General features: G+C 42.9%; 2 protein-coding genes across 7 annotated transcripts in view; both read right to left on the minus strand.

The window, feature by feature from the left end:
• Positions 1 to 1,031: 1,031 nt before the first annotated feature.
• On the minus strand, positions 1,032 to 45,423 carry LOC148037712 (uncharacterized). Of its 6 annotated transcripts, none has more exons than XR_015690680.1 (13): positions 45,073 to 45,422; positions 18,207 to 18,353; positions 16,842 to 16,957; positions 16,662 to 16,677; positions 16,417 to 16,571; positions 16,115 to 16,218; positions 4,664 to 4,759; positions 4,394 to 4,493; positions 3,413 to 3,461; positions 3,148 to 3,279; positions 2,999 to 3,072; positions 2,751 to 2,893; positions 1,032 to 2,510 (listed from the first exon to the last, which is right to left on the minus strand). XR_015690680.1 is itself a non-coding variant. In XM_087676655.1 (13 exons), the coding sequence occupies exons 1-12, from the start codon at positions 45,176 to 45,178 to the stop codon at positions 2,772 to 2,774; spliced, it is 1,227 nt and encodes a 408-aa protein (XP_087532781.1). In that variant the 5' UTR covers positions 45,179 to 45,419; the 3' UTR covers positions 1,034 to 2,510; positions 2,751 to 2,771. The 6 variants fall into 6 exon arrangements, 4 of the variants coding, with proteins under 4 accessions (XP_087532781.1, XP_087532782.1, XP_087532783.1 ...); XR_015690681.1 differs by having other exon boundaries at positions 2,751 to 2,919; XM_087676655.1 differs by having other exon boundaries at positions 1,034 to 2,510; positions 2,751 to 2,903; positions 45,073 to 45,419.
• Positions 45,424 to 72,074: 26,651 nt separating this feature from the next.
• The window catches only part of LOC148037713 (putative inorganic phosphate transporter 1-4), a 2,864-nt gene continuing 2,849 nt past the window's right edge, over positions 72,075 to 72,089 (minus strand). The window contains exon 2 of the mRNA XM_087677347.1: positions 72,075 to 72,089. This exon is cut by the window's right edge and continues 2,087 nt beyond it. The gene's annotated coding sequence lies outside the window, so the exon portion shown is untranslated.

Genomic DNA, 72,089 nt, shown 5'->3' on the forward strand with positions numbered 1-72,089 from the left:
CTCCGTGTAGCTTCATCCAAGTTGGCCTTATCGCCAAAGAAGACCGTGGCAAAGCCAAACTCAGCTTTAAGGTTTGCACTCTTTAACCACTTCCTCACTCTGTGCCAAAGGGGTTTGATTACCGAGCAATCCTATAGTAAGTGTTTTTCATCCTCTTCATGACTCTTGTAAAGTGGGCAAAGTGGAGAGATGGGGATCTTTCTCGCCAGCCTTGCCCTTAAGGGGAGCTTCTTGACAAGGAGTCTCCATCTGAAGCAGTTGAGCCTATGTATTGGTGTGTTCTTCCATACTCTCTTAACCCTTCGTTGCCAGGTGGCAAGAGTGGCCAAGGGGCTACATTTCTTCCATTTGTCCTTCAATGTGAGGGGGATAGCCATAGAGGGAGGGCTAAAGTCCTTCAAAGACTCGAAAACTATATCTTTTGATAATACATTTGAGCACCCCCTTCATCCCTTCTTGAGGTGATTAGGTCCCATGAGATTTGGTGCATTGCAGGGCCTTCCTCCTTTTTCTACAGAAACTGTCTAAACATCTTTTCGACTTGCCCCCAGGCTGTCTTCCCAAATATAAAGAGGGATGCCATATACACCGTCTGTGAAGAGAGAACATTCTTGATCACAGTGATTCGCCCTACCAACGTCAAGGATGAATTCATCCACTTGACCATTTTCTGCTGGATCTTCTCCAAATACCATTTAAACCTTCGACGAGGGGTTATGCCAACCCCTATTGGAGAAACTTGTAAGCCTAATTAGTATGAATGGCCTTTTTAATAGAAGAAACTATATAAGAGCCAAGTGTTATTCTTGACAATTACATTATACTCTAATTGCAAAACCATCCAATTTTCCCAACTCTCTCTCTTTTTTAAAAAAACAAGCTTAACAATCTAATGCATAAGATACACTATAAGAGAAGTCCAATATGGCTAGAGAGGTATATCCAATTTATCATCACATAATGTTTATACCAATTGTTTTGACACAATATGGGCATTCTTAAACAAGCACATCATTCACTCTTGTATCAAAAATAAGATAAAAAATGGGTTTCTTGGAAAGCTCAAAAGGCTCGAAAACTATATCTTTTGATAATACATTTGAGCGTCCTCTACTAAAAAGAACCAATCATGTATGTATGTCTTCTTGGTTCAAAGAACATATCCATATACTCCTTGAGTAATCATTAATGAAAGTCACAAGCAATAGGTAATTACAAAAACATCAAACCACAAACATCACTATGTACAAGCTAAAGTTTGTGAACAAGTCAGATCTGACCCATCTTTTTTAGATGAAACATGTTGCAATTTACCCGATGTCCTCAAATATATTTTTTACGTATATTCATAAAGTCATTAGTTTCTTTTTTCTTAGTCTCTTTTGTAAGCAACTTAGAATCCTTCGTGACACATTCTCTTGATTTACAAAACAAGTAAAAGCTATTACTCCCATTTTTTATTATCCTTAAGAGCCTTCTCTATTTCAACAGTTTTTGCAAATTCATGCTTAGTTATTGAAAATGCAGCTTTTTCTTGACCTTTCTAACTAGCCACAATAGCTAGATATGTAATGCATTGCTCTGTGGTACTAATAGTAGTATAACCTGAGCTCAAAATGAACCCAAATAAAAAATCTAATGATACCAAGCTCACCTCAAAACTAATTGACAATTACATACTCATGAAATCTTATCTCAATAAGAGCACATAAAGTGAATTTTTAACCCAAAAAAAAGGCTGCCTAAAAATATTTTCATGCATTTTTAACAACTCTTGGACTATATGAATTTAGAAAAAAGAAACACTGGTTCCTACTCCCCACTGTCAGGAAACATTGCTATGTAAGTTTCCACACCCTACTAGCTTGAGGATCCAATTATAGTAAGAAGGTCACACAATCTCTGATAGTATTTGTTATTATACAATTGTACAATATAGGCATAGGCCTAAAAGCAACATTATGTGACATCCATTGCCTCCTTCCTCCAGAAATAAATGTAAGCTTAACAAGAGCACACACTTTGCACCAGAGAATTGTTTGTTAACAAAAGAAACAAAGAAAAGAGAGAACCTGGAATGTGTTAGTTAACTAGGGGTAATTCTCCCCTTAAGAACAGGCTAAATCCCCTTAACTTTACTACAGCACACCCTTACTAGAAAAACCAGTTGTAATACGTTCTGCTTTTACAGTGAGCTTTGCGAATTCAAAACACAAGCTCAGTTCCTTCTCTTAAAGCTGGGTTTCGAAAACCCTAATATATAGTGTGTGTTAGCCATGCTACCCTAATGTATGTTGCGTTAACCATGGTAAGGTTTCAAACAACCAACCAGATTTGGTGATTCCCAAATATCCTCTGTTGCATTTAGCTTTGAGCAGCAGAGTGCACATGAACCCAGCAGTGGAGTGTACATAAACACACAAACAATGATTCCAATACCCCTTCCCATATAGGATTACTGAGTCCAATATGACCGACTTTAGCTTTCCATAGTATAATACTGCCTACCCCTGCATTATTTACAGCATTTTGCAAACCTTAAGGTCACGAATGTACTTGAGAGATTTCATAACCGTTCAATGTCAAAAGCAACCATGCAGGTGCAAACAAAGAAGTGCTTTTAGGATGGGAGAAGCTACCCAAAACAGATGGCCAGGTTTAACTAAAAAATAAGCATTTTTTAGACATAAGCACACCTAACTGTACAAGCATGCAAAGATGCAACAGGAAAGTCCATAAGATTAACTCACCCACTTATTGGTCATCATTGACTAGTTTGACTTAGCTGGTTCATCTGTTTGGCAGATTGTGACAGCCAGCAAATCTGTTGCTGCTAAAACTTTCCCATTACCAAAAGCCCTCCTGGCAGCCTTAACTGATGTTCGAACCAAGTCTGATCTTCCCTATCATAACGGTGAACTTAAAATGAAACAACCACATCCATGTCATGATTCGAACAAAACACGGTTAAGTTTCACCATTTATGTAGCACACACACCTCATATTTACAGCTGAAATGTGTAAGGATCAAGCACCTTGCCTCTACTGACCTTGCAAATCGACCAGCCATCGCTGCATGCGAACAATTAATAATGACAGGATAAACAAACATTATTTAAAGAAAGAATAGGTGATGCAGGAACACACTAGCAGTAGAGTGAGATCTTGCAACAGCCTTTGCAGCCTCTTCCTCTGGGATTGTACACTCGTGTACAACCACATCTGCTCCTTGAGATGCAAAAAGCAGAGAATCTGAATTATAAGTATCTCCAAGAATGACTGCATCCATATCCAGTAGACAATAAGATAATTACCTTTGTAAAGTAGTTCAATCATCCAACTTTGACACAAGGAAGCAAAGCAGCTGAAGATTTATAAACAGAGAGTGACTAAAATTTAGAATGGAGAGTACCTATTTTGCGACCTCTTCTAGGATGTCCTAATACATCACATGGAAAAACCTGAAATCCCAATGGCATACTTAGAACATATTGGATGCAAAATCTCTAGCGGCTGATTACTTCTAGCACAAACTGACCACCTAAACTCTAGGCATCCAAATAAATGCCCATTTGCAAAAGTTAAAAAGTGCTCTTGAACACCAAAGATCAAATGGCTAATGTGTCTAGATAGGGAGACCACCCAGTTTAAATTGTTGAATGAAAGTTTTGAATAAAATAAGTTGATGAAAATGAAGGAGCATCCTGGTAACTATGGTGTGAGATGAAACAGGAGAAGTTGATACCAAGCTTATATGTAATCCTGGAGTCTAAAATCAACTGAGGTGAATACTCATATGCTCTTGTTCCAAAACTGTATTGCTATGAGTTGTTCGTTGGTTGTGCTGTGGGTACGACGGGGTCGGTAAGGAGAAGTCAAGAGGTGAGCATCGTGGCATATATGAAAAAGTAGACATAGCATTGTACATGCAATATGCAATTTGAGGTGAAATTCATAGGTCTGTAACACTGAAGCATCTTTTTCTGCATATTGATCCAAACCTCTCAGTAGCTGACCCAATAAGCCCAAATGCACAAATGCTTGTGAAGAAAGGGCCTTAAACGTTGGGCTAGTTGTGATCTGAACAAGAATATCCTCTGGGTGGTTTTCGACATGCTAACTTAAGTTCTGCTTCTCATGTCAACATTCGATGATGATCTAGTGAGAAATCAATGAATCCTTCACAAACAAAACAAAGGACATCTATTCCAGCAAATTTTGAAGATTGTACTATAGATCTAAAACTGCTTAGTATAGTCTCATGATTTATAGTCTATAGAGTGTTGAAGTATCAAACTACAATTGAAAAGAGCTTAGCACTTACTCTTAAATAACAAAAACATGAACATTAAATGAGTAAGTCATTCAACCCAGTGATCTATGGTATGTTCACCTTCTTTCCATTTTTTGAAGTTACAGTGTGGCCTTGTTGCAGCAATGCATAGTCTTGTCCTGGTTGGACTCCAGCTAGAACTGCTCGATCTACATTGAATCTGATTCAAGGAGTGAAGTTTGGAAGCCATTGACTACATCCTAGTGGCAGCAAATTCACAAGAGACCAACTACAAAGCAGTTCACAAGACTCTCCAATAAACTTGCACTGCAATACAGTAAGATACCTTGGAAAAGCACATCAAAAGAGAAAGAAGTTCTGTGTATCTACCTTCCAGGTCGATTCTGCTCTTGAACAATAAAGCCCCAGCATGGAACACTGTGTTGTAAAAGGCCAGCTTTTACTACATACTTTTCATCATTGATTCTGCATCATTTTTCTGAATCAATGCCAACCTATGGAACCATAAACATGTGTAAAGTGAAGCAAGTTACGTATAGTCAGTCTGAAAGCAAGGAATTCAGATCAATCTTAAACTTATAATACTTTAATCTAAGAGATAAGCTTACTACTATCTAGGTGTTTCGTTGCAAGGAGGACCCATTTGTTGTGTTTATTGCTGCAAGAGACCACCCTGCTATCCAGCACCATGGGCATCAGTTTCCAGCCTGTGTTTGGCTACTGCACAGCCACCCACGCCATGGCCCATACCTATTGCCCATAGTACATAGTACATACGCTCATTCTCTCTCTCTCTCATTCTCTCCTTTCCCCTTCCTTCCTCACCAACTCTAAACCCTAAAACACTCTCCCTCTCCCCATCTCCTTCATCCTTCAAGCATTCTCTACTCCCTCAAGCACTCTTGCCATCTCAAGCTCTCTACTCCCTCAACCTCTCTACCCTTTCTACTCCCTCAATCACTCCACCCTCTACCCTTGAGTCTCCAAATCCATCTTCTTGAGTCTCCATCCTCTCTCTCTCTCTCTCTCTATCTATATATATATATATATATATATATATGTATATATATATATATATATATATATATATATGTGTGTGTGTGTGTGTGTGTGTGTGTGTGTGTGTGTGTGTGTGTCCAATCATCAATGGCACCTCCACTTCATGAGGCCTTTTGCTTGCATTGTGCCTACTTCGAGTGAGTGAATGAGAAATCCAACACTTTCAAGTGGCAATGCAAGTATTGCCCCAAGATCCAAACCTCATCCGTCACCTGTCTCCTCATTCACATATGCAAATTGGGAGGGGAGGCCACACCATGCCCCGCTATTCTCGGCAATGTCCACCAAGAATGTTGTCAAAAATACTTGCCATTGAAGTAGCACAAAGGCATTTGAAGGGCAAGCCACGAGGTGGTGTCTTCAGATCATGGGGCCTCGGATCATGAACAAGATCCCTCTCCAGCCATCTCCATTTTCTCCGTTGGACAAGCCTCCTCTATCCCATCAACAAGGAGCCATTCAAGTGGGGCACCTATGCCAAAGAGGCAAGCCACACTTGCCCAAGAAACAAGCCAAGTATCAGATCCTCTCTCTTTCTCAAAGAGAGGCAAAGACGAGCTGAAATAGACATTGCATGCACTATAATTGAGTGCAATCTCTTTCCACATCCTTAAAGTGGATCAATGGAAGCGCATGGTGAAAGCCATTGCCGCCATAGGTCCATGCAAGGTATGGTATGATGTCCCATAAGATGATATGTGTACAAGGAAGCTTGATGAGGAGAGAGAGGAAATTGATAACTCACTTGAGCCTGTGTGTGCCGATTGGGCAAAGTACAGATGCTCTATCCTATCCGATGGACGAAGCAACCGTTTAAAAAAAAAGAGGGATTATCAATATCCTTGTCTCTTGCCTACTTGGTACATACTTCCTACGAGTAGTGGATGCCGGCACAAGGGGAAGGAGAACCACGGGCTCCTTTATGTATCGGCATATATGGCAAGCCTTCATTGAGGTAATTGATTTGTTTTACTTGCAAGTTACAACTTCCCAAATTTATTAATTTATTTACTTGAAAATTCCCAAACATATTGATTCTAACTCCATTATGTGTGATCTTGATTCTTGTGGGTTGGTGCGCAAAACGTTGTGCAAGTTGTTACGAAAAACGCCTCTAATTACGCCTCTATCGGATGGAAACTTGAGGCTGAGTTTCTATCCATAGTATGGACACCATGCGCCACACATTGCCTAGATCTTCTTATGGAAGATACAGGCAAGTCAAAGTGGGTGAAGAGAATTGTGGACGATGCTTGCACAATTGTCACTTTCATCAACAGCAAGGTCCAAGTTTTTGTGATTTATCGCTCGTACTCAAACTTGGAGTTGAAGAAGCCTTTAAAGACATGCTTTGTGGCCATGTGGCTTCTCCTGGAGTGTATCTATGATGTTCACAACAAGCTCCAAAAGACAATCATGTCCAACAAGTTCAAAGAGTAGCTTGAAGGAGAATCCTCATTGAGTCAAGTAGAAGCAAAGGCAGTTCAAGGGCTTTGCTTGAAGGAGGAATTTTGGATGGATGTGAGGGGCATTGTCATTGTCGTCACACCCATATACAAGGTGCTTCGCATGACTGACACAGAGGAATCCACTATTGGCCTTGTCTATCATCTTATGGCAGAGGAAATAGCAGAGATAGAAGCATCAACCATCTTGGATAAGAAAGTTTCTTCTTCGTAGTAACCTCTTTTCTTTTCTTTTTTGAATTTTTAGTCTCAAGAATGATGTACCCTCTCTCTCCCTCTAGATTTCTCTTTTATCCCTTTATAGTGACATCTTGGACACCACGCTAAAAAGAGATGACATTCTCTTTTTGATTAAGAAGAGATAGGGGTAGACAAAGCGACCCATCCATGGATTCGCAGAACTCTTGCATCCCACATTCAAGGAGCCCTCCCTATTTATGAATGCAAATATCCTTGCCAATCGTGATGCCTTTCTTTCAAAGGCTTTGGCAGAAGAGCACCATGGTGCCTTTTTCCAAGAGCTCATAAACTATAGTGACCAAAGGGGCACTGCTTTCTCTTCCACAATTTGTTGGAAGAGGGATCCATTGGTGAAGCCTCTTTTTTGGTGGGAGTCGTTTGGCTACCAATTGCCCCGATACACCTATCACTAGCTCCTGTGTAGAGCTTAGAGAGCATGAGTATGATAAAAAAGGCAATGTCCTCAGTGAAGGTGATTTTGTTGAGGGAAATGACTCCTTGAGTACTGGTGAGAATGCTTCTAGCTCCGATGTCGAGAGTGATATGAGTACTTAGACTCTAGAGCTTATGTCATGACTCATATGAGATTGATCATCTTTGTTACAACATACATGATTCATTTTTGTAAACCTTTTTTATATAAGAGTGCCATTGGCTCATAATAAAATTGTTGGTTTACCATTTCATACTATATTCTTGAGTCTTCAAAGTTAAGTCTTGTTTCAACTCTCTTTTGCACTTAGTTTTGAGTAAAGTCTCAAAATGTATGAAGTCCAAACATCAAGTATAGACTTTGAATTATATGTTTTAAAATATTTCATCGGATATAGCATCAGATGTAGGTCCAAGATTTATTACTCCGAATAGTATTGTGCTAGTATCCGACGGTACCAATTGGCAATCGGACACCATCAGACGTGACAACCTTGCACCCAGCACTTGATCGCCCTCTATCAACCATCGCCCAATCTTCCTCTGCTGCCACTAATCAGCTGACATCATCTTCCAAGTGGTACACACCTATGTTTACCACTTCCAACCCTCCAAATTGCTGCATTTTGGTTACCAGCCCGTGCCCTTCCATTCTCAGTATAATTTCAGCACTAACTGGTGGTTATAGCACTCAAGATCCATCTCCAGTGGTTGTCACTCTCCGACTACTCCCATTGCTTTGCCTTTGAGCATCTTGTACACTCTTTCTATCATTTACAGCATTGATTCATTCACTTCAAAGTTCTCTTTTTTCTCTGCTTGTGTTTGTATTATTATGTTTTGCATTTTGCATTTTTGTTTGAGTCATTGTGCTTTAGTCATGTTTGTACATTCCGTGTTTTCTCAATGCAAAACAACTCTGGCATATCTTCACATGGTATCAAAGCCAGTGCTCTTGTAATGAGTATCATGTGGCTACAGTGAAGAGCTTGGTTTTTATGAGATACATGAATGACACATAACCAATTAGCAATGTTTCAAACTCCTCCTTCTTGGGATCCTTCTGTGTCTTGACATTTATCAAGCTTCTCCATCATTGGAGACCCTAATGAGGCATTGTGAATTCAACGAGGAAGATCATTTTCCACCTTCACCCTCTTCTTCTTGACTAGATACACATTTCATTACAGACGAGAAGTTCGAAGAATACTTGTGCATTAGGTATGGTTGCAGCTACCGCTCTCCAACTCCTAAAAACCTTGCCCTTAATATATCCAGATCATCAGGTGAGACTAGCCACCTCTTCAATCAAGGAGAGTAAGTAGCATTTGGGATGACTCATAATCCATCTTCTTCATCACAATAGGTTTGTGTAACCCTTTTGAGTCATTCGAATCAAAACCCGGATCATGATAGGTTTGAATATGCAAATGTTAATCGAGGAGGCTCTCGAAGTAGACCTTCCATAGGCATGGTATTGGTAGATACTTTTCTCATACTCCTCCCATCCCTCCATATTTTGCTCAAAACATAGATTTTCTTTCTTTTTCTTTCAATAACTTAAAAAATTACACTCCACATTTGCATCCAACACTCTAGGATTTAAGTCATTTGTTTGGAGTTTTACTCTTCTACCAGCATGGAGGCTTTCCCTCTTGCGGCAGATCGTGCAACATCTCTCTTGATGCTATCATGGTAGTGCCTTCTATCCTCGCTCTTCTAGTAGGGATGCTTTATCAACTTCATCCCCATGGTTCTCGGTCCCCAGCCATAGACCCGACATAATCAAGCTCCTCTTCCTTCTTCAGCATTGACATCTAGGTTGAGAGGGGGTTCCTTCCCTTCTTGGTATGTGTGTTTGTCTCTGTGTTTGAGTTTTAAGTTTTGCGTTTAGGGTTTGAGTTTTGCTTGTCACTATTTGAGGTTGTGTTTCAATCATGGTTGTACATGCCGTGTTTTCCTTAGTGCAAACCCTAGCATATCTTCACACAAAGATATTGGTAAATGTGCTTACTTGCGGTATGTGTAGGACACAATGTTAAAGGGTGCATTCTTGCTAACGATATACTAAGTACAAAGTGGCATCACATATGGATAGCTAACATGTGGTATAGAAAAACAAAAGGTGCTAGAAATTGAAACAAATGTAGATGGAACAATGAAAGAAACGGTGCATAGCTCTTGTCTCTAGCTCAAGAACGATTGGTACAAACTTGCATGTGGGCCCTACACTAAAATACAAAAGCCTACAAAACAGAGCATAAAATGCAAGTCCAAAAAAACAAAAGCCAAACTAAAGAAAAGCAAAGCAATCTGCAAGACAATATGAATATATAAGCATGCAGTGGAAGTCTAAAAATGGGAAGGCTAAGTGTGTGGCTACCATCACGTACATTGAGATGGGAAAGGGGTCTTATAAGGTGCAATGGATGCCCTATGAATGGATACGTAAAGTGCAATAGGTGAGTCACTAGCAAACCAATCAGCTAAGCCTTCAAGAGTAGTGAAAGAGATAGGCGCCAAGGCTGTTTGCGTGTCACATGTCCACTAGCCACTGGGACAGATGAAGTAGATGATGCAACAATGGGAGGCGTAGCCCCACTAACTAGCCAACCGGAGCGGAGGTAGTTGCAACAATCTGTTGTGGTTTCTAGGTGAAAGACCATGGGCCTTGGTACAATACTCCTTGTCCACATGGCCTGACCTCTGGCAGTGTGTGCAAAACCTATTTTTCTTGTGAATTTGATGCCAAAGGGGTCATGTTTCTTTGGTTCCATCAAAGAAAGAGGTGTCACCCTTGTTTTGCTTGCCTTCGTATCTTGCGAGTTCTTGCCATTGTTGGTTTCCCCTCCAAAAAAAGAGACAACCAACCCTCACCCCTCTGAATGGGTGTGTGTGGAGGACTTCTTATGGACCTGATTGTGCAACCTCACGTTACGCAAAAACTAGCACTCAAACTCATAGAAGGTCAGCAATCTAGGCAATGATATAATGTGCCAAATAAAATGGAAGTATTTGTTAGGCAACTTATTCAAGAAAAACGTGACCTGATCGTCCTCTAACTTCAGGAAGCCAATAGTGTCAAACTTGACAAGTAACTGCTGATATTCAACCAACTTGACTTTCAGATCATCCCCTTTTTCAATGGAAAACTCTTGAAGCTCAAAATCGAGAATGATACGTCGAGTGCGATCTCATGCCGCATAGCGATTAATAAGATGACTCCAATGTTCAAATGCGAGGGGAAAATGCTGTAACTGAGAGCAAAACTCAAGAAGCAACCCCTACATTAACTCAACATTGGCTGTGGCATGTCAAGCTCTACAATGACAGATGCGATTAGGGTGAGATAACTAACGATCCGGCATAGGCTCGGGTACCACCAACGAGGTTCTAAAGTCCTTGTAATTCAAGCACTTGTTGCATGAACTTCAACCAAGTGGTAAAATTTGACCCGTTAAAACGTGTCTTATCCATGAAGGCATTCTTGGCCGTTACAACAAGAGTGGTAGTGCTAGGAGATAGAGAATGTGTGTAATAAGGTAGGGTGGATAGGGGGATAGGATGGAAAGTGGAGTACACTAGAAAAGTAATCCCAGAGTGCCCACCATGTATACAAGAAGTGTGCACAGTGGTTCCAAAGGTGGACAAGGGAAATCTGGGTATAGGCGTGGTAATTGCATAAGGAGCCCAAGATGAAAGGATAGGGACAAGTGGAGCAAAGGACATAAATCCCTGTGCAGGAGTGACCCACGAGATGTGTAACTATAGTCCATAAGCAAAGCATGGATATCCCTGTACCTGAAAGATCGTGTAGGGGGGGGGATGTAAGTGTCTGAGGGTAGAGAGGGAGATGCCCATCATAACCGTTCCAAAGGATAAGGATGTGGTAAAGTGGGGATATATGGAACGTAGAGTATTAAAGGGTGTCATTTCCCCTAACAACGCACCAAGAGGTATAGTGAATGGAGAGTAGGTATATTGTGGGATAGAGAAAGAAAAAGTGCTAGGAGCGGATATGGAAGATCCAAACCCTAGTGTGCTTTGGGCAGAAATGGAGTATAATCCAAGGTTTTGAAGTGAAGATGTGAGTAGATCAAAATGTGAAGAAGATAGTGGTGGGATGAGAGGAAGTTGAGAAATATGGTTTACTTGCTCAAATAAAACACATGGTGGAGATATACTCAATGAAGGATATTTGCTTCAAGAGCCTTCTCTATTAAAGTTAATATACTAAAAACCATCCGAATCCTGAACACCAAAAGGAGAAATGAAAGAGGATTTTAGCTCATATGACTCAAAAGAATTATACGAACCTAACATAGATTCTGGCTATGATGAAGGAGATGGATCGCCAAACACGCCCAATGTCGTGGTCCCTCCAAGATCAGAGAGGTGGCTAGTCTCACTTATCCGTCCAGATGGAGTAGTAGCACTCATTAGAGAAGTATAAACCAATCTATACGTGATGCACAAGTACTCTTCAAAACTCCTCCATAAGGTGACTAAAATGTGGAGAAGAAGATGGCAAAGGTGAAGGTATGTCTACCTCCTCCTCCGAACCATACACCTTCTCACAACCTCCAATGATAGAGAAGCCCAATAGAGCATTATAGGATCCCTAGAAAAAGGTGCATAAAACATTACGAGTCAGAATCGAGTCACGTGTGAGTCTTACACAAAGACTAGCCTTCACAATCACCACAAAATACTCTTTAGAAAAGCATCAGCTCTGATACCATGTGAAGATATGCTAGGGTTTATACTAAGGAAAACACAGCATGTACAACCACAATTAAAACACACAAGACTCGGACAGTGACAAGCAAAATCTCAAATCTTAAACACAAAACTTAAAACTCAAACATAGAGACAAACACAGAGAGAAGAAACTTTGAAGTGAATGAATGTTGTAAATGAATGTAAAAGTGTACAGAATACCCAAGGGCAAAGCAATGGAGTATCAAAGAGTGACGTCCACCGAAGATGAATCTCAAGTGTTGTAACTACCAATCAGAGTGACGGAGTAAAAGAAAACACTAAATATTGATCACCAGAGTGTAAGGAGACTAAGGCGATGGTAGAGGATGAGGTTAAAAAGTTAATTATACGTAATACTAATCATTACCGATTTACATGTGAAGGCTCAGGGGACATAGCAATTCTCTCAAGAAGCTGAAGATTGCAATGGCAAAACACTAAACACTCCAGTTGGGCAGTTGTGAGCTTGTTTCTCTTTTTGGTGTTGAACAAGGCCCATGTGCTCCAGTTCTTCTCAGCAGGCCTTGAACTACAATCTTGTGAGAGGACCCGAATGGAAATGTGTTTCTATTCAAATTTATGCTTGAGGAGGAGTTTTCTAGTATAGTATAGATCCCATGTGCATCCCATTGCGCCTTGACTTGCTTATTGAAGATGTTGGGCAAATATTTTGGATGGATGACATTTTCAAGATGGCAACAAGCATAGTAAGATTTGTGAAGAAGAGGCCGTCCGTCACAAGTATGTTTCTAGCCAATAACACTAGATTTGCTTATATGTTTATTGTATTGGAGAGGTTGATACGGGTTCGTTCAAATTCGATACGGACCATTGTATGTCAGGAATGGTTCATATGGAGTGAGTGAGAATCTCCAAAGGCTCTTGCTTTTAGACGCAATATTTTAAATGAGAGTTGGTGGGTTGAGGCAAAGGCATTGGTGAAAAGTCTCACTCCTATTTACACTGTATTGCACATCACTGATATGGAGAGAAGTACTTTGGGCTTCTATATAAGTATATGTATAAACTTGGTACGGTCTTGCTTCGTAACAATTTTTTATCCCAAGACAAGTAAGTTTTTGTTTAGCTTTTACACATGTAATTATTTGGTATTAATGACTCCTTGATGATTGATCATTATTCTAACTTCTAAGTTTTTAACTTATTTTATCTATGATTTATCATTCTTTGCTCTGAAGGGTTGATGAGATTCGTGCAGTGTGAAATGCGTGATAGGATTGGTTCCATAAACCAATCCATGTTGTCACACGTATCTTGCATCCCCTTTGGCGTAGCGAGGAGTAGTACACTAGCGAGAAGTTAGAGGAGGGCTTCATGGAGTACATGAGGCGCCTCACAGGGGATGATATAGATATGATGAGAAGAGCAAAGGATATTTTGCTAGCATTCCACAATCATTCTCTTCATTTTGGCCAACCCACAGCTAGGCTTCAAGAGACAGCTTCAGCTTGTCTCTTAGTGGAAGAAATACGACAATCGTGCTTCTACTTTGGTATGGGACTAGTGGCTTTTATATTTTGAATCTTGATTATCTAATGCATTGTGCAACCTAGGTAACATGTTTTATAATCTATTACCCACTCAAATGTTGATTTTGCAGCTTGCACATTAGTAATTGCCAATTACTTAATCTCAATACAAGATTTCAAAATTACAAGGTGCAAGGTGGCTCTAGGCCATCATACATGAACCAAATACAAGAGATTCAAGAATGACAAAAGGACCATATTACAAGCGGCACACCAAAGGAGGAAGGCAGTGCTGCAAGGAATCGGGAGTGTAACAAGATTTCGCAATGTGGGCCTAGGTCTTAGCTGCCAATGTCTCCAATACACCATCATCAAAGAGGTCGCCAAGAACTACAAGAGGGTTTGGTCTCTTATGTTCAACCTACGAGGAAGAAACCGCATTTGCAGGGTGGAAAGTATAGTAGAATATTGGCAATCCCATGGAGTGATGACTCTACCAGTAGCATCAAAGGCTAGATATGCAGGCGCAACCAGTTGGGCCTCTTTCTAACAGTATCCCATAGCAAGCAGAGTCAGTTTCTATTGGCTGCTTTCAGACTTGGAGGTACTAGTACATGGCCTACTGCAGCCATGGCATCCTTGAGAAGGCCCCAATAAACATCTGGGCAACTTTCCACTTCCACCCAGCTGGACATGCCTACTTGAGCAAAGACTGGAAGTCTCCCATTGGCGGCCAAAGAGACTACTTACCAAGGAGAAGATCGAGCCAAGGTGGAAAGGAGCAAAGTGTATCAGGGTATAAGAGGTAAAACGCAAGTGTCAAAAAAACTTCAGGAGCACTAAACATAACCACATCAGCCAAAACATCTTCATGAACAGCAAATCGACCATATACAGCCTATATCAACATATTCAGCCAAGCCAACAATTGGATCAGTCAATTGTCAGTAAAAATCAGATCAGCAAAAAGACAGTCGAATCATGACATGCTAGCATGAATCAACAAGGCATCAGTGTAGAGATGCAGATCCTCAGTGTAGGAAGACAAGTGATATGCTGTCACCACCTCCAAAAACAGGCCGCCAGGTTGGAGAACAGATAAACATAGCAATGATCAGCAGCTCCAATGAAATGAAAACACAGCAATTTAGACCTATAAACAGCCCAAATGCAGCAAACAAAGCACCAGGATCTAGCAAAACTAGACATCCAATACCATGAGAGAATGTGCTAATGAAGCCAAAGCAAGAAAACACAACGCACAACACCAAAACAATGAACAGAAAGAGAAGAACACAAGAACCCAGGAGTGAATCATGAGCGGGCAATGAATCCATATATAAAAGCATTACCACCAGGTTACCAGCACACAGTGTAACCAGCAATGCCTCTGGTTTCCCTCTCCAGATGACACTGTACAATGAGTTGAAGAGGAGCACCCAGAAACAGCAATGGAGCAGGCCTAACAGGATTAGTGGAGCGACACCTGAGAGCATCAGTCCACCTAATGTAGAAGAAGCCACCTATGGTGTGAATCTGGCACACATTTAGAAAAGAAACATAAAAGGATGGACAGCCCTCAAATCAGTTGCAAACAAGCTCCCATAGCAAGCGCTGATGTCCCATAATATCAATCCAAACCACCCTAGTGTGTGAGCTGCCAAGGGCCTAGAGTCCAAATGGGGTGATCACAACAAACGTAGTACAACTGAGCCTTAAAATTCTTTTTATAGGACTCCTTGACCACCTTGACTGCCCTTGCCTGGCGCTCCTTTGTGCTACAAGACCCCTTAACAACCCTACCTTTTAGGGTGTGATGTTCACACCTAGTGACCTGGTGGTCAATGGCCAATGCTGCAGGCTGCAGTTCAAGAGGTCCAAGGATGTAGCAATATAGATTGCTGTCCACACAAAATGCAAATATCTGGCTGCTATAAGTGGCTATCCACCGAAATGCAACCATTTCCAAGGTCCCCTGAAATTGCAAGCATAGAAACTAACATTACCAATGGAAGGGAGACAATGATCTTGCTTCCAGGGAATGTCTACCAGGCTTAAAACCAGCTATTATACCTTGATCAGGGCTGGAAAGACTGAATTGCAGATCTGCCACACAGCAGGAAACTAGTTGAAATCAACTGCAGGCAGCTCCAACTGTGGAGACGCTGTTAGCTCAGAGGGATGAACTATGGTCCAAACTATGGTCCAAAATCGGCAGCTATCCATAGATTAGTAACGCCCTTACAAGCGGATATCTAGTCAAAGGTCACAGCAGTAGTAATAGAAAAGAGCTAAGTTCATGAAACAAGAAAATAGAAAATAGCCTGAAATTACAATGCTTGTATAATTCTACATAGGCTTTGAGGACTTACAAATGCCACAAACCATCTTGGGAGGGGCGAATATCCTCCCCCACAATTTCATCTTCATGCGTCTCATCTGATATCCTCAACCGTTTGACTTCTTTCTTGAGTTTCTGCCATATGTTTATAAACTGAGATTATAAAGCTTGTTCCTTGCCATGTATACGAAATAAGCTAATAAGCATATTTTTCATTTGAAGTGCTTGCAGATTCTAAAAGTATTACTCATTTTAGATGGTAAGTAGTGTAGAAGATCAAACAAAACATAATCTACTTAAATACGAAATACTGCACCAGAAGATAACACAAACCTTGTTTTGGATTAGTTCATGCACAGCATATTTGACATGTACCCTCCCATAGCAAGACTTCAAAGTAGTCCGTACCCATTCCCGTAAACCTTCAGGGCCATAAATATTGAGGGGCTGCACCTTTGAGGTTGTTAACCCAAGACCTGACAACAAGCCTATTGACAGCCAAACAATACTTCACCCAATATTTCATAAACACTGTCAGAAAACAATACAGTAATGATGTTTAAGGACTTGCAGTTTACCTGGAAGTCCAAATATCTAGCAACAGTATAACACTTCTTCGTTAAGGTGAAGTTACCTACGTTTCAAAGGAAGAGGAGGTTTCAAATAAGCTGTGCATGACTGTTTCCCTGGTGCTAAATGCTTACAAGCCTCGTGTCATCTTTTAGTGATTTCTCTGATGTTTTATTTTGAAAGGATACATGATCCCCATGCATGTGAGTTATAAATATCTTGTCAATCGCTATTGGACGAAAAGGTGTGAAATTCAGCTGCTTTTGGACACCTTCTCCACAATCAAACAAGTAGATTGTCCCATCTGTGATGCATAGCAAACGAGTTAGGGATTCAAAATCAAATAGCATGACTGGAGAATCTTCTTAGAGTGTGCCTTAAGTGCCATTTAAAGTTTTTTTATACTGAGCAACAGACAGTGCATAACATTCAAATGAAAATACCAAACAGTATAAGACATGGTTTTCTAACATATATGAATATTGAATCCTGATAGCGCACACAGTTGATCCTCCTAAGGCTTCGTTCCTGTGATACATTGAAGTAAAACACCACAACAATTTTTTATTTACTTGTACTAGAGCTGCTGCATGGGTCCTTCATAGTCTTTCCTCAGATCTTCTACTACAGGTAGGTCAACAGGTAGTGGGGTAGCAGGTACCTTTGTGTTTGAGCCCTTATTATCTTTATCACTCTATCGCACTACTCTTGGGCATTGATAGATGTATCTATTTCCTCGTGTTGTATGGGGCTGTTTTTCAATGTGTGGCTGTGACTCCTCATCTTGTCCTTCTAAGGGTGATTCTGCTCCCCATGGGTCATCAAACAAGGTGGAAGGAGATTCTGTTTGTGGGGGTTCCAAGGGATCTTCGGCAAATTTCTCTTTCGCATTGAGTCTATCATCAATAAACCTAGATATAGAACTAAGAGATTGGCATTTCTCCTTCTCAAAACCACTCCTATGACTTCACCAACTCCAACCAAAGTCAAAAGGGAAAAATAGACCTAACCCAAAATTGCAAGTTGCTCCGGCTGACAATGCTTCAGAGGTTGTGCAAATCCTTTGATTGGCTTTCCTTCGCATCTTGCGAGTTCTTGCCACTGGTGGTTTTCCCTCTTGAAGAAGAGGCAACCAACCCCCTCTACTTTGAATAAGGTTGGGATGAGGATTTCTTGTGGACTTGATCATGCAACCTTGCGTCACGAAAGGACTAGCACTTAAACTCGTAGAAGGTTGGCAACCGAGGTTGGGAGATGATTTGTTGAATGAAATTGAAGTACTTTTTGGGCAACTTATTCAAGAAGAATGTAACTTGATCATCATTTGACTTTGGAGAGCCAGTAGTGGCAAACTCGACAAGTAATCGTTTATATTCAGCTAGCTTGACTTTTAGATCGTCCCCTTCCTTAATAGAGAACTCTTGAAGCTCAAAGTCGAGATTGATGCGCATCACCCTACCAAAGGCAATTATAAATCACAGCACAAGAACCCTTATAAACAAACAACTAAATAAATGAAATTGAGTAAATACACCTTAAATTGAAGTACGTACCCAATCTTAATGCCAAGCACGAATTATTCCTTTTCAATGTTGGAATGGATGATGAGGTGCCTAAGAAAACGAGTTGCATTCCTCGATGGTCACAGAAGTCGTCAGTTTCATAAATGTGCCCAGCAACTCCAATGTTTGAAGTCTCCCCTGTACATTCAAAAAGTATTACCATGGGCCTGGAAAAACTCTACATCACACTAGCTTCTGTAATTCAAACATAAAACCAAAAGAGTAAGCTCTCGCCTCTAGCTTTGACCTTATCGGATAAATAAAGGTATTTTATATTGCACTCATCATGGCCACCTACACCTGCCTTCACAATAACTAATATAGTTTCTTTAACTATTTGTTTTACCTTCAGTGGCTAGCTACATGCCTGTTACCCTGAAAAACTTGCCTTTACGGTGCCCCATACTGCCCAACTGTTTTATCAGTTCCTACCTACCTTTATGATGTTAGGTGGACTAAAGAACTCCACACAGCACTGGCATCTGTAATGCAGATATGATACTAAAAGGGTTAGCTCTTGACTATAGCTACAACCATATACAGGTCCTGTAGAATCCTTTATATTGCACACCATGGACACGAATATCTACCTTCACAGGGGCCAGTATAGAACCTTGCTGACTATTCTGTTTTCCTTATGTAAGTATACCTTACACTCTACAGGCATTGCTTTTGGCCCAAATTCCTTGCCGCTTAATCTACACAAGTGCAGCTGATCGAAAAGCAGTCTCTTGCAGTCATTGGATAATACACCCCAATTTTCAGGTCAGCCTTCATTTAAGAGTACCTTGGACCTGATCCACATTTCATGCTAGACCAGCCAAAGCCTACCAACAGCCAGTTATGGACTTGAGCAGATTCTCTGTTGTTTCAAATAATACATCCTGCATAAGGATTTCCCTTTCATGGTAAAATTCCAAGGTTACCTTATCAATCACATACTTTGGGTGGAAAGCCTCGGATCTTTAAATATGCACTTGGTGTTCTCTCCCTTTACAAAGAGACCATGCAGACATGAACAGAGTAGTAGAGGTTTTAGTAAGGGAGATTCTAACCAGCACAACTCAAGTCCCTGTAGAGGATAGAAATGATATGGTGGTCAGCATGTACCAAATGACATAGGCAAGCATGCATCACGCAAACAGCAGCGAATCAGACAGCCAGCCAATGGATTAAGGATCCAACTGTCAGAGTGCAGCAAATGTGCAAGCATATGGACAAGACTGAAAGACAATGAATGCGAGAGAAAAGGGAGAGAGAGAGAAGAGACAGAAGAACGCAGAAATCTGCAGTTGATGAATGCTGAAATGAAGAAGGCAGATATACAAAAGGGTTGTCCAAGTATCTCCTCGAGCCGACTGCTGCAAAAAATGATAAAATAATCAGTGACCAGCCTCCTGCCTACCACATGGCACTACCACTTGCCAAACTAATGTCCGAGCTGCCCAGTAAACCATGACCACACCTAGTGACTAGTGAAAATGCCCAAAACTAGTAGGAAAAATGCGTAACTCTACTCGAGAGAACTGACTGCACCAACTGCAGCCCAAGAATGCTTTTCTTGGTGTACAAGCAATGATCCACTTGACTTCTATGAAAGCCTAGGGACTGCATGAATGTATCAAACTTATGATACCATTCTCTTGGTGCTTGTTTCAGCCCATACAAACTCCTTTTGAGTTTACATACCATTTGTTCTTTTCCTTGTTCAACAAACCCTTCAGGCTGTTGCATATATATGTCTTCATGCAGATCACCATGTAAAAATGCAGTCTTTGCATCCATCTGTATGAGCTCCATATCCTCAACTGCAACCAAGCCCAAAATGGTTCTCAATGTAGTCATCTTGACTACAGGAGAGAAAATCTCATCAAAGTCAATTCCATACTCCTGCTTGTACCCCTTTGCAACCAATCTTGCTTTGTACTTTGGTGAGGAATCAGAAGTGACTTTCATTTTGTAAACCCATTTGCATGGAAGGGTTTTCTGCCCTTTAGGCAACTGCACCAAGTCCCAAGTGCCATTTTTTTCAAGAGATTCCATCTTTGACAGCATGGCTTTATACCATTTCTTGTTGTCCTGTCTGTCCATTGCTTCCTTGAAGCAAGACGGTTCACCACAATCTGTCAACATGACATACTCAGCCACATTAATTGCACCAGGAACAAATCTGTCAGGTTGTCTAGTAGCCCTAGACGATCTCCTAACCCAATGGTCATTGTTTGTTGGCTGTTCCTGCAAATTTCCATTTTCAGCATGCTGTCCTGGCATTTCAGCCTGCAAATCAGCATTAACAGCTTGCTGTCCTGACTATTCCTGCGCATGTAATGGCTCATTTTCATGGGCAATAGCTGGCTGATCATTTCCAGCATCATCTCCTGCATTTACAGGTTCATTTACAGCAGGTATTTGCTGATGTACAGCGGGCACATTTTGCTGTCCAAAAGGTATTTCTTCCCGGAATACAACCCTATGGACCTCCTCAGTCTTTTCGGGTTGTTTGTGCATGCGATCTTCCCAGAAGATAACGTCATTGCTGTGTACTATTTTCCTTTTCTCGGGATCCCACAACTTAAACCCCATTTCACCCTCGTCACCATATCCTAGGAAAATGCATTTACACGACTTTGGCTCAAGTTTGCTGTGTTTTTCTTTACGAATGTGCACAAAAGCCTCGCAACCAAACACTTTCAAATGAGCATATGAAAGTGGCTTGCCCGACCACGCTTCTTGGGGAACTCCCCCCCCCTCCCCACCAAGACCTGTTTGGTGACCGATTAATCAAGTGAACGGCTGTCATAACAGCCTCTGCCCAAAAACCATGGGATAATGCAGCATGAGACAGCATCATACGGACCTTATCCTGGATGGTCCGATTCATACGCTCTGCAACTTCATTTTGGGGTGGATTATGAGGGGCAGTGAGCTCCCTCTTTATCCCTTTGCTGTCACAAAATGCTTGAAAGGCTTTGGACACATATTCCCCACCATTGTCAGAGTGAAGACACTTAAGTGTCTTATCTGTCTGATTTTCAGTCAATGCCAAGAATTTTTTTAAACTTGTCAAGCACTTCATCCTTGCTACGAATAGGGTAAACCCATACTTTCCGTGTAGCATCATCGACAAAGGTAACAACATATTTCTTTCCCCCTAAAGATAATCCTAGCATTTGACATACATCTGAATGTACTAACTCTAGAGGAGAAGATTTCAAAGAAAGAGACTTTTTGTGATAAGTCTGTGCATGTTTGCCATAAATACAATGATCACAGTGCTCAAAATCAGCATAACGAAGACAAGGCAAGTAACCCAAACGAGAAAGCACTTTCATTCATGTTTGACTCATGTGTCCCAACCGGCCATGCCACAAAGAAACACTAAGCTGCTCGCTCACGGCAACAACATGGTCAAGCACACTAGATGCATGAAGTGGATACAACGTATCACTCTTGCAACCTCTGGCAATAACCCTAGATCCCTTACAGATCTTACATTTTCCATCACCAAAGGTAGTATGAAAACCATCATCATCTAGCTGCCCTGTGCTAATCAAGCTCTTCTTGAGCTGAGGTACATGCCGTACATGCTGAAGTGTAAAGACAGAGCCATGCTGAAACTCTAACTGCACACTGCCAATACCTGCAATCTCACATGCATAGTTGTCCCCAAGGTGAACAACACCATGTCGACCCCCTATATATGCGGAAAACCACTCACGATGAGGGGTGACATGAAAAGAAGCACCTGAACTTTTGTGTATTCATTTTTTTTATAAATAAGTGTAGTAAATTTTATGGGATACGGCCGATTGAGGAATAGTGACCCAGAAGACAGGAGTAGGGAGGTATCCATGTGATGAAGAAAACATCACAAAACAGTACAAGCTAACCCATTTACTCAAGGTGTCGATGACGAGGAAAAGTAGGTGATGAGGTATCCATGTGATGAAGAAGAATGGTGGTATGGTAACAATAGCCGCCGATGGAAACGGCTTAGGATCCGCTCAAGATGCAAAGTATGCTACATGTTGAAGAATGCTCATGCAGCAAGTGTCACTTGGATAGTGTCCCTCATGGGAAAATTGTTCACTTGCCCAAGTGCCCTAGTACAAGATGATGAAATCGTGCAATGCAAAGAGTAAGGTACAACAGAGGGGAAAAGCCGATGTCGAAGACAAAGTGCTGAGGCTTGTAGAATACCAAGAAGGATAGGAACTCCCTCTCAACCTAGATGTAGATGCCGAAGAAGGAAGAGGAGCCTGATGTCAGTCTTCGTGTGGTGCCGAGAACCGTAAGGAATGAAGAGGAGGAGGAAGCATCCCAGCTGGAACAGCTAGATAGAAGTCACCGCCATGATAGCATCAAGAGAGATACTACACGATCCACCTCGGGAGGGGAAGCCTCCATGCTCGTAGAAAAGCAAAACTCCAAGGATAATGAAACCATGAAGGAACGGAGCGCATCCCAAGTCTCCAGCCCAAGTAGAACTCGGCAAACCTACATGTTAGCCCTACACTGAAAACAAAACCTGCAAAGGAGATCAAAGTCTGCAATCACAGAGATCAGTAGTGAGATGCTCTAAAAACTAAACTAAACTAAAATGAAAAGCTAACTGAAGGAACAAGTGCAAAGATGCAAATGTGTATGTGTATGTGAGTAAATGCAGCGGAAGACTTAAAATGTAGAGACAAAAATCCTATGGGCCCGACTCTAAGAGTGCGAAAAATGAATGCTAGACTGACCTAGGGTATCCGAAAGGACCTAGAGACATGCTAGTCTAAGAAGGTGGCCACCATCGCGTACGTCCAATAGCAGGGCTCTGCCAAGGGAACGCCTAACGAGATGGGGAGGAAGGTGAGATAGATGCATGAAGTGCAACAGGATCGGAACCTGCAGACCAATCAACCAATCCTTCAAGAGTAGAGAAGGATGGCCGCTAAGGCTGTCCGGATACCACATGTCGAGCAGTCGCTGTGGGGGCTGAAGGAGCAAATGGGGCAGCAGCGGAAGGCGTAGCCCCACTGGACTGTGAAGTTGCAGCGGTCTGCTGAGGCTTTTTAGATGGAAAACCTTGGGCCTTGAAGCAACACTCCTCGTCCACATGGCCTGCTCTCTGGCAATGTATGCAAAACCGATTTTTCTTAGGGAGTTGCTGCCAGATAGGTCTTGATTCTTTGGTTCCATCGGAGGAAGAGGAGTCACCCTTTGATTGGCTTGCCTTCGCATCTGGCGAGTTTTTGCCACTGGTGGTTTTCCCTCCCAAAGAAGAAGCAATCAACCCCCTCTGCTCTAAATAAGGCTGTGATGAGGATTTCTTGTGGACTTGATCATGAAGCCTTGCATAACACAAGAACTGACACTCAAACTCGTAAAAGGTTGGCAATCAAGGTTGGGAGATGATGTGTTGAATGAAATGGAAGTATTTTGCGGACAACTTATTCAAGAAGAATATAACCTAATCGTCATCTGACTTTGGAGAGCCAGTAGTGGCGAACTCAGTAAGTAACCACCTATAGTCAACAAGCTTGACTTTCAGATCACCCCCTTCCTTAAGAGAGAACTCTTGAAGCTCAAAGTCAAGATTGATGCGCCGAGTACGATCACGAGCCGCATAGCGGTCCAGAAGGTGACTCCAATGCTCTGACACGAGTGGGAAGTGCTGCAACTGAGAGTGAAACTCAGGAAGCAATCCCTACATCAGCTCAACATTGGCTATAGCATTATGGACTCTCCATTGACAAATGTAGTCAAGGTGAGCTAGTCGAGGGTCCGACATAGGCTCTAGACCAATGACAAGGTCCCAAAGACCCTAAGACTCAAGCACTTGTTGCATGAAATTCGGCCAAGTAGTGAAATTTGACCCATTAAAACGTGTCTTATCTGTGAAGGCATTCTTGGCCATTGCAACAGGAGTGGTAGTGCTCGGAGATGAATAGTGTAAAAAACTGTGGTGGGGGTAGGATGGGGGAGTGGAGTACACTTGGGAATGGGTCCCAGAGTGCCCACCAGGCATGCGGGTAGTGTGCAAGGTGGATCCATAGATAGGGATGGGATGACTAGGCATGGGCATAGTAGCCACATGAGGAACCCAAGGAGGTGGAATGGGAACACGGGGAGCAGAAGATGGGAATCCCTGAGTAAGTGTAACCCAAGGAGAGTGTGAAGACGCATCATAAGCTGAGGATGGAAACCCCTACGTATGAGTGGTCATGGGAGATGTGAAGCTGGGGATAGTGAGAGGGATGTCCATCACAATCGACCCAGGAGTGATGGGTGTGCTCATTTGCTGAAAGGTGAGAGACATTGTGTTAAAGGGTGGCATTCCCCCTAACAAAGTACCATGGTGCAAAGAGATAGAGAATGGGGTGGAAAAGGAAAAGGTGCTAAGAGCGGAGATGGAAGATCCAACCCCTAGGGTGTGTGAAGCAGATGTGGAGTGTAATCCAAGATTTTGGAAAGATGATGAGAGATGAGCAAGGTGTGATATAGAAGAGGGTGGGATGGGAGGGAAGTGAGAAGTGTGTATGATATGCTCAAATGAAACAGAAGCTGTAGATGTACCTGAATTCTGTCTACTTCGTGAGCCCCTCTATTGAAGTTCACATACGCAAAGTCATCCGAATCCTGTACCTCAAAAGAAGAAACACGCGAGGGTTTTGATTCATGCAACACAAAAGAATTGTACAAACTTGACATTGGACCTGGCGGAGATGATGAAGATGGATCGCCAGAAGTTCCGAATGCCGTATGTCCTCCATGATCGGAGAGGTAGCCAGCCTCACCAACCGGTCCGAATGTGGTAGTAAAACTGGTAGGAGGGGTGTAAACATCACCGTACTTGTTGCGATAGTACTCCTCAAAGTCCTCCTCTGTCATGTTAGTGAAATCTGGTGAAGGTGGAGTGTCGTCCTCCTCACCGAGTCCATAATGCCGTCTCAGGGCCTCCAATGATGGAGAAGCCTGATAAGACATCATAGGAACTGGAGAATAAAGTGTCTGGGACATTGTGATTCGGTTACGAGTAGTATTGTGTATCTTGCACAAAGACTAGCTCTCAACAATATCCATAAGATACTCTTTACAAGAGCACCGGCTCTGATACCATGTTAAGAAGACTGCTAGGGTTTGCACTGAGGACACATAGAGTGTACAACCACGACAGAAACACAAAGACACAGACACAGACACAGAGGGCAAAACTCAAACCCTAAACGCAAAACTCAAAACTCAAACACAAACAGAAGAAGGGAGAGAGAGAACACAACTCCGAAGTGAATGAATGCTGTAAATGAATATAAGAGTGTACAATGTGCTCAAGGGCAAAGCAATGTCAGAGTGTGACATCCACCGAAGACGGATCCCAAGTCTGTGACCACCAGTCGGAGTGTAGGAGTGCTGAATAGTGAATGGCAGCAGGCTGGTCACCAAAACGCAGCAGTCTAGAGGTTGGAAACTGGTAAACACAGCAGTGTACCACCGATCAGGGGCTAAAAATTGTGCACAATCTGCTGTAAACAGCAGGCTGAAACAGTGTCTGAGAGTGTCAGGGCCTGCAATGCTGAAAACACAAGCTGGCTGACCCTAGAGATGATGGACAGCAGGCTGAACAGCAATCTGGGACAGTTTGGAGCAGTCGCCAGCAGCTGAGAGCTGTCGCCTACAGCAATGGACAAGCTGAAGATGATGTAGCTGAAGATGATGTGGCTGCAGTCGATGATGGCTGGACTGCAAATGGAGAGGGGCTGCACGCTCGAAACTGGGCACCAACAGCAGCAGAGGGTGTGTGGGCTGGTGTAACCTGCAAACAAGGATGATGGCTGAATGAGGGCAGCCTGTCTATTTATAGATGTGGAAGGGCACCCCAAAAATTAGGGTTTCCACTAAACTTTCTCGAACCGCTCCCCGTTTTAGGGTTTCCACTGAACTCTCTCGAACCACTTCCCGTTTTAGGGTTTTACTCTAAAAGAGCATTTTTAGTGTGTTTTGGGGCTGTTTAAGAGGCTAATCAACAAGTAATGCATATTTTAGCTCAGCACAAACTGTTGTATAAATGTCAAAGCTTTCAACTTATCTTGCATACCACTAAAGGTTTCAAACTTTAATGCCTGACCACCCTCTTTACAGTCTTTAGGCTTTGCACTTTTTGGTGTCAGGTTGTCATAGACAAGTGGGTGTAAAAAGGGAAGTCCCTTGGGCGCATTATCACCATTCACTTCACCTGTCTTAGCTGCCATATGCCCACTAGACTGAAAAAAAACAGCCGCTTCATTTTGTACTCCAGGCATCAAATAAGGACTCTACAAAGTCTGATAACCGACCTGTAGACCAATATTAGCATAAAGTGGGTTCATTGCCTCAATAGGCATCATTCCTAGTGGCCCTCTAGGCAAGTATCCCTAATAACCTATAGGTAATCCAACCATTGCTTGAAAAACTGACCCACCACCAAAGTAACCAGGATAAGTAGCAAACTGAGGAGGAATAGTCTGCTATGCCACTTGTGCATAACTGCCTTGACCATTCACTCCCTGATCCTGTGCTTGTGCTTCTTGTTGCACTGGACCTGTCTCCATGTTTGGTGTCTTTTCCACATGCTCACGCACATTAGAGGTTTGCCTTTTTTAGCGCTCCATGGTATGATGTGATGACTCCTCACTATGTGACTTCAAAAAAAATTTGCATCTGAGGATTCTTTACAAGCTATTGGAAAGAGCCAACCATACTGAGAAGTTGTGCCATAAACAAGTCCTCCTATTCTTGCTCCTCATCCTGTGGTTCAATCTCGGTTCTAGAAGGTGCTGACACCTGTGCACCAACTCTCTTCGGTGTCTAAGAGCAGAAGAAGAACTCTCTTCTTCATGAGGAAGTTTTCCTTTGCCTTTATCCATGTCTGCCATCTCTCTAGTCCTGTATCCAGCAAATACTGTATCCAAGAAAAATCTCGTAGTCTTTCTCACTTGTAATCTCTGTAAAACCTGTGTGTATGGCCTTTTCACCCAAAACTGTCCGAGCCTAAATTCTTACAGAAAAGAATTCAAATCCCGAGAATGGAACCATGAAACCGGTCTATGACTCACATAAAGCAGTAGTCCCTTCAATTAATACTTGGTCTTTTCACACACACACAAACAGAGACCTCACTCCCTCGCTCAACAACAGATTGGCCCCGAAGTCCGGCGCCCCTTTCGGTATTTCTTTATCAATTAAAAGATGGAAAGTTACAAAAATGCCTGTGAACAGTTGGCTTTCATCTTTTCTAAGTAAATTTCAGCTACATAAGGACAGTACAACATATCCAAGAAAACACTTTCTGTGACCATAACTCAATAATTCAAATGTAGAATTGCAATCTGCAGAATCATGTATTTACTGTTTTTCACATGTTTCTTGACCTGTTCTCTGCCTTATTCCATTTCAGATCTATTTCATACCAGTTGGACTACAAACCCTTTGACCCTGGCATCATTCCGATAGTAAAACAGTCCCACAAACAGCACCAAATCAGAGCTGAAAACACTATTCCTATGTGGCATGGTCATCACTTTCTTTAGTTCCTGCATTGGAGAAGCAATCAGCTGCTCCTGAACCTGGACAATGAGGCTCTTGCCTCAGCAGAAGAGCAAAGAAAACACAAAACTGTACATTCGATTGAATCAGCGTATCATGCAAAGCATTTCCTCTGAAAATAGAGAGAGAGTTGACCAGGGAGAGCAAGCTCTACCTCCGTACATGAGTCAGAGACAAAGAGGTACTCTCCATAGCTAATGTACTTGCAACAATCTACCCTCAGCCCACGCTCAGATCTGCCCCTCCTGCATTCAACGTTTTTTTTTTTAATGTTGCGCTCTCTCTCTTTTTGGGAATTTGTGCCCAAATTGTGACACATGGCATACACGTAACAATTTTCTCGTTTAAACCTTCCAATCTAAAATTCTCCATGATCGGTGCAAAATTTGACCTCCGCACAGACCAGAGAATTAATTCTCATGCAAAAACGAAGATAATGACGCGAACTGATTCTGGGGTCCAAAAATAGTAACTTCCTAAATTTTAGGGATGGTGACCCCTGCATTCCTCAAGTTGTTCTGAGCAACTTTTATCATTGCAACCACATCAAAAAGTGTAATGTGGCTCAGTTAGGGTGACTTTTATTCCATGGGTATTCTCACATGTGCATCTTCTGTCTTGGCCAGGCTCATTGTCCTGCACCATTTCCAGTGGCTAAGCACACAATCCCAAACCACTAGTATTCTATTCTTCAGTGCCCATTCAATCCGATCCCAAGGCTCAAACAAACCATTAGTCCAATTTGTCCCAATGGCTGCCTCTTCTTGCCATGCAAAGATCCCGACTTAATCCAAGAGAACTCTGGGGATAAAAGGCAACAACAACTAAAGAAAAGAAAAATAAAATATTTATATAAGTAAATAAATAAAGCAACTGCAAAAAGTATCACCACCTGGTGACACAAAGAGAAAGAGAGAGACAGAGAGACAGAGAGAGGAGAGACTGATTTGTTGTTGGCACCAGCTTTAGGAGCTGTTCTGGCCATCTGGAAGCTGAAGTACTGCTGGCAATAGCATCTTTGTCGCCTAGAGGAACTAGCGACAACTAGGACAATCAAGCACATCAAGTTTTGCGCTCTCTAGGGATAGGCAATAGCATTTTGGGTCCTTATGGGTGTTGGGCTGCAGTAAATCAGCCGTGCACAACAGAGTAGCATCCAACCCATTTTGGCGACAAATCTCTGAATGTTCTCTCCTCAACATTCTAAAAACCGGGGGTGAAAGGGTGAAAGGGGGAAAAGGGGGCTTATCTAGCCCCCTTAGAAGCTTCTCTTTTAGAAGCTTCTAAGCTTCATACGTGGCCAGGAGAGGGAGATTGACGCCGTGACGGTGACGGGCTGATGGCGCTTCTGTCTGGCCGAGGAACGAAGTCGACGGCTGCAGGGGGCGGTACTGGCTTTGGTGGAGGCGGCTCCTCCCTCTCCACGTCCAACCTCTCCCTCTAGCTCGGCGCACTGGGTGACGGTACCTCCTTCCCTCTCGATCCACAGCCGTCGCAGGATTCCCTCTCCCTCACGTTCAACGGCGACCCTCTGCCTATACCCTTAGGCTCCTTCTCCTCCTTTTTTATGGCAGCGGCCCCCCTCAGTTTAAATAGGGGAGGGGAGGAGGATCCTCCCTCCCGACGTGGCGAGAGGCATGGCCTCCTACTCCCACAAGCTCCCAGCGAGGAGCTTCCACTTCATGCTATTCCCCTCCCCTTCCAGCACATCAGTCGGCTAGGGAGGGGAATAAAAAATTTTATATTATCCCCCCCCCCCTTTTTTTTTAAGAATTATGTTTTTTTTTTTTGCGAACGTTACACATCGCCTAGCTTTTTGGAGGTCCCCACATGCTGCATTTTTCTTCAGATTGCTGATATCAGCATCCAGCCTGCCTACATGCCTAGTTTGCACTTGTGTTTTGCTGTTTTCAGTAGTCGCCTGGCTGCTGGTCATGATCCTCTACCTAGTTGACTACCTACTTGACTGTCTCCGCCACCCAACAAAGTATTCCAGATTGCTGATGTCAGCATCCAGCCTGCCTACATGCCTAGTTTGCACTTGTGTTTTGCTGTTTTCAGCAGTCGCCTGGCTGCTGGTCATGATTATCTACCTAGTTGACTACCTACTTGACTGTCTCCACCACCCAACAAGGTATTCCAACTGCATTTCTATTTTGCAGGCTGCAGTCACATGGACAGCTGCATTTGCAGATCTGATCTTTCACCCAGCTATTGTGCTGCTCCCAAAGGTCACAATCTGCGGGACACACTCCTAGATGATGCGTTTTTGCTGCCTAACTACCCTGCTCAGCTCCAACTCATGGTTCCAACACTCCGAATCCATCTCCAGTGGATGTCACACTTTGACACCTCCCTCAACTAGCTCTCACAGGAGCCATCAGCTGTTAGACAGCTCTACCTTTAAGCATTCTATGCAAACATTCATTTATTTACAGCGGCCATTCAATTTCTTCATCATTTATTTACACCATTCACTTAATTTCTTCAAAGTTATCTTCTTCGTTGTTTTGTGTTTTGCGTTGTACATTCTATGTTTTCTCAATGCAAACCCTAGCATGTCTTCACAATTCTTCCATTGCACTAAGGGTTCTGTGATGGCGTTCACTGCGCTCCAACCCCCCCCCCATCACGCCAACTCCCCCACCTGTGTCCCGCTACTCCCCCATCCACCTCCGCCCCTAATCAACCCCTCTCCCCTGCTCCACGCCCCTTGCGTGACCCTGCTTGTCGCCACCTCTCTGCCCTTGTCCGACGCCGCCCCTGCGCAACCTCCCACAGCGCCGCCCCACCCTTGCTCAACGCCTCCGCCCTTGCGCGACCTCCCACAGCGCCGCCCCGCCCCTGCTCGATGCCTCTACCCTCGCCTGCTTGCCCATGCCACCTACTCACCCTCGCTTGGAAACCCCCCCCCCAATCCCGCCCGGTCCTCCCGCCTAAGGAGCTGTCTTCTCGCCCTGACCCCTGGCTGCCCGCCCCTTGGCTGCCAGTCCCCCCCCCTGCCCGTCCACAGAGCTGGAGTTGAAAGAAACAACGATTTTTGGTCAAGTCGTTGGACACTCCCCATCGAGGGCCCAGCTACGGGATTGGCTCCAGTCCACGCTACACATTGGCACAACGCAGATCACGGAGGCAATCCTCATGGGCCAAGGGATCTTCATGGTTCAACTCACCTCTGTGGACGCAACTCGTGAGTTAGTGGAGAGCTCACCCTATGTCTCCACGAAGGGGGTCATTTACATGGTTCCCTGGTATAGTAGCTTCACAGTGGAGACATTTGCGCTCCATAACAGATTTCTCAAACATCCAGTCACCTTACTTTTCCCCGGACTGCACTAACTGGCGGTAGAGTACCGCCAATTAGTGGAGAACTTTGGACAACTCTTCGGCACAATTCTTCCTGCCTCCTTCGCGGATGCAGTGACAGCTACAGGAGTCCCAAAGGTACAAGTGCCCGTGAAAGACACAAAGAGTATACCAAAGTTCCTGGAGATTGAGGCAGGAGATCTCTTCTTTAGGTGCAGGTCATTGTGGCTGAACAACCAGGGCAGTGCTTGTGCTGCCACGACTTTGGGCATCAAGCAGCAGATTGCACGCGCTTTGGAGCCAAGGTGGCTCTGTCAATAGGCCCGCAAGTTGACGCTAACCGCTTCACACAAGTCCGGAGACGACAGAGAGGGAGACGGTAGGGGGGGCCGCAACTAGCTCCTCAGACACAACCTCGACAGCAGGGAGCAAGAGGGGGAGCGACGCCCCCCCCCCCCCCCCACAGAGCACCCCGCAACCGCCCCCTACCCGCCCCACCCGGCAGGACCGTAGTCCCCCACATCCACCACCTGCGCCACAATCTATCTCACCTGAGATCCCATAACCCCCACACCCCTCCCCAACCTCCCATGGATCCCCCACTAACCCTGGCCCACAGCCCCCCCTTCCAAGGCCACCAACCCCCCCCCCCACACCCACCACGTACCTCCGACCACCCCACCATCCCTCGACTTTCTTCCCCCCCACCGCCCCCTGCGGAGCACCCCCCCTGACCCGCACCCGGTACAAGTGATCCCCCCCAAATCCACCCCCCCTCCTCCCATAGGAGGTGATGAGCCACAGACACCTACATCCTCCTCGCACCAACAGTCTTGCCCTCCCGACACAACCACCAGCTCATCTGCCCCTGCTACCCCCATCACACTTTCCCGAGACAGGCGCAATTGTTACCACAGTAGTTCTTCTGCAGTGGCCCGTGGTCCTACCTAAGAGTTGTGGAGCGCGGAGAGTTCCCACTACCTCTAGAGGTGGGAATATTCATGGTTCGTTAGTCAAGGAGGGGCAAGGTCCATCTACTAGCACCGCCGAATGAACCAAACTATGCATTTTTCCTTCAGTCCTCTCACTCAAGGGATTGGACGATGACACAAATAGAGGAGGAGGTGAAGAGTCAAGTGGCGGACCACATCTCCCAGTGGATGGGAGAAGAAGAACTAGCATTGTTTGCACAGCAATGGCCAAGCTGCATGATGGACATTAACTGGTGGGCTGGTGCCGAGATCCCACACTTGAGCATTATCTTTCGAGCCTCTCCACAGTGGAGAGCTCTGATGGATATAATCGAGCGGCCCCTGGCACAGGCGGCCCGTTTCTACCAGTGTACAAAGTCACGACTCTCAACACGGCTAATAGATGCATTGGTAGTACCACTTGGAGAATCTATCACCCCTATGGTCCGCGCCCAAGGGCCACCATGGGGGACTGGAGCTCGCTGTCCAAGCATGCCGCAAAGCGTACTTACATGCCCCATAGTTCTTCCTCCTCATCAGCAACTTCCACACCGAACAGATGCCTGTTCGGTCAGTCATAGGTTTTCCCTTGACTTTACACCTTGCATCCTGGAATGTGAATAGTCTCCACTGCAGTGGGGCACGTGGTTCCAGGAAGTTGATTATTCGACAAGAGTTGCAACCGGCCCTTGCGGGACGGATAGACATCCTACTTCTGCAGGAGCACAAGCTCACCCCCGCCTAGGCCCCTCGGGTAGGGAAGGTTCTCCCAAGCAGGTCACACACCTACTGGGAGTACGCCATCGGTGCCCACGGCAAGAGTGGAGGCGTATACACCTCTATTGGCCCGAGCCTTACCACCTGTGTACGGGATCATGGGGCGATTGTGGCAAGGAGGATTCTATGGGTTAGGTTGGATATTGGGGACTCGTACATCAAAGTCCTCAATGTCTATGCCCCCACTGAGGTCAGGGTACGAAGCAGGTTTTGGGTGGAGATTGCAGCAAGACTCCCAGAGGTGGACTCCTAGATTGTTGGAGGAGACTTCAACAACCTAGAGGCCTTAGAGGACCACCAAGGTAGAGGCAAAAACTACCAGGGCATGGTTGGGGAGGAGCGGGAGGCATGGGAGGTCTTCCTACTGGCAGTAGAAGCTCGAGATGCTTGGAGAGACCCACCTTTCCACAGGAGGGAAAGGTCGTTGGACTTCTCATGGGGATACAGGCAGCTAGACAGAGTCTTGCTGGAGCGGTTGGACAAGTTCTATGTGGGAGAGTAGGGATGCTCTCGCGGAGGCCAGATAGGGCAGTTGGCTGGCACCACTCTGTCCGATCACTGCCCGGTCCTCCTGACATTTCATCCCCCAACATCTTCCCCAGGTACACAATCCTGTCAATCCCTGACTCAATCTACAGGAGAGAGGAGATGAAGAGACAGATTGAGCAGATTTGGACTAAGGAGTGGAGCAAGAGGGACCGGATCACATAGGAGATTGCAAAGGTCCTAGCCGAGTCGAGCAGTATTTGCCAAGAGGCAACCCTACAGGCCAAACAGCAGTGTTGGGAGGAGGAGAGAGAACTCTAGCAGGACCTAGCAACCACGCAAAGATTATTACAGGAGACACCAAGGGATCCCATCCTCCACGCACAAGAGGTGCACGCACGAGCAACCATCACCAACCTAGAGAACAAGCGCTCGGAGTTCTCATTCTGCACCTCAACAGCCTTCTAGGTGTCACAACTCTATAGAAATAGAATTTGTATCCTTTTTCATTAATTTGTCTATATAATGATTTATTAAATTTGTTTCTTTTGCACTAATTAGATATAAAGAAAATTGCATTGGAGCTGGCCACTGATGAGTGGTCACAGGTTATGGTGGACCCACACGGTGGGTTAGAGAAAAGATAGTTCACACTTCCACCTATATGGCCGATTGGGCGGCTGTGACTAGAACTCAAGCATATCAAGGTTAGACTCGCACACAGAAAGAATTGATGCCTTGAAGTGTGGGCTAGATCTGCCAGAATAGACAGTTACAATCAACAAGATGGCATGATCACGAAATGCTTGTACAATGTGCATGTGTGGGCTGAAAGCTTGAAATGCACATTTCTTTGCATAGGAAAGCCACATGAAGATTCTGATACCGTTTTTGCGATGTACACGGAAAAAGCTTTCATATAACACTCGTATTGGGGGGGGTCCCTAAATTTTAGGAGGTCCCTAAATTTTAGGAGCCTCGAATTAGCCTAAAAATGCTAGTCCTAAAAAATAGGGATGTCATTCTAAAAATAGTAAATTCTGTACTCTGACTGTGCTTACTAAATTTGGTTGTTTCTATTCTTGACAGTATTCAGCCCAAAAAGGAAGGCCATAGAGAAGAGACAAGTGTCAAGACACTTGTCACACAAGTTCTAAGTGTTCCACCACTTGTCACATCTCATGACATGTGGCTGGACACTTGTCTTGTGCTACTCCACTTTCCCCTTTTGTACTAGCTCTTCCCTCTCCTATAAATAAGAGCTCGTTTTTCTTCATTCAGCATCATTTTTCTTTGCTGTTAACTCATGTACAGCACCCACGAATAGCCAGAAACTGGCCCCATCCATCCCCATCATCGTCCCCCACTTCTCCATTATCAAATTCCTCCATATTCCCTCTTCTATCACTGCTGTTTTACAAGACAGCAAGCCTGTAAATTCATTACAGCACCTCCTTCTCGAGCTCTTTCTTCCATTTTAGCAACAAGAAGCAAGCCCTATCCATGTACTACTGATCAACGATGGAGAAAGGTTGATTTCCCCTCTTTCTTCTCTCATACTATAAAGAAATCAGTTCTTATCATTGCATAATAGATAATGCATGTGTGTTTGTACATCTTTGCATGATCTTGTGAGAGTGAGAATTACTTCTCCTCACTCTCAGGTTGATTGTAATTGAGCTCTTCCCTAAGGGACTTGGGTTGAGCAGAATTACATTCCTTCGGGGGGGAGTTGCCCATCTTCAACCCTCAATCTTGTCTCCATTACTTTTACATTTTCATGGCTGTAATTTTGTGAGTAATTTTCATTTTCAGCTTTAAGTGTTCATTCTCTTTTATATTAAATCTCGAAAACAAGCGAATATCATAATTGTTAAGCATACTACGTTGTTCGGGGCGTTTACAGTGATATCAGAGCTTTGGCTCGGTCCTCACCCCAACACTGGTAGTGCTTACAATTATAAGTTTGTTTGTTTTCAGCCCTTGCATTGAGTGCTTGAGCATATTTTTCTTAGAGTCTCAATGGATCAGTCGAGTGCTATCCTTCAAGCCATTCAAAGTCTTAGAGAGGAGAATCAGCAAATTCGTGAGCAACTTCTCAAACTAGAAAAAGTTGAGAATCCCAAAGAATTCAAGGAAAGAAGCCCATCTGCTTCAAGGAGACAAAGCCATAACAATGAAAGGAGCCGATCAAGAAGTCCAACTACTTCTAAGAGGCAATCCCATTCTACTTCAAGACAAAGAAAGAAATCGTGTCAAAGCTCATCCTCTTCTTCAAAGTCATCTGGCGCCTACTCTGATGGACCCTCTTCTAGTAACGAAGAGTCACACCCTTCTCGTGGAAGACCTCATCATCGTCAAAGGCGTCGACATTCTCCACCCTCGTCTCCATCTTCATCTCCACAAGCACTTCATCATCTTCAACCTCAAGATCCGGACATGGACGAAGGCATAAGAAGAAGAAGACTAAGTCAGTATCTCAACTTGAAAAGAAGATCAAGTTCAGTATGTATGATGGTTCCCGAAATCCTGATCTTTTTCTGAAGTTTATTCGTCAATTTCAAATTTTGTATGGTCGTGACAAGTATAAAGAAAAAGAAAAGATTAAGTTTGCAGCTTTACATTTGACCGACTTAGCCCATACTTAGTGAACGGGGTTGGAATATAATCACGCTACCCCAAAATCATGGCGGTCCTTTGTTCACATGATACAAAGCCAATTTCTTCCTGTTTATTTCAAAAGAGATGTAAAAATGGAATGGGATCAGCTTTGGCAAAGGAAAAATGAGTCACTTGGTGACTATACCAAGAGATTTTGGGAGCTACTTTTGAAGGTCCAATATTTCAAGAATATCAGCAGTTCGGAAAAGCTTAGAAAGTTTCAAGGAGGTTTGCATTTTAAACTTTGTACTGCTCTTAATCATTATCATTGTTCTAGTCTCAGGAAACTCATTGACCATGCTGAGACATGGGAAATGGAGCACAATGGCAACAAATCATTCCAAAAGAATGATAAGAAGAGATAGCTGATGATGAGAAGTATTCAGCCCCAAATGAAGGACAAAAACAGAGGCAAAAGCAGCCATCAAATCAAAAGAAGATGAAGCCCTATGCACCTCCTAATGCTCCTCAATTTCGCTCCAATCTATACCCACAAGCAAAGCAACTTTCCGAAGAAGAAAAGCAACGCTTCATGAAAGAAGGAAAGTGCTTTAAATGTGAACAAACAGACCACATAGCGAAGCAATGTCCAAACAAAGGACAAAGCAAGGTTTCTGACAACAAGCCTAAGTCGCCAGTGAAAATCAATGCTATCAGTGATGTAGTTGCAAACACAACTCACACTCCAGAGATGCGCAAATTATTAAAAGCTTGGGGACAGTTGCAAGGTAAGCAAGCACTATTCTTGATAGATCTTGGGGCGAATGAAAATATCATTTCCTTGCATTTAGCTAAAGAGCTTGGATTAAAGAATGAAGAGATGGACACTCCGGTAGAAGTTCGCCAAGCTTTAAATGCCGATGAAGGTGACACAGTGAAGACTGTGATACCCTACATTGGCAAGCTCAAGTTTCAAATTCAAGGCTACAGTGACAAAGATACCTTCTGTATCGGAGACCTTGATGGTTGCGATGTGATTCTTGGCATGCCCTGAAATCATAGAGTAGATTCAACCATCTTCTCTTAAAAAAAGAAGATAGAACTCACCAACAAAGGCAAGAAGTACGAGATCCAAGCTCGAGTTTCAGGAGACACCATACCTATGTAAGCCATATGTAAGTCTCTAGAGCAATTAAGGATTGTGTTCAATGTTGTTTGCTTTATGTCACTAATGTAAAAGATAATATGAATGATGAAAACCAAGAGCAACTTTAGCTCTTGAAAAATTATAAAGATTGTTTTTCGGAAGATCTTCCTTATCAACTTCCCTAAGAAAGGCCAGAAGACCATCATATTGATATTATTCCGGGCAGTTCTCCTCCTAATATAGCACCATACCGTGTAAGCCGTCCTCAACAAGAAGAAATCAGAAAGCAAGTCGAAGACCTACTCAACCGTGGGCTAATTAGGCCAAGTAGCTCACCATTTTGTTCACCGGTTCTTCTTGTTCAAAAGAAAGATGGCACATTCAGGATGTGCATTGATTATCGAGCCCTCAACAAAATCACTGTGAAGAATCGGTTTCCTATTCCCAGAATTGACGACATTTTGGATCGTCTAGGAGGCTCAAAGGTTTTCAGCCGTATTGATCTAAAGAGTGGTTATCATCAAATTAGGATAATACCACAAGATGTACACAAAACTGCTTTCCGCACTTCATACGGTCTTTATGAATTCTTGGTGGTTCCTTTCGGATTGACCAATGCACCAGCCACCTTTAATCAAATGATAGAGCGCATCTTTAGAGAGCATCGACAATATGTCGGTACTTTCTTTGATGATATTCTTGTCTTTAGCAAGAATGAAGAGGAGCATCATCAGCACTTGGAGATTGTTCTACAATTACTTCAACAAAATCAACTCTTGATAAATGGTAAAAAGAGTGAATTTTTCATGCATAAAATAAATTACCTTGGACATGTCATCTCTTCTGAAGGGATTCAGATGGATCCTGAAAAGATCAAGATAATCCAAGAATGGCCTCATCTTCATGATATACATGAGGTGCGATCGTTTCTTAGCTTATGCTCTTATTACCGCCGCTTCATCAAGCATTTTGCACATATGGCTTCTCCACTTCATGACCTTACAAAGAAGAAGACCTCTTTCCAATGGAAGGAAAAAGAGAAGGCAGCCTTCACAAGGCTAAAAACAGCTCTTACTTCTGGACCTGTTCTTATCATTCTAAATTTGGTAAAACCATTTGTGGTGGAAGCAGATGCTTGTGGAGATTGTATTGGTGCAGTGCTAAATCAAGAAGGCCATGCCGTAGCCTTTGAAAGCCACCGTCTAAATGATGTGGAGAAAAGGTATGACATCAATGCTTTTCATGTAAGTTTGCTAAAACCTTACATAGGACCAAAACCAAAGGAACCCATTACTGAAGATTCCCCAGAAGTTGAAGAAACAGAGCAACTCTTGAAACCTGAACAGATTTTGTTTCACAAGGATCGAACCACGAGAAGTGGCCTTGTGACACGAAAATTCTTACTAAAATTCAAGAATCTACCCACAACAGATGCACAGTGGGTAGATGAAAAATTCATGAAGGATTACCCAGACATTCTTCAGCCATATCAAGAAGCTTTTCAGCTGAGGACAGCTTAATAAAAGCCAGAGGGCTATCACAACTCTATAGAAACAGAATTTGTATCCTTTTTCATTAATTTGTCTATATAATGATTTATTAAATTTGTTTCCTTTGCACTAATTAGATATAAAGAAAAGTGCATTGGAGCTGGCCACTGATGAGTGGTCACAGGTTATGGTGGACCCACGCGGTGGGTTAGAGAAAAGATAGTTCACACTTCGACCTATATGGCCGATTGGGCGCCTGTGACTAGAACTCAAGCATATCAGGGTTAGACTCACACACAGAAAGGATTGATGCCTTGAAGTGTGGGCTAGATCCGCCAGAACACACAGTTACAATCAACAAGATGGCATGATCATGAAATGCTTGTACAATGTGCATGTGTGGGCTGAAAGCTTGAAATGCACATTTCTTTGCATAGGAAAGTCACATGAAGATTCTGATACCGTTTTTGCGATGTACACGGAAAAGGTTTTCATATGATACCCATATTTGGGGGTCCCTAAATTTTAGGAGCCTCGAATTAGCCTAAAAATGCTAGTCCTAAAAAATAGGGATGTCATTCTAAAAATAGTAAATTCTGTACTCTGACTGTGCTTACTAAATTTGGTTGTTTCTATTCTTGACAGTATTCAGCCCAAAAAGGAAGGCCATAGAGAAGAGACAAGTGTCAAGACACTTGTCACACAAGTTCCAAGTGTTCCACCACTTGTCACATCTCATGACATGTGGCTGGACACTTGTCTTGTGCTACTCCACTTTCCCCTTTTGTACTAGCTCTTCCCTCTCCTATAAATAAGAGCTCGTTTTTCTTCATTCAGCATCATTTTTCTTTGCTGTAAACTCATGTACAGCACCCACAAATAGCCAGAAACTGGCCCCATCCATCCCCATCATCATCCCCCACTTCTCTATTATCAAATTCCTCCATATTCCCTCTTCTATCACTGCTGTTTTACAAGACAGCAAGCCTGTAAATTCATTACAGCACCTCCTTCTCGAGCTCTTTCTTCCATTTTAGCAACAAGAAGCAAGCCCTATCCATGTACTACTGATCAACGATGGAGAAAGGTTGATTTCCCCTCTTTCTTCTCTCATACTGTAAAGAAATCAGTTCTTATCATTGCATAATAGATAATGCATGTGTGTTTGTACATCTTTGCATGATCTTGTGAGAGTGAGAATTACTTCTTCTCACTCTCAGGTTGATTGTAACTGAGCTCTTCCCTAAGGGACTTGGGTTGAGCAGAAATACATTCCTTCGGGGGGGGTTTTGCCCATCTTCAACCCTCAATCTTGTCTCCATTACTTTTACATTTTCATGGCTGTAATTTTGTGAGTAATTTTCATTTTCAGCTTTAAGTGTTCATTCTCTTTTATATTAAATCTCGAAAACAAGCGAATATCATAATTGTTAAGCATACTACGTTGTTCGGGGCGTTTACAGTGATATCAGAGCTTTGGCTCAGTCCTCACCCCAACACTGGTAGTGCTTACAATTATAAGTTTGTTTGTTTTCAGCCCTTGCATTGAGTGCTTGAGCATATTTTTCTTAGAGTCTCAATGGATCAGTCGAGTGCTATCCTTCAAGCCATTCAAAGTCTTAGAGAGGAGAATCAGCAAATTCGTGAGCAACTTCTCAAACTAGAAAAAGTTGAGAATCCCAAAGAATTCAAGGAAAGAAGCCCATCTGCTTCAAGGAGACAAAGCCATAACAATGAAAGGAGCCGATCAAGAAGTCCAACTACTTCTAAGAGGCAATCCCATTCTACTTCAAGACAAAGAAAGAAATCGCGTCAAAGCTCATCCTCTTCTTCAAAGTCATCTGGCGCCTACTCTGATGGACCCTCTTCTAGTAACGAAGAGTCACACCCTTCTCGTGGAAGACCTCATCATCGTCAAAGGCGTCGACATTCTCCACCCTCGTCTCCATCTTCATCCCCACAAGCACTTCATCATCTTCAACCTCAAGATCCGGACATGGACGAAGGCATAAGAAGAAGAAGACTAAGTCACTATCTCAACTTGAAAAGAAGATCAAGTTCAGTATGTATGATGGTTCCCGAAATCCTGATCTTTTTCTGAAGTTTATTCGTCAATTTCAAATTTTGTATGGTCGTGACAAGTATAAAGAGAAGAAAAGACTTGGATTTGCAGAGTCTCCACACTTTATAAATCGGCCACCAGTAGGGTTCTCGTAGGTGGTAGGCTAGGGGAGGAGTTTCGGGTAGAGAGATCAGTCCGGCAAGGCCGGCCCCGCACCTGTTCTAACTCTTTGCAGAGGCAATATCTCACTTCCTCAGGTCACGTGTGAGCGGATTACGCGGCCTCCGACTTCCGGTGAGAGAGGAGACTAAGTTGTTAGACTCAAAGTATGCAGATGATACAGCACTCTACATAGAGGACAATGAGTTGATGCTGAAGAGAGTGAGGCTGGCTCTTGAGGTATTCTGTTCTACAGCTGTGGGAGCAAAAATCAACTAGCGAAAGCTGGTTGGTTTCCTCACAAACCCAGACTCTAGCACGGAGTGGGGTGTCCACCTGAGATTTAGATGGGTGAGCAGAGGGCATAGAGCGTCCATTACCTAGGGTTCCAGGTGAGACTCAACATCACTCCTGCCCAGCAGTTTCTTCCAGTCCTCGATTCTATTCGAGGAAGCTAACCTACTAGAGCACCGCTCGCCTCTCACTAGCAGGCCGAGCCCTGGTGATTAACCAGGTCCTCCTAGCGACGGCCTGGTACATCGCCTCATGTTGGTGTTTCTCCTCATCTTGCGCAATGCAGCTTTGCCACCTAGTGCGGAACTTCCTTTGGTCCGGGTCAGACAGCTCCAAGGATTCCAAGGCCAAGGTAGCATGGGCGACCATCATACGACTTCGGTCAAAGGGAGAGCTTGGAATCATAGACCCAGAGTATCAGAGCATGGCCCTCCTAGGCAAGCTAGTTGTCCACAACCTCACACCAGGAGGGCAGACCTGGAAAGTCCTATTGCAAGAGGGTTTTCAGGATTATAGACCAAGGCTTGGCGATGAGTAGAGGTCGTCCCTGAGATAGATCTTCACGTGAGCCCAGATCACCTTTCCTGCGCAGCTTGCCCCGCGTGTGGCATGGCCTCCATAAGACCCTAATCCAGAGACCCCCAGGCTACCAGGAGGAGATAGACCGTCCCCCGGTCAGAGATCGGAAAGGGGCACAGATTGGCAAGCGCCCCCACATCCAGTGGGCTTGTTGGGAGGCCGGCCCGGCTCGTACCATTAGGACATGGCAGGAGGTGTACAGGATGGTGGACGAGGAGGTGCTGTAGACAGTATCAGGCTGCCAAAGAGGTATGGAGTTGAGAAGGGAGATAGACGCAACAATACCTCAGGAGTAGCTTGCTCCCCTGATACAAGAGCCGATAGAGCTCGGGGAGGTATGGGCCGCTAGGTTTTCACCAGCAGGCATCCCCCTACAGGTAGCAGGTAGAGTGAGCGGCGCTCCACCTAGGATCTTCTTCACCATACAGGAGGAGGGGCGTCTAGCTCTTGACAAAGGGCAGCAGGATAAGGGAATAGCTGTCCTTTCATGGAGGAGAATCTGGGTGATTAGCCTTCAGGAGAAGACATGGCGGCTGGACCCTTTTGTCTTCTAGGAGGAGCTCAGGGAGTGGTGCCTCTAGATCTAGGAGAGCAGGCCACTTGATGAGCTAGAGTGGGATCCAGGAGAGTGGCTATGGCCGGCCACTGTGGTCGCCAAGCAGCCACCGAGGTTCTTGGAATACACTGTCACGATTGGTAGACACGTACTGATACAATAGGATATGGATTGGACCCCGTCACGTAGCAGGCACTAGGTGGAGCATAGCATCACAGAGTCTTTCCGACGGACCTTCTGGCACCGCCTATGGGATAGCTAGAGACCGAGGAGAGTATCGTATTTCTTATGGCTGGTGGCACATGGAGGCTTGCCACTGGGAAGTTGGCTTGCCCAGATGCAAGAGGGAGGTTGTAACCACTGCACACAGCAACCCCTGGAAACCCCAAAACACTGCCTTTGGTCGTGTGAGGCGACGTAGCTTGTGTGGAGAGGAGCATGCCGCATCCTTCACCGTATAGCACCTAGCCTTGGATGTATCTCATGGGGAGCTTTCTACTGGCAGGCAGTCAACCAAAACCGTCACCTTCTGTATGAGGCCAAGATGCAGGACACGATATTCATTATCGAGGCAAGGTCATGTGCAGTGGTCGGTTTAGAGACTCTATCCATCCGCTAGGTACTGGAGCCCACAACAGACCGCTCTGAGGTATGGGAGATCATAGGGAGTCTTACTGGTTGGCATATTTGGAAGGCACGATATCAAGCGGCTTTCGGCGGGGAGACTTTCAATACAAGCAACCTTAGCAAAGCTCTAGACCTCCGTCATCCACTCCCTCCGCGGCCGATGGAATCAGGTGCAAGGCGAGTCCAGGGCTCGTCGGGAGCTCCGTTGTCATTTCATGAGCACTTGGGGGGCGGCCAGGACCTGTTTTTCGTGATGCAGGCACGCAGCCCCAGATGGCGATACACCCCCCCTCTCCATGGCTTCTTGCCCCCATACCCCCCAGACTGCCTTGAGAGGCTTGTATACTTGATGTATTTGTGACTTTGCATCAACTCCAACTAATCTGTTGAGTATGAGCACTCCGTTGTAATCAGTTTTTTTGAGTAATATAATCAACCACATTTTACTTGAAAAAAAAAATGTTATGTGATGGTATGGTTTGGTTGCAAAGATGCCTAGTCCTAGAGTCTAGGATCCTAGTAGGTTGCAACTCAAGACCTCCTTGTTTGATTTTAACAACTTATTCGTGATCTAAGATATCATTAGGTTTGGGTGTATATGGCTTCAATAGGCTTACATGTAACACATTATAAACCTTAACATGAAATGGGTATTCTAGATGCAAGCATGGGTACCGACATTTTATAATTTGTAAGGCTCATAATACACAGGTTCAATTTCTTGTACTTCTCAAGTAGTATTAAACTGGGGTTACTGTTCTTAGGCCATACTCAAAGAAAAATTATATCACCTCCTTGAAACCCCTTTCAAATTTCCCTGAATAAACATATTGCTTCTGGCAATCTTGGGCGATTTTAATATCTTTGGTAATGGTCTTGGACTATTCATCTAGTTTTTCCAACATTGCTTTAGAAGCTTCCAACCTAATAGTCGGGTCAAAGACGTATAGAGAATGTTAGTATTCTTAGCCATACAATGCCATAGTAGGCCTTGAGTATATCCTCAACTACTTGGTTTGCCCACTCTATTTGTCCATTCGTCTCAAAATGTTAAGCAATATTGAAGCATAACTGACTTTCTATCACCTCAAATAGGACAATCCAAAAGTTCAAGATGGCATTAGAGCCACAATCATTGACCATCCTTTGTGGTAAATCATATAGTCCAAAAATTTCCTTAACAAAGACGTGGGCAACATCTGTAGACTTAAAGGCTTCCTTCACTGCAATAAAATGTGTGCTCTTAGTGAGTAGATCCACCATGACTACAATGGAATCATACCCTCCTTGTACAGTGGGGAGACTTGTGACGATATTGGTGCACTTTTAGAGCTTGTAAAAGAACTAAACTCATCCTAAGAAAATCACTTTGGACTGTTAGGAGACAAATACTTGTCTCACACAAGGCAAGATACAAGACAAATATGACCTAATAAATCCACACAATTCATCAATCATACATTCTATAGCAAGCATACACAACAATCTCAAATTCTTCGTAAGCCAATTTCTATTCCACTCATGTCTAGTCAAGTGTACTACCAACACAACGCTTGATGCATCACAACTAATTTCCCAACTCCGTTTCTCGTGTTTGCTTTCCTTCATTGAAAGCATCCTCCTCTTTTCAAGAAGAATTCTCTTCCCATATCCCATATCCCTTATTTTCCAATGGTTTGCATGATCATTTTAGCTTTGATATTAAGTGTGAAGTACGCCTCACTAGAATCTTAAAGGATTATCTTCTAGTAGTCTACCAAAATCTCGCAGCTCTACTAGCAATGTTGTCCAATCCCCCTCTTGGGAACAATGGACTTAGTTGAACATTGCAGTTCCAATCCTACCTAATAGGAAATGATCGCCAATCATCCTAACAGCAATATAATGCCCGTCTACGAATGGTCACTTCATAACCAATCGAAGATGATAGTGGCTAACACTACGATATTAGCATAGTACATTTCATGGCTTTAACGGTTGTAGTTGGGTATTTGGGCAAGCGCCTAAGTGACCATTTGGGCAACCTTTTATATCCTTGTCTCAAGTTTCGCCTCATGACCTAATTTTTAGGTGCCTCTTCTCCACTCTCTTCATTCATTGCACCTCGGGATCAATAGGAGAGAGAGGGAAACTAGAGTAGCTCCTCTATCAAGAGCACCCACCTTTGATACCGTGAGGGGATCCAATGCAGAAAGAGAGAACAAGAGAACGATGGAGGTGCAAGGAGAAGCAAACCTTTTGGAGTGCTTGTGTGATCTTGGCAGGACTTGCTGGTGCTGTAGAGACGGCAAGGCAAGTTCCGGTGAAGGGTGGCACGCCAAGACTTCAAAAGAAAACTCATTCTCGTCGTCGTTCGAAAAGATGTCGACGTTGGAGTCTCCTCGCGCAAATGACACCTGGTGATCCTCTCCAAACTTTACCTATGATGATTTTGGGTCTTGGCTGGCACGTTCAATGTTGAAGCTGCTGCCCCAGATCATGCAGAAACATCAGCATCCATAAGCTTCATTGTGAGGCTTGCCCGGGTGTGATGGGAGAGAATTCACTTGCCTAGGTTTGATGGGAAAGAATTCGATCGTAGGGCATGTGCTTTTTTTCCTTTTTTTCTAATGAAAGAGTTAAACTTGGATTAAGTAAGATCAAATAAGAGCTATGCCACGCGTAACTCCAAGGGACTTGTGCTAGTCACAAGAGTCGAAACTTGGAGCTTGTGAGACACTATCCTTCACATGAGTCAGTTGACTTGTGTGTGGAGTGGTTTTAAGATAATGAACATTTCCTCTCTAAATCATGAAAGTATCTACCATTGGGATTGGGTAGTACAATTAAACAAAAAGATACAACTTGCTAGCATTATCACCTATGGGCACACAGGGGTTGTATCACACGCTTACATAGAATGGACACATATGATGGATAAAAGAAGTTATCATGTGCGAGCAATCTTCAATCATCATGTCTTATGTTCTTTTATGAAAGTCCTCATGAATAAAATCTATTTTCACATCCATTTGGTACAATTCTAGATCCATGTGTACAACCAAGGCCAATACAAGTAGCCATCCTGACCATATGAGAGAATTTACATCAAAATCAACTCTCTTCCCCTGCTTAAAACCCTTAGCAACCAATCTAGCCTTATATGCTAGCTTAGAGCGACTAGGAATACTCTTCAACTTATATACCCACTTGTATGGCAATGCATGTTTCCCACTGGGCAAAGGAATCAAATTCCATGTATAGTTTTTATGCAGTGAATCATACTTAGATTGTATGGCCCTCTCCCAAGAACGACTATTACCTTTGCACATAGCCTCCTCATAAGTAAGAGGCTCATGGACAAGTGGGAACACATTAAAGCAAGATGAAGGATAGAGAAGGTCAATGCATACCTTGGGAGTATAAGTCAATGGCTACCATGAGAGCTTATGAAAAGCTCTTATTCCTATGCTAAATGTAATGTCGATGAAGCTCGTTAAATGCCCACTCTAATAGGAGTTGAAAGGTAGAGAGGAAGTGGAAGCATGACCAGAAGAAAGAGAGAAGTAAGAGCTATAGAGGCAAGTTGGTGGATGGAGAAGGTCAATGCATATCTCGGGAGTATGAGTCAATGTTTGCCATGAAAGCTGTGAGAAAGCTCTTTTTCTTGGGCTGAATGTAATGTTGATGAAGCTCCTCAAATGCGCGTTGTGATACCAATTGAAAGGTGGAGCAGAAGTGGAAGCAAGAGTTATGGAGATTCAAGCAAAGAAGAGAGAGACTGGTGTATAGAAACTCAAATAGTCATAATGTGTGACTTCCCTTCCCTTATTCTATTGTCATAATGTTTATTGCAAAGCAAAGGAAGCGGAAAACGAGGCATCAAGAGGAAAAGCGCAAGGCGGAAAAAAGGAAAAGGTGCCCTATAAGAGAGTGGGCTCGGAAGAAATCTAAAAGCATGGGAACAACCACCACGAGTACGAGACGCAACCATGGAAGTCGCAAGAAGCCGCACCTTCAAATATAAAGGCGCAACCAAAACCTTTGTAAAAGAGCACCAGGCTTCCTCCTATACAATTTGTAACCATGAACGGGCGGTAGGACTAAGCTAGGAAGAGAGGAGGACAATGGGAAAAAGGGCCCAGTCTATGTAAGAAAAAGAGAATGACCGCCCAAAAGGGATTTAGGGTTTTGTATATAAAGTTGAAAAGTGATTGAGAAGCTCATTCTTGCTGTGTGGCAAAGTGGACTCTTCTTCTTCTCTTATTCTCTTCTCTTGCTTGCTTGCTTGTGAGTGCTTGAGGGAGGGAGTGTGAGTGAGTGAGGAAGTGAGTGTGTGAGGGTGAGGGATCTTGGAGGTGAAGCCCTCCTCCTTCTCATCTCTTCTTCTTCTTCTCTTCTATTCTCTCGTCTCACACGTGGCTATGGAGGATGGAGCTTGAAGGAAGAGACTTGAGGATGCTTGAGCATGCATCACGAATCGTGGAGCTATCAGAGTGCTTGAGAGAGGAAGCAACTCAATCGGGCATTAAGGTAAGCTCACTACACTCATAGAGAGAGATAGCATGTCGGCTATATGAGAGGTAGCCACATTAGTGCTTGCTTGAAATGCTTGACCAATAAGCGGTATGTGGGTCTTGGCGGTTGAGCTTGAGCTCGCGTCTCTACATTTGGGTTCCGTGCCGAGACCAACGGATTCAAGCTTGAGTACTTGCATGCTTCAAATCGAGCATTGAAGTAAGGTTTTCATCCCCGAACCGAAGCTTGAGATAGATAGGAGATTTTGGGTTTTTTAATACGTGCTTCAAGTAAGTATTTTTGGTTTATGGTGATTGATTGAGTAGGAGAAATCAATTCAATACTTTGCTTTTGATTTTAGTCGCATTTAGAGTAGGATAGGAGGGAGAAATCGAAGTGGGAAGCTTAAGGTTCACTACTGTAAAATAATCCTGAACAGGGCAACAACAGGGAAAAATGGGAAAAAAAGAGTGCTCAGATGCCTCGGAGTTACAAGTGGAGTAATCGAGAAGGCTAAAGTGCTGGCGAGCAAATGTTTAAGGTCATGAGTGACCAAGGAAGACCTCATTTGCAGTCTTGGCTTTGTGTGTGTGTGTGTGTGTGTGTGTGTGAGAGAGAGAGAGAGAGAGAGAGAGAGCTTGCAGGTCACAAGACTATGTCGAATCGATCAAAGCATGTCGGAGCTTTTGGTGAGATTTAGGTATAAGATGCCCTTGACCTACACCTCTCCTTGATTCCTAGAAGTCTTTATAGGTACTAGCAACATTTGAGATTTTTGGGCAAAACACTATCGACGCGTTTTTGGCTTCGGCGGAATCGGACGTTTCCCACACTGTCCAATTCCCATAATCGGACCCAGTGAGACCGATTGGTCTGATTCCCAGAATTGGACTCAGACAAGCCTGTTTAGTCCGATCGGATATGCCCGTTCGATTTTGAAAATTGGACCAACTCCGAAGCGAACCGATTCCAAATTGGACCACTAATCGAACACACCACCTCTATCCAATTCCGAGAATCAGATGAGAAGCAATCAGACACACTACCCCGTCCAATTGGACACTCGATCGGTCTGATCATCGTAATTGGACCACAGAATCAGACCTAGTATCATATCTGATCGAACATACATTCAATTGGACCAAGCACCCCCGTTCAATTCTGAGAATTAGGCGTAGCCCAATCGAACCAACTCGAGCTGTCCGATCGAACACACCTTGTCTGATTGTGACAATTGAACCCAACCCTGTCCGATTCCTAGAATCAGACGTCGATATATCGAACATCCAATTTTCAAAATCAAACACTGGTAAATCAGACACTGCCTAAGAAAGAAAATCTAGAAATTTGACAAACCCCAACTAACAAGTGTGACCCTACTGAAAGAACCCATCAAATGCCTCACATGTAGTTACAGACCTAGAAATCATGCCGAATAGTCTAGAATAGTATCTGGTGTTGTGGGCTGATTGTAAGACCCCAACTTGACCCTTAACAAGCTGAACAAAATAGCGCAATGAAAAACCCGAGAAGCCGGTGAGAATAGCTAGAAACCGAACACACTACCCTATCAAGCCAATCCATAGACAAAGAGCGTCGGAGCTGCATACACTTTGTTTTCTCACTCACTCTGATTTCTATCACCCAAAACACATTTAAGGAAAGCGTAGAGCCTAGTTGCGCACAGTGCATTGAAAATAATACACCCACACACACACACACACACACATGCACGGAGTGAGGGTAAGTTGAGGACTAGTTGCAATTAACAAGGAATTCACTCAGACATAAAACCTTGAAGGAGCCTACTAGTAGGAGGAGACCCAAGAACATAGAAGGGTGATCGAATCCCCAAAAGTAGGACCAAGCAAGGAACAAGCTAAAAAGCCAGACACAACAAGGATAGAAACTATTGTGGAAGTGGATCTATCCGGCCTTATCAGCTCGATCGACAACTTGGCAGAACAAGAAGCCTAGACATGGAAGAGGGCAGCTCATGCCGAAGAAGCTATGAGGAGCTTGACCTAGGAGACCTTCCTAAAGCTGTCTAGTAGTTGGTGAACAAATACAATGCTCAAACTCGGCTAGAACACCATGGTTGACCTATAGAGGACGTCATAGCAGACCTTGAGGAAGCCGGCTCATAGGGCTCTGCAAGGCCTAGTTGCGTACAATAAGGACCAGCAAACTAGGAGCTTGCGCTAGAGCTTGGAAATGTGAGAGATTCAGAGAGTGCTAGCCTTAGTAGGTAGGAATCGACCAAAGAGTGAGAGAGCGGTAAAAGAGGACCTCATAGTGATCGCAAGCTTCTGACAAAGCGACTGCTAGATAACACAGCAGCAGAGCAAAGCGCTGCAGCGTCAGTAACATTGCTACTAGCAGGGTTAGGGGTTAACCAAGGCTCGAGGAGCCAATCCAAAATTCATGTGGTGGTGAAGCAGCTAGACAAATACCAAGTAAATGATGACCCGTACAGGTTTGTGGAATAGTTCGAGCAGGTTTGCGAGGCCAATGGCCTTACCAACCCTACTCAATGCTCCCAAGCTTTTAGATTGTGCTTAGGTGACAATGGCCGGGACTTGGTACACGAGTTTGGATACTGCAAAGCATGCCGATTTTAATAGCTTGAAAAATCTCTTCATTAAGAGATTTTCAAAACCTGGGTACTCCGATAACCTACTAGTGCGACTCATAAACGTCAAGCGGAGAGAGAAAGAGGATATTTGAGATTATGTAACCCATGTGAGGAGCCTCTTCAAGAGAATCCCCATGGGTGAGAGACCAACCAAAAGTGCGGTATCTACCGTATTCATTAGTGGAATACAAAGTGAAGAGCTCTACAAAGCCTTGGCTGGAAACTCGAGCTTGCAGCAAGACACACTAGCAAGGGTCTTTGAGGAAGTTATTAGAGTGGATAACTAGCTCAAGGAAAGAAGCTCCAGAGGCTCGAGTCAAGAAGAGTCCATTACCAGGAGTTCCAAGAGGGCCTCAACACCGAGTGAGAGAGCAGGCCCAAGCACACAGGACAAAGGAAAGGGCACTGATTCAGGACAAGAGCTAAAAGAGATTAGGATGGACATAGCCAAACTATAAGAGATGATGAGACGACCAATGCGCCCACATGTCCAATGTGTGCATTGTGGCAAGAACCACTTGCCATTCAAGTGCCAAGACCCTAGGTCACAACCTTGTGCTAATTGTAGTAGGTTCGACCATGATGCCATGAGTTGTAGACTACCTTGGAGACTCCCATACCCGTAGCCTGATGGTCAACCCTACCTTGAGAATAGGCCACCAAACTTCTTTGGAAGGAGAGCTCCATTGGCTCTTCCAACAGCTAATGATGCTAAGCCACCCATCCCTAGGATGGAAATAAATCCTACAAGTATCCCTAGACCACCTGGACCCTACATAACCCACCCACCGAGTGGCGCTCCAGTCCACTATGTGGATGAGCCTAGTGGCAATGAGCCTTATGTAAACCCATACGTGTCATACGACGAGGAAGGCAACACAATTCTTATGGACTATCGACCAGTGCCTATGATGGCATTAGGTAGGGGGAGAGGCAGAGGTCTAGGAGCACAGACCCAAGAGTCTGTGTTGGACTTGCGATCACCTAGGACACATTTCTTTGCATTGCCTCGAGAGGGAGTGAGCAAATAGAGTTAAGAGTGACCTGAGATACGCCGAGTGTGGAATCACTCACCTCTTTGTCGATTGCCCTAGGTGGAGGCCATCCTCTAGTTTGGGAAATGAGCTATCGGTTCCATTAGGGTTGTTCGGTGTTGAGATACTCGATGGGGAGGCCACACCTATCCTGTTGCATGTTATGACCCGCGCATAGACGAAGCAGGCCAGCATATCATTGCCAGGGCCTAGCAACCTTGATGCAACCTCAGTTGGAAAGAAGAGCCGGAGACAAAGGAAGAAAAGACCAAATGCTAAGGTCACCCTCAAAACCAAAAGTGCCACAACACTATCAGTTGGAAGGAAAGTCACTGACATAGAGAAAGAAACGTCGGCCCCACGGATTACTGAAAAGGAAAGTGCTAAGGTCAGGGAGTACCCCAACCTGAAGCGCCAACTCGAAGTCATCAAGAAGGTGAAAGAGTGGGTGAAGGAGGCCCCAAGAGCACCTAAAGGACACTAAGCCTATACTAGAAGATGAGATCGATGATCTCTCAAGCATAAGCACACCAATCTCTCTCCAATGACCAAGATCGAGGGAGGCAATGGCACCACAAGTTGGGCAGCCTAGACAAAGTCTAAATGCTCTGAGCCAGCAAACTAGTCAAGGCCATTGGCCAAGAACCATAGACTTAGGGGAGAGGCAAGTGACTAGCAACCTCCTCAATACACTAGTGACCACCCCTATAACTCTAAGCTTAGGCGACCTGCTTAGGCAGCATCCAACACTATGGCTAGAGCTGAAACAATGGGTTGAAGAACTAAATGAGCCAGTTACCATAGACTTACCTGAGCACGATGTAGAAACTCAAATACCGAGTCTAACACTGCACTCCATACCTAAATCCTTGCATGTTAATGCCTTTTGGGAAGGTATGAAAATGAAAGTAGTTTTGTTAGTCTTAGCACTGGGGGATGTCACCAGAAAGGGGATCGTGGACATGGGGGCATGAGTGAGTGTGCTAAGCCATGTGGTACTCCAGACTTGGGGTAACCCACCAATCGAGACTGCTAGGTTCAACGTCACACTGGCTAACGGAATGAAGGTGAAACCATTCGGAGTATTGAAAAATTGGCTAGTGAAGATCGTGGGAATCCAATTCTTTGTTGACTTCATAGTCATGAAGGAAGTGGATTACAATGTCGTGCTAAGTCGACCCTGGATACGCAATGTGAGAGTCATAGAGGACTAGGGCAATGGTCTCATCTTCTTAGGCAATCGAATGGAGGCTATGAGAGTAGAGATGGACACTTGAGAAACTACACCGGTTGACCTAGATGCCATTTCCACCATACTAAAGGGTAACAGCTAGATTAGGAGATCCTATGGGGCTCTTACCAAGTATATCCCATGCCCTGAGGATGAAAGAGATTGGATGCATGTTCTACCTACCATTGACTTGCCATTCTCTGACACGGAGGAGTACAAACAAGCCATCAAGGCAATCGGCAAACCCAAGGACATGCCCTTCATGCAAGTCTGCATAAAGACCGAAAGCTTACATGGAAGAACCAACCCTATTGTATTCCAAGTCCCAAGTAATAGACGAGAGCTTCTAGAAATCTTAGGATATCTTATAGATAAATTGGATGGCAATCCAGTCACGAATCTCAAACCACTCCGATATCTCTTAGACGAGCCTTAATGAAGATGGTCCAAAGTGCACGATTTAAACTTGAGATACAATTGGGCCTTAATCCTCAACCAGCAAGAAGAGATATGTCAGAACCTAAAGAATGACGAGCAACGGACAAAGACAGCTTTGACAAAAATATGAGGACTGTTGTTCCTTCACTGATGAGAGCGAAAGGGAAATCGATACTCTAGAATACAACACTGGGGGATGTATGATCGAACAAATACAAGTAAACCCCACACCACGTAAGCAGAGTGCCCTTAGAGTAGCGAAAGGAGTCTGATACAAAGACTGCGATCGAACTTGGTTGGAGCACACAGGTGCAATCGACTACGAGCATGCAAGCCTAGCCCCGCCAAGTGACATACCACTACTGCGAATGTACTCACCTTCTGAGCTACGACCACCAGGAGAGAGCCCCTCTTCTAGTGAAGACGGAGAGTTCCATTCTGAATCGAAAGTCAACTCAGATAGTAATCATGAAATACCTCAATCCCCCAAGATTAGACACACCAAGGGGGACCTACCCGTCCACCTAAGATGCCGATGGTTAAGGGAGGAACGACGGAAGCAAGCCACCTAAAGAAACACAGATAGAAGAACAACAAAAACCACAAGACCTGCCAAAACAATTCATGAATTTCAAGAAGGGAGATAGGGTAGTGATCTTGCTGGGAGCCAAATGACAGGGGCAGGCAAGCGAACCAATCGAGGGACCTGCTAAGGTCAAGGAGGTCAATTTAGCCAAGGAAGGGGAGACCCCACGACTTGTCTTTATAGCCGATGACTTGACTAACAAAGAGGAAGCAGGTCTCATTGCTCTCTTACGGGAGTATATAGATGTCTTTGCTTGGTCCCTAGAAGAGCTCAAAGGGCCTGAGTGTTGTGACTCACAACATACCCATGACACCTAATGCAATACTAGTCAAGCAGCGAGACTATATCCCATGAATCCAAAGCACGCCCATGCTGTCAAGGAAGAAATCGAAAATCAAATAAAAGTAGGATTCATCTACAAAATTGAACACACTGACTGGGTTTCCTCCATAGTCATCGTATTAAAGAAGAATGGAAAGATTAGAGTGTGTATCAATTACAAGAAGGTAAATGCAGCTACGAAGAGAGATAACTACCCATTGCTATATACCAAGCACATGCTCGAGAGAGTGGCTAGCAAAGAGGCCTACAGTTTCCTGCACGGCTTCTTTGGATACAATCAAGTGCAAGTGCATCCTAACGATAGGCATTTATTGCATTCGCCACTGAACGAGGCATCTTTGCCTACATAGTCATGCCTTTTGGGTTGATTAATGCATCGGCCACCTTCCAACAAAACTGATGTGTATAATATTCAAAGACATGTTGAGGAAGGAGTTAGAGGTATTCGTGGATGACTTGTGTGTTCACTCTACTTGGCAAGAACACTAAATAGACTCTGAACGGTCTTTGAATAGTGTTGGCTATACCGTTTCTCATTGAACCCCTTGAAGTGCCAGCTTTGGGTGAAGCATGGGCATATCCTAGGACACATGGTGTCGAAGAATGGCTTTGCCACAAATTTCTCGAAGATCAGGGTCATTTGTCAATCCTCTACCCCCAACTGATCTCAAGGGTGTTTAGTGCTTCTTACGACACACAATGTATTATCAATGGTTCATATTGAACTATGCATTGATTGTTAGACCTCTATACAAGCTGTTGATCATATTCGAATGGACCGAGGAATGCCAACGCATGTATGAAGAATTGAAAAAGGCTCTGACCATAGCACCAATTCTACGAGCCCCAGATTGGACACTCATGTTTCATGCGCATATTGATGCTTCGAAATTCATTGTAAGAGCTGTGTTGTGCCAACCCAGTGAAAAAAACTTGGATTACCCGGTGAGCTTTGCTAGCAGACAACTCACTGAGACCGAAATAAATTACTCAACAATAGAGAGAGAGGGCTTTGGCCATGGTGTTTTCCGTAAAGAAAATTTGCAATTATCTTTTGGCTACGCCTTTTACTTTCTTTGTTGACAATCAAGCCTTGTTGTATCTTGTTAACAAACCATGTGCTACAGGACGATTCGTTAGATGGCTTTTGCTTTTGGAGTTTAATTTATCCATGGTGGTGTGTAAAGGGAGGCAGCATTACATGGTTGACCATCTGTCTTGTATCCCCATGGGAGAAGCAGTTGGACAAGGCATTGTGGATGAACTGCTAGACGCACATCTATTTCACTTATCCAGCGAAAAAGTATTTGTTTAGAGTTGACATGACGATGTATTAGGTAGATTACATAGTTCAAGTGCTTGAGCACAGACTGTCGAAACGACCGATAGAAAAAGCCCAACTTAGGTGACTCATCTTGAAGATCCAACCTTATGAGCTGATAGTAGGCCAACTTTATAGGTTCTGCGCAGATGCGTGTGCGAGCAAGAGATGCATGACATACTGATAGAGGCACATGATGGAATCGCATGAGGACATTTCAGCGGAGATGCCACAACTCTCAAAGTGCTACATTCCCAACTGTGGTGGTCCACCCTCTTCCGAGATGTGGCACGGTTTGTGAAGCATTGTAATGAATGCCAACAGACTAAAGTTTCAATTCATAAGGATCACATGGAGCTAACCCCAATTATCGCACGACAACCCTTTAAGAAATGGGGGATTGACTTCATCGGACCCATTAGTTTTGTGGCACAATATTCACAAGCCAAATACATCATTGTGGCCATCGATTATCTAACAAAATGGGTAGAAGCATGAGCTATGAGAAAGAATGATGCTAGAACCACCACTAAGTTCCTATGGGAGCAAGTAATCTCACGATTCGGCTACCCCATTGAACTAGTTAACGACCAAGGCACACACTTCATCAATGAAGTGATAGCTCACCTCTTGTCCTCCTTTCTAATCATTCATCGGAAATCCTTGCCTTATTATCCTCAAGCAAACGGTCAAGTCGAATCCACAAATAAAATGTTAATTAACGTCTTGACCAAATTCATCTCTACTTCACACAATAATTGGGATAACAAGTTGATGGCGGCCTTATGGGCCTACCGCACAGCTTACAAGATGGCAAACCCCCTTTAGAATGGCATATGGTATAGAGGCGATCCTTCCCTTGGAATTCTTGGTACCAAGCCTCAGGATAGCCCTTCAAGAGAGATAGGATGGGAATGAAGCATAGACAGAACGATTGATGGAACTTGAGTGCTTATCGAAAAATTGACTTCTAGCCACCCATGCGCTAATATGCGAAAAGGCAAGATGCAAACGTTGGTTTAATGAGCATGTCAAGTAGCATAACTTTGAACAGGGTGACTTAGTATTATTGTACTCAGTCAAAGGACATAAGCAAAAGCTAAAGTTTCAGGGGCTAGGACCTTCTAAGGTTCGAACCATCAACCGAACTGGCAATGTAGAGCTCGAAACCCTAAAAGGTGAGGCGCATAAAGAAGTACTTTCCCCCCTCATACCCCTTGCATGAGCGCCCAATGTTTGCATCCCCTATCCATGTATGAGTAGCCACTATCACTGAGGTGGACGATGAGGATGATGAAGCACTACCACCAACTTACCTAAGCATGATGGTCACTGCTAAGCACACATGCACCATCAACGCATTGATCAATGAGGGAGCGGATTTTAATGTCTTAACCCATGACCATTGGATCCAAATCAGCAAACCGCAATTGCAGCCCACTAATGTTAAGATCACCCCTTATGGAGGCCAACCCTACACATTTTTGAAAAAGTGCAAGGTCGTAGTTTCTATCGGGTTTGAAAGCATGCCGATAATCTTCTATGTGTTGTCCAACACTAAAGATGCAGGCACAAAGTCGCTATTAGGATGAACCTTTAAGAAGCAAGCTCGTTGCAATGTCGACTATGAGTCACATCGCATTCACCTAGTTGTGGGTAATGTTCGCAAAGCCACTGATAGAGAAACCCACCGTCAAGAGTAAGGAGGGGGGTCGTGACTCGTCACAACCTGCTAAGCCTCAATGCCAGCAACCCACTAAACCCAACGTTGAAGCCCATGAACCCCAGTTCAAATGGGTACCTAAGCAGTAGGGACCACCACCTAGGAACAGAAACCCACGACCTCGCCAGGCTAATGGCCCACACTCGAAACCTAGGAGGCCAAGACGAACCTATAAAAGAAGACGCATAGCCAAGTCATGATGGGTCCCCAAGACCTTATTGCAAGCGCAAGGCTACTATGAGGGTAACCCCTGGATTTGGCTACCTAAAGCCAAAACAACCCAAAATCCTACTCATGTGCCACCCTTGAGCTTGGCCACACGAAACAATGAGTTAGAAAAACTCTGGCAATAAGAGAATCGGGCCACCAAGTCCATAGAATGGCTAAAACCTAGCTCAATAGCACCTAAACCAATCTATCGCCCAAAGTCATAGCTTGTCACCAACAAATTACCCCCATCTCGCGTAGATGATACCCCTCAAATCTCACACGCATCTAGTCGTGTGTCAACCGTGCTACAACCAAACCCATTGAACATAAGGCCAAGCTACAATCCCAGGAGCACACCAACTGGCAAACATTAGCTACTGAACTCTCTAGCACTGTCAAACCTCAACCACCCACTAGCCTTTGACCCTCATATGAGTGGCGATCAATTCTTACCTTGGCTGCAGACTTGGCTAAAAATACAGGGGATGACTTGATTACTTGTCTTTGATGCAAGTTGGATGCTACTTTCATGACATTGGCTAAAAGCTACGATCGACTAGATTTAGGCCTCTTGGAAGAATCCATAGCAACAAAAGTACAAACACTCCCTTACTCTTGGGAGGAGTCGGAATTTGTATTCGTTAAGGCTTCTGAAGTAGCTGAGGAGTTAATTACAACTGAGATATCCAAGCAACAAGCAATCAAACAACGTCTCATTACATCTATAATAGCAAGAACACGATCATGGCCACAAACCAAGAAATCGAGAAGTTGAAATAGCTTGCTGACAACAACTCCTCCTTTTTGTTAAAATGGTACGCTCTACAAGTGCAATGGGAGCTAGAGGGATGCCAAATAGTGACCCATGCTAAACAATGATACGTAGTCAATGCATCAGAATACGACCCAACCTATGTAGCTCCAACTTCCTATGCTACCATTCGTAAACCGACCCTTGCAAGAACACATTAAGGGACATCCTTATTTAGATCACATCCTCACTAAGGAGGAGTTGCATGTTGCTAAGGAGGAGTTGCATGTTGCATGTGATCTAAATAAGGGACATCCTGCCCTTTGCCTTCATATCTCCCTGCTTCTTGTAACAATCCTTTGCAATGTGTCCATATCTGCCGTAGTAATGACAGCAGTCCTTATCTCTGTTTGACTGATCATTTGACTGCCATGAACCAGATCCACCACCTCTACCATGAGGTGATCTCCCCCTGCCTCTAAAGCCACCAGATTCATGCTAGCCCTGTGTATTTGTGCCATGCCAGGCATTCTGCTGATATTGTCCATAAGCATTTTGAGTGTCTCCTTGACCTAAAAAAGAGCCACGGCCTTTGTCGCCTCTACCACGCTAGCTAGAGTAAAGAACAATGTCTCTACTTTGAGATGTATTGAAAACTATATTCAGCCCAAGCTTAACTTCCTCATGCAGTAGCAAAGCAATCAATTCATCCTAATCAGGGGATTCAGCTCTCACAGAAATAGATTTATTTAGATCACATCCTCACTAAGGAGGAGTTGCATGTTGCTAGTCGAGTAGACTTCGGTGACTTTTTGCTTGATGTCCTCACTTACATTACGCATGTAGACATCCGCCCTTTCGATATGGATAGCTATGCTAGTTTAGAATATAATCCAAATTTCTACGCCTAGCTCATGCACAAGTAAAACACTAAGATTATGTGCTGAAGACCCTTCATTCTCTAACCCTTTAATCCTAGGAAGGATTCTTCTCATTTCAAAAGGGGGAGGGGGTAAGGTGAATCAAACCAAACACATAAGAAAAACAATAAACGAAAAGCATACATTGCAAGGGTAGGATGCAACAACTTGTATTTGAGAAAAATATCAATAAAATTTAAAATAAATAGACTACTAAAAAAAGGTCTACTTCTACACTCAAGCATTTCAGTTCAGCAAGTATGTAGTCGGTTCATGTTGCTTGTAATTATTTTGAAAAACACTAATGGTGAATATGGCTTCATGATAGGCATCCATCATGGCAAATTTCCTTTTTCAGAAGAAGAACAAGCAAAATATGGGCTTTCAATGGAAACACGAGCCTTCAACCAGTTCAAGTTCTAACATATCTTCAACCTAGAAGACGTGGCCATTGAAGAGCGGGCCGTGAGGTAGATCATCGAGCAATGCAATCTATAGAAATATGTGGAAGTAGTAAGCTAGGGGGTGGACTACTTCCACTGTGCAGAGTTCCTAAGAACTTTCCACAGGAACCGCAACACCATAATTGTGCATGAGGGAGAGGGAACTCGTCAGGTGTAGATTGAGTTGACCTCAGAGGTGGTGGAAAAGGCATTGGGCTTGGCGAATAAAGTAGAGAGGAAGCCGAAGAGGGATGTATATGCCTTGCTAGGAATGGACAAGGTAAAGGTCCACACCAACAATGGCATCAGCTTGATGGATATCCCGGATCCTGAAGTCAACTCCAAGCCAAGATGGTGCACGCGTTGTTCTCTAGTTAGAGGTACAACACCATCATGAGCTGCATCAACATCCCCTTTCTAGAGAGCATCGCAACAAGGTCACTGGATGAGGCGAATCTCAACAATTTTGTGAAGAAGACCATTGAGACCTTAGCAAAAGCTTTGGCAAGGGGAGGACAGCATGCTAAAGGAGAATCTCCTGCCACCAAGACTAAAAAGGAAAGCTCCGTCTTCAAAGGCTACAACCACCGGATTCAATGGGGTCCTCACAATGATCATCAGGGAAGCCTTGGGACAAGGGTAGGAAGAAGTATGAGAAGGAATAGATGAAACACCAAGCAGATCGCCACCTCACCAGGAACAAGAGGTGCAGTCCAGTGAGAGGATACTACGTGAGGAAGAAGAAGATAGGGAACAAGAAGAGCAGACTAGCCGAGGGATATAAGTGTTTCTGCCTTACCGTGGAGTGTGTGGTGCTCGTGCTTATGGAACTGGGAGATGGGTATCTAACCTTGGGCAAGCCCTCAGTGGTGTCCTATACTTGAGGACCTAGTTTGTGCATAAGGGAGGTGTGGTGTCGAGGGCTTAGGGTGACAAGTCTAACCCTAGGTAGGAATTACCTTCCTAGGTATGTCGTGCCCTAAGCAAGTGTCGTGGGGCATCCAAAGGGCTAGGGAGTTAAGCACGGAGCCGACCAATCGAGGCCACCGAACACACCTAACTTGAGAATCCCTAGGTGCAATGGCTATGATCGATGTGTAGCTTGCAGTATCTACGTGTGATATCTTCTTCTCTTTTTTTTGCCTAAGTTACATGGTCATGATAGAAGTTAATCTTCATCATCGAAGTGAGGTGGAGAAGGGGGCTTAATAGATTTGTTAAGAAACTGGCAGCTTTGGAGATACCCCTTGAGGCTTAGGCCCTAAAGGGTGGTGGTGGAAAGGAATGGATGATTATAGTGGGTGAAGTGGCTATCATTCATGTCCTCTAGAAGGGCTAAGCAAAATGAAAGTAATAGAGCAACCCGCATCATTAGTCGCACCATTGCACAACTATCTATAGCATTAGGATCAAAATGGAGTACTAGAAGGCCGTGCTCCTGCGGGGTGGAGTCTTGCCTAAGGAGCATCCTAAGTAGTCTAAGATAATTACAAGTAGTAATAAAGGCAGGTTAGGGCATGAAGAGAATTCGTTAGTGTATTGGATTAGGGTATCATACAAGTTCTTTGATGTGAAGATGAGGGCCTCTTCATATGTAGTACAATGAGGATTATAGATTATAGGGTAGTCATAGCGGATGTGGACACTGGAGTCAAAATCCACTCCCACCCTTTGAGGGTAAGGCATAAAGATTGGGTCATTCCGCTCGAAAGATAGAGTGTTGCAAAAGACCATCCAAGTGTCTAGGTGGAGTCACAGACCCTTCTTCTCCATTTAGATGATATTCATAGCCGGCCACAGACCTTGGCACTTCAAAAACCTTATTCTGCCAAAACCCGGCATCTTCAATGGCCCATAAGGTGGGATTCTGCTCTCTCTCCTCCAGCCATTTCTATCTAAGCCTGCTTCCGATATTAATCACCTCCTTCCACCACCTTAATGGACAAGACCCTACACAAGGTGGTGGGGAACTGGAAGTTAAAATCAAAGGGACTCCTGGACATTTCTTACCTCTCCCAGATTACAAGGTCAGTGTGGAAGCTCACTAGGGTATCATCCTCGCATGGTGGGATATGTGCCTAGGGTGCCCTCATTCCCTTGGCATTCCATTTTCTCATTGTGTCCTCCACCATTTGTTTTCTTCTTTCTCTTAGTGCCATCTTTCTTTCTGCAGAGGTGTCTATGTGTTGTTGCTCTTCAGTCCGCGGGGAAGGAGGCAGTGGGACAAGCTCTTCTTCGCGTGATCTCATTTCAAAGTTCACATCCACCTCCCTCTCCTACTAGCTTGGCTCCTGTTGCTCTTCTTTGAGAAACTCGAGTGCGTCCACTTCTTGCAAGGTCCTGCGAGGTTAGGCCTGCCAATAGAAGATAATGGCATTGCTCTAGGTTGTGGCAGCATATGTAGTCCTACTTTTAGTGCCCTATGAGCCATTCCCAATTTCTTTTTCATTGCCTCTATGGACTCTCCCTCCTCTGCCTGGGTGACATCCAATAGGGTATCCAAGAAGGCGCGTTGCTGGGTTTGGAAGCTCACTTGGGCGGCTTTCGCTCTACTTTCAGCAAGTATCTTTTCTTTTTCGACTTGAGTGAGATGGCGTGCCAAGGCTTTGACTCTTTTTTCGTTCTGATTAGCCCATTCTTCTGCCCTCCTGTTCATATCTTCGAGGCTTTTCCCTTGCCTTTGAGCTAGCACTGTCAGCCTTTGTTCTTGATCTTCCATTTCTATCCTCAACTTTTGTTGCTCTTCCTGTGTTGAGGCAGCCTCTTGGGTTAGTTTCTCCACCTCTCTTTCGTACCTATGAGCTCTTTCCTCCCTCAGCTCCTCTAGCTCTTCTATGGCTTTAGTGATTTTGTCAATTTCAACTTGTAGATATTCATAACGTGCCACAATCTCTTCATTGTGTTGTTGTAGGCGCTGCATGGCCTCGATTTCTTCATTCACTCGCGCCTGCCATTCTGCTTCTATCTCTTTCTTAGCTTGTAGCTGCTCCTTCAGTTCGTGAACTTCCCTTTAGGCCATGGCTATTTGGCATGTTTTCTCCAACTGGGATGCAGTCATGGCCTCTTTTTTTGCTTCAAGCTCTACTACCATGATTTTCTTCTCCTCCTTGGCTTTCTCTAATTGAGAGAGGAGCTCCTTGACATACTCGTCATATTCTTCGGATGGCCTCTCTGTTGTGGGGACGGAGGTTGTGGAGCCTACCCCCTTTTGCCTCTAAGGGTCTTGCCTCGATTTTACGTCTGCCCCGCAGCCAGCCTTTTGGTTCCTACTAGGGGCGTTCCTTCTTCTACTCCTTGGCCCACTTCTTTATTCATGAAGTACTGGACCCAAGCCATCATTAAGTTGATGGCGTCCACCTAGGTCGTAGAACTGGGAGTGGAGATGGTGGTAGTGGTGGCGAGTGTTAGGAGAGTGGAAATGGGGGTGATTGGGGCCTTGCCCTTGCCTTCTTGCACTGCAGGTGGCACAAACTCTGGCACATGGGTACTTGAGCTTGGCCCTTCATTTCTCATTGTGCTTGCACGCTTCGGCTTGTCCTTCTTAGACTGCTGCTCAATGGACCTACACGTGGCAAGGGCCATGTCTTCCTCCTCTTTTTTCCTCAACTCCTCTTTCTGCTTTCTCCTTCTTTTCTCCTCGGCCTTTTTGGACTCCCTATGGGCCTTTTGCAAGTCTGCCTTCTCTTGTTTTTTCCTCTCCTCTTCTTGTTTTCTTAGCATGATTTTCTTCTTTAGCTTCTTACCATCCCTATGAGCTAGGGGGAGATGGATGAGGATAAAGGAAGTATGGCGAATGTAGTAGATGTAGGTGCAAATATAAGTGTTAGGAATGTTCCTATTTTTTCTAGGCAAAAAACATAATAATATAGTGTTTGATACACAAAATATTTGAGACTTAGTGCACTAGTTAAGCTTGGTACACATGTTTCAGCTTTATATCCTCTAACGGGGATCATGCGTATCATCATTAATAGGGGTTCATTAATATGATGTCTTGTTTTTTAGGTCTATGCATACTATTTGGAATGGGTGCCCCAAAATTTTATATATTTAGTGCAAATGAGATTTTTGTGAGGTCCTTGACATATTGAAAAAGAAGAAGTGAAAGATACAACTACACTGTGTTGATAATCATATGTTGGGTCTCATATTGATAAGCTAGAATATTTCATTTATGAGGCATGAGAGATGGATCTTAGTCCAAATAATATATTTCAAAGGCGTATATAGTCATACGTATGATGTGATTTGTTGACAAGTGTGCCTATATGATACCGTGGTTCGTTAACCTTCAACCTGATTGAGCTCATGAGGATAACATATCTTCAAGGTATAAGGCTACAAAAGCATCAATTAATACAATCTTACTTGGATTTCAAGAAAGGGCAAGTGGGATGAATAGGGCTTTATGAATTACTGTGTGGTTGAGATCTACATGGAATAAATAGATGCATGATGTAGGTTTCCACCTCCTCCACTTAGCTATATTGTAACCTCTATGGTACTCAATAGCCTCCTTGCTTGAGCTCCCAAGGCATCCTTTCAATAGTTGAAGAAGTAAGACAAGGATAAGAGGAAGTTAACATATTGGATTTGTGATGGCTTTCTTAGGTTTGCATAACTTAGGCTATAAAATCCTTTATAAACAAATGAGATGGTTGTTCCCTAGATAGCATGTGTTAGTAGTAATGCCATTACCCTTTGTGCTCCTCATGCCATCAATAATGTGTTGCTTGTCCAAAAAAGCAAAAAATCATTTTGCCTTTAGGACAACAAGAGAACCATGAATAGAATATAAATATGTGCAGTGAATCCCTATCTGTCCCACACTTTATGGATGTTTTGTTAGTGATGTGCTTTATGATAGCCACATTGACCTACTAACATGGACGGCTATAGGCATTGTTGATCCATGTGATGAAAAATGGTGGGTCCACTTACACCCACTAGCAAGACATATAGGTGAGATACCATATAAGCAAGGCCTTAATCAATTCCATTTTGTCTGCACTACACCATCTTCCTCGATAAGTTTAATTGGTCCCCATCTTTCACTAGTTTATAATCTTTATGCTAATCCAATGTATCTCAATCACCATGATGAGCCATTTAAACACTATTGATGGAAGCTTGCATAAGTAGTAATACTCAGCCTCACCATGAAGAGCCATGTAGGTTACTGATTAATCTCCTACTTTGCATATCAGCCTCTTCGACAAATCAATAAATTCAGAAACCCTCATGAAGGCTTTCTTGTCCAAAAATTGTATAACACATAGCTACAAACAAACCTTCTCCCATTTGCACAATACATAACTATATAAATACATTCTCCAATCATATGAAATCTTTTAGATATGTTTACTTAAGACCGTACTTCATCTCTCATAGCTCATAAATGAAATACCCTAACATATCTACATGAAAACTAAAGCTACAATTACAATCCATATTTGCTATACCTCAAGGAGCTCATGTCAATCTTGTTTATACTAGATATTCATATCCTTGGGGCATCCAACATGAAGTGAATGCATATCCTTAACAAACAAGACTTTGTGTGCTATCAAATCCCTATTGTTGATGATACACACACACCCAATCAAAAGAAATTAAGTGAGAAACCTTTAGACCAAGGGTAAGTGATGCACCAAGTCCCAAAAAATCCTAGAAGTCTCCAAACTCATTTGGTGTGGTTCCAATGCAAAACCTTGTTACTCATAGGAAAATACATTAGAACAATGTCCAACTTGTCAGGAAAAAAAAAGGGCAAGGAAATTAGAGGAGACATTGCATTTGAATAGGAAAACCATGATTGACTAAAAGAGGAAAAGTTTGAACATTGCATTTGTAATGAGTTTATCTAGTCTCCTCTAATTGCCTTGTCTTGAACTCCCCCAAAAGCTAGCAATATCCAAATTAATGCGATACCATGTGACATGAACATAAAGATAAAACTCTTCAATTCGCCTACCTTAACATTATCCAATATCACATATTGTAACAAAGCTCCACTCAAGCTTTCTAATACCCTAAAGATATCTCTTATCTAGTTCACGATTAGGACATGCTTACAAACACTCAACTAACAAAATCCAAGTGCTATGCAACAATGTGCTAAAACTAAGAGCCACATAAAGAGCACAAGGTGGATACCATAGTGAAGAATCTATGTTTCTTTAAGCAAACAAAGTATGGATGCATAGTCAATCTTTTAAGTTTTCGTGCCATCATGCAAGTACCCCATAAGTACTTACATTGGGACATATGAAGTGAACAATGCCAAACCTTCACTCTTGCCATCATTCTCTCATGTGTAATGTGTTTTAATCATGGATAGATAAATAAGGGATCCTTCAAATTCATTTGAATGTTGCTCATTTGCTTTACATGCTTGATTTCATAATATATTCTTAGTAGCCCACATTTATACACCAATTTTCCACTATGATCCAAAGCAGATGATCATGTTTGTGCCTTGGCCTTAGCCTTGGTCGAAGGATTTGAGTTGAAGTCTGACGAAGAGGATGACTCAGTAGAGGAGTCTGGATCCTGCTTCTTTTGCTTCTCCTTCTTCCTCTCGAAACTACTAACTCTTTGCAATCCTTGCACAAATGTCTCTTCTTACCATAGTGATAACACCTGGCCTTCGACTTTGTCTTCGTGTTACCCCTCTTTGAAGTCGTAAAGGCCTCATTGGAACCACAAGGACTGTGATTGAAGCCTCCCTTGTAAATGCAAAGACATCTCATGCTCAAGCAACCTCAACTTCTTTACATTGTCTCCTTCCTCTTCCAATCCACATATTATTCCAAAAAGTTGTTATTGACTTGGACACTTTAAAACATGGTTCCCCCATGCACCCCATGCTTATCCATAGCATGGATAGTAATGACTAGCAAAACACCATTGTTGCAAGACTACACCTTTGGATAAGTTGCTAATCACGAATACCAATGGTGGAAATGTTAGTAGCAAAAGTGATTGCTTTTGCAATTATCCAAAGAAAAAAAAATGTATTAAAGACTTTTTTAGTCAATTAATATCTAACAAGTTCTTTCCATGAACAATTTGGATAGAGATGAGGTTGCAACAATGCTTGTTGCTATGGATGTGAAGGTCCAAGAAATATCCCAAAAAACAAACCAACAATACTCTTGGATTTTTAATGTTTTTTATTGCTCTAGCAATAAGAGGGCTATGGGACATGTTGTGAGCTTGCATGGGGTACATAGGTGCAAATAATTCAAAGAGTTGTGATTGACTTAAACATTTTTAAACATGGTGCATGTATGTGACCCATGCTTATCCATGGTGTTGATAGTAATGACTAGGAAAACACCATTACTGCAAGAGTGCACCTTTGGATAAGTTGCTAGTCATGAACACCTACGGTGAAAACATCAGTAAACAAAAGTGATTAGAAAGACAAAAAACAATTAGAAAAGTTATCTTTAGTCAATTAAGATCCAATAAGCTCTTTTCATTAACAATTTGGATAGTGTTGAGATTGCAATAATGCTTACTACTATGGATGTGAAGGTCTAAGAAAGACCCTTAAAGGAAGATCAACAATACTCTTGGCTTTTTTATACTTTTTATTGCTCAGCAAGGCAATAGTACTAAGAGGGCAATGGAATGTGTTGTGAGCTTGCATTATTAGTAGCTTCGGTACATGTCCATTGGCAAAAGCTAGGTGGAAGAGATATGAATATTAATATGACTTGATATTATGTTTAACCCCTATCTTGTTAGCATTTCCCTTGAGGGTATATGCTATTGCAATGACGTGGTGGCAAGGTGGTGTTTGCCCTAGAAAAATTGCCCACACTTTACTCAAAGTTAAGTGGCTTACTTTTGGACCTCTAATTAAAAGTAGATTTGAGTTAGAAACTTACATTCTCTATGTGCAACTTTTTCTCTCTATGCATGCTTTTGTCTCTGGCCCCTCTCCATCTCTCTCCCTTCCTTGCCCCTAGGCACACTAATCTTCTACACAAATATTACATTGCTAGCTCTGCTCCTTCCTTCCTTAGCAAGATCAAAGTCATTACTTCTCCTTCCTTATATAAGAGAGCCATGGTACTGAAGCAACAGTTGGGCGTTGTGGTTGTTGCAACAAAACTCATGGATCACGAAAATCACAGAGACAGTGACAATGATGGGCGGCAGTGGCTTCTTCTTCCTTGCTACTTCCTTCTTCTTTCTCATTGCCATTTTCCACATATTCTTATTCTTATGTAGTGTTGGGACTCTTTCATAAATTCCAAGCTAGTAGGGAGATAGGTTGTGATTTGACATGCAATCCCTACATGCCACATCTATCATATCCTATATGCTCATGTTCCATGTTTGATTTGCTTGTTTTGTATGTGTTGAGAGTTTGATTTATTATATGTGTAATCTATGCACTGGGTATTACATTCGACCATGTCTTCTTAAACAATTCAATATGTGCTATAACTAAATTGACATAAAGTATATCACTAGGTATTATATTCGATTATGCCTTTTTTTAATGATTCAACACATGCTGAACTAACATAAAGGATATTTATATGAACCTCTTCTTCTTTTGCCACATTTTATTGCACCTTGTTCCATGATTCAATGCATGCAACAGTCTATTGAATTGACATCAAGTATATTTTTATACAACTCTTCTTCATTTGTTGATTTCTATTCTTCCATGAATTGATATAATGACAACATTCAATAGTCATTTGAATTCATAATGGGCACGGCTCTATGCACCTCTTAATCTTTCATTGATAATTATTCTTGCATGAATTGAAAGCATGATAACATGGAACTATCGATTGAATTGACGATACAACACTGGTAGGGAATGATCGTAATGGGATTGGTTTTTGCATGACTAGTCAACAAGTGCATTTCATTATGATAAGCTCTCATTGTTCACTAGTTTATTTACCAATAATTAGGATCCCCACAATCGCTTTATGATAGATATGGCTCATGCAATGATCTCAACTACATGCAGGGATATCATGGCTAATGTTTCAACATGGTCATGCACATTGAGCAGAGTTATACTTTTATGTGCTTCTTCTTCTTTTGTTGATCTCTATTATTGCATGGATTAACAACATGCATTAGTTAATTGAATCGACATCATCTATATCTCTATGCATCTCTTCTTCTTTATCAGATTTTGCTCTTAGTGGTCAAGAATAGACAATAGGTATATTTCTATGTGTTCCTTCTTCTATCATCAATTTTTATATTCTCAAACCATGAAATTGTAATCCTCTATAACCAAAGCTTGTGTGAACATTGTTCATTATTTCATCAAGGTTTCATATTATTGTTTAAACTCATTTAATGAAATTGAAGATGAGCTATGTTAATCTTTTTTGTTTTTTGAAAAGAAGAGCTACTGAGATTGCTCTTTATATCAACAACTACCTATTGCCTTTCCCCTCAAAATCTCTACACCTTAATCAAAATCTTGCTCAAGACAACATAATACAAGAATTTATGGCTTATGATTGAATAAGTTTTGTGGTCTAAAAATTGGTTTATGGTTTATAATAATTCTATCATAGAATAAACCTTATGATAACTATATGGTAAGGTAATTTTAAGAATTGATTTAGGGTTTATGACTATTCTATGGTGGAATAAGTTTATGGTAATGTTGAATGATTCTTATGGTATTTTAAGTTCTATTTGAGCTAACCTTACGTTTCTAAGGCAGATCCATTTTATGGTTAACATCATTAATATTGAATGATTCCATGGTATTTTATGTTGTCTTAGAACTAACCTTATGACAGGGGTGTGGTAAAATAATTTTATGGTTGCCATTATTAACATGAAATAGTTTTATGGGTCAACATAGTTTACTTTTCATGTAGTTATCTAATTCATAAATATAATTTTATAGTTAATAGTTAGTTTTATGGCTTTTTATTTATAAAGAGAAGTGCATGATATAAGAACAAGTCCAATATTAAAGAATTAGTTATACGATTGAATTAGTTCAATATTATAAGAACAATTGGATGAGTTATGTACTAAGAAATATAAAAATGGTGCTATATTAGTGACCCTTTGCATTTACACAATTAGAAGGACACATGATATCAATCTCCTACTATGAAAACTATACTTACCCATAGTTGAACTCTATATAGATCACATACCTTGTCCCATTCTCGAGAGAGAAGATGTTTGCCCTTAATCAATTTGATCATGTGTCACCAATGATAAGGGAATTAGAAAAATGGGGAGGTAATATGCTTATCTTTAGAATGCAAGGATACTAAAAAGGAGAAGTGAGTGACCAAGCGAGAAAGCAAAATCAAACTAGCTTGAAAATGCTTCCAAACAAAAAATAACCTAAGGGCAATGCTCTTGCACATGCTAGTGCACCCTTGTTAATGTGATATATTATTTCTTGTGATGTTTTTAACTTTGACATGTGAGTTGGCAATTGTAGCCACATGACATAAATTTGTGTCATATGTATGTTGAGATATCATCGTATGATTAGTGTGTCATAACGATACATTTTGACAAGAGAGATAGGAAAGGAACACATATGCACATGCACATGCATGCACAAAGGAATATGCTTACAATTGTTGGGGTTTGTACATCATTATGCATGGAGCTCACCGTATTATTGCACATGAAGCACACCATTTCTACTTAATTGAGCAAATATTCACTTAATTTTTTTTGGAGCGAGGCTTGGAAGCTTTGTAGTGATGCCAATTATAGTTTAATAGGCTGGGTCACAACAATGCAACTACATCTAAACATGTATAGGAGATAGCATAATATATATACTAGGCAGATATGCTAAGTAGAGCTTAATTAAGCTTTACGTATATGTACATGTGTATGTGCGCGCGCGTGTGTGGTTTGACTATTAAAAAATAAGGTAGATAGAAATTACATTATAGAGAATAGACAATGTGAGATGACTTTGAGAGAGAGAGGGAAGGCACATACATGCACATGCATGTGCATGCACAAAGGTGTTTGCTTGTGATTGTTGGGGTTTGTACATTATGGGTGGAGTGCACCATCTATTGCACATGACGTGCATCATTTGTACCTATTTGAGCAAATATTTGCTCAAATTTTTTTTGAAGCAAGGCATAACCTTGGAGCTTTGGAAATGATGCCAAGTATAGCTGCAACAACCTTGGCCAACAATGCAACTACATCTAAATGTATACATAAGATACCATAATACACATGCAAAGCACTCTCTTAAGTTGCTCAAAACACTACCTTGCTAATTTGTGAGCAAAGGAAAGCACCATGGCTACTCCTTTTTCCTAAAAAATGCAAAGTGAGCAAGGTGTAGCCTTGTGAGCTTCACAAGCTTGCAATTATATTGAGAGACATGGCGTGTATAGCCAAAAGAAATTGGGTCACAGGAAAGAAGAGCTCGTAACATAGAGAGAGAGAGAGATTTCAAAGAAGGAAGATGAAAAGAAAAAAGGAGGGTAACATAGTGTGGTAGAAGGAACCAAATTGATTCAAATTCCAATAGTAATTTTTGTATGTTTCATAAAAAATTGTGTCCAAACCATATACAACATGTACATCGAGACTTGAGACTTTTACTTAGCATAAATCTGGCTATGTTCAATCGTATATGTGTATAGATCACCATACATTAAGTTTGGACAACAAAAAATGTATCTACATGTCAAGAACAATCCCTTTCATACATAAGAACAATCTTGGACTTATAAACATTAAAAACCTTGCATTGAGCCATCAAGAGTCCTTTCTTTCAACCTTATACATCAACCTTCCAACTTAGGACAATAGTGATCCAAGATTCAAGCATAATAGTTCAATATTTCTCTTGATTTAGGGGCACAAAGCATTCACAATAGCAATGCAATTAAGGAAATCAATGGCCTGCTTCAAAATCCTTGTTTGCCTTAGTATATGACTATAGATTTCAACATAAAACAATCCACAAAGCATCCCCTACTCAACCCTAAAGTACAACTCAAAGCTCAACCTTCATGCATGCTATGTATGCCCTGTACATTGCTTGTCTTTCAGCCCCTATTGTCTCCTCCCAAAACATACGTTTAATCTCTACCTATAATAGAATGCAAAAGTGCGCTAATTTGCTACTCTTGCCACGAGTGCTGCTCTCTCTAAATCCCACCAAAGTCATGCATTTGTTCACTAATTTTATCCCCTTTTAAGTTCTTCAACATGCATATAGGTTCATACCCATACTTTGGGATTCATCTTAGAGGTTATTTAATAATGCAAATACTCCTAGGTTCTGTCCCATGTCATAGTCAATGTAATGTACCTCATGCACAGTTCAATTGATGTATACTAGTATTTTTATGACTTGCCTTACCAACAAGATAACGGTCAACACACTTGGTTGACAACGGTCCAATTAGACCTTTTACATTGATAAAACCATATAAATAAAATATAGGGCATGTGGTTCTACTGAATAAAAAATAGGGCTTTTTACTTGTATCAAGCCTTCATAATAAATTATATAAATTATCGCACAGGAAGTTTCCCAAAAGAAAAGCTTGAATTCAAAACCATGCACTTTATGGAAATGGAAAACCATAAAAGTGGACACAATTTCATGCCCTTGGCAAGGCCAGAAAAAAATAATTCCGAACCTATAGACCACTAAATAAAATACAAGGCTTGTAGTTCTATTGAATAAAAAGCAAGGGTTTCACTTGCATCCAAGCCTTCATAATGATTGCAACAAAGTTTTTAGTTTCCCCAAAGAAAAAGACTTGGATTCAAAACTATGCACTTTAAGAATATGGAAAACCATATAAGTCAACACAATTACCTGAGAATAGAGTAAAAATAGAAAGGAGATAAGTTATCATTGATGCAATGCTTAGCGTTGTGCATTTGTTTGTATGTTAGTGTATATATTCACCAATGTCATATTGTAGCATAAGCAATAGGACCACTTCCTAAGAACGACGGCGACATGATGATTTGAGATAAATACCCTCTGGCTAAAAGTTTAAAATTAGTGCAAAGCTTGCTTGAGGCTACCCATCTTGCATGCCAAATCTATACTCTAGACTCCAATCTTGTAACCCATTTATCAAACCCTGAATGTA

Source organism: Lygodium microphyllum, chromosome 4 (genome assembly GCF_053477565.2).
Source record: "Lygodium microphyllum isolate KBCC chromosome 4, Lygodium_microphyllum_v1.1.10, whole genome shotgun sequence".
In the NCBI taxonomy this organism is placed as follows: domain Eukaryota; kingdom Viridiplantae; phylum Streptophyta; class Polypodiopsida; order Schizaeales; family Lygodiaceae; genus Lygodium; species Lygodium microphyllum.

Coding starts and splice junctions, on each gene's coding strand:
- LOC148037712 (XM_087676655.1), bottom strand. CDS start 45,178: ATGAGTTTTCTTTTGAAGTCTTGGCGTGCCACCCTTCACCGGAACTTG. Junction 18,354..45,072: donor TCACACAAGCACTCCAAAAG/GTTTGCTTCTCC, acceptor TTGAATGTACAG/GGGAGACTTCAAACATTGGA. Junction 16,958..18,206: donor GTGCTTGGCATTAAGATTGG/GTACGTACTTCA, acceptor TATGCATCACAG/ATGGGACAATCTACTTGTTT.